Here is a 57,690-nt window from a genome sequence, read left to right on the forward strand (position 1 = left end):
AAGGTACACATAGACTACTCTTGTGATAAACCTGCAAACAAAACTCCGTTAAAAATTATTTACTCACATAAATACACTCCAAATGTACGAATAAATATTAAATGATAAATATTTTTTTCAAAAGAAGGTAAAGAAACAAATATTTATGGAAGTGAAATGAATAATTTTTAATTACAAGATTTAATTAAAATAGTTACATTAAAAAAACTATATAACCTTTTTGTTAATAATCGTTAAATAATTTTAAACATAATTGTCTATATATAATTATAAAATTAAGCAACAAACACATAATTTTAGCAAGATATTTTTACATTAAGCAACAAACACCACACAAATGTTTTTAACTCAACCTTAACTTACATTAGTTCACTGTTTAATATATACCGGTTAATAAAATATTTGACAACAAGATAAATCAACTTATTAACTAATTACTAATGCACAAATTTTGTCTTGAATTTTTTCATGAAGAAAGACATTTTTAATGTAAAGTTGAGATAAATTTCACAAATGCCTAAATATAAACTTGAGTAAAGCCATTAGAACAAATTACACATCAAGAAATTGCTCAAAGAATACTTACATCCCCTTTCAGTTATGCTTGTCTTGATTTAAAAAATATACATAACCTTTTATGAATTTACTAATTTTAATCATATTGATGCATGGTATAATAACTTTTGTTACAAACCCTTTCCACATTCTTGGTTGCTCTTGTTTTAATTTTAAAAAGGAAAATATCATTAAAAATTTTACAATGATTCTATGATTTTAGACCAACCATGACCATGTATCCAAAAGAAGTTCAAAATATCTATAAAACAGTAGATCAATGTATCAAAAATATTTTTTAATCAGAAATATCAAAAGAAGGTATTCAAGGAGAAAAGAAAACTTTATTTCTACAAAAAAATTTAAAAAATGGAAAAAGTTGCAGCAAAAATATATCAAGAAGAATTAGAATTGATAGACACCGCAAGTTTTGGAAACAATTGTAAAACTCTTTTAAGTTGCTTAAATAATATTTTTCGTAAGTCTCATGATAATATAATGCATCACTTTTTTACTTTTTACTATTAAAACAACTTTTTGCTCGAATCCTACCACTCTTAAAATTTCACTAAAGGCAAGTAATCCCGTTTTTTCATACGTTTTCAAGATTTATATATTTTGAATTTTTATTTTGAAAAATGGTACAAGAGCCCAACTTTTTGCTGATGTTACGAGTCAAGCTGTTCGTAAATTTTTCTAAACGGGTTAGATTCAATTCAAGAATTAAGACACGCAAAACGGAAGCATTTGGCGTCTTCTTCGGACTGTATACTAATACTGTTACCCGACTTCTTTTTCTATTACAGTTTCATATTACTACAAAAGTTGTCCTTAAACTTCATCAGCATAATATTAAGATGCAACCACTATATTCACATTGCCGACACTCGTTTATATTGTCTTAGCTCAGATTAACATTCACTCGTTCAGTCGCAGCAATGACGTTTACGAAAAGATAAATAACGATGGTTATTAATATGTGGTCCTACCCAACATGTTATATAAATAGTATAGCTCTGTTATATCCAAATGAGAGGCTACAATTGACCCACGAAGACAAATAGTCAAGTTTCGGTTTCGTACAAGGTTTCATTTCCATAGGGGAGACAAACTCCTAATTTTTCACCCCCACAATCAATAAAACTTCTGCAACCCATACTTTAGCAATTTCTGGGATCCCATTTAAAATTTATCGTCTCATATTCTTGCAGAAATAAAAATCTGGTGCTTAGATACTATAGTAGGAAATCCTTTATTTTTTCTGTTTGATTTCGATGTAGAGATCGAAAATTTTGCAGAGAACAACAATGAACCCAGGAAGATAAAAAGTCTCAAATTTTCTGCAGGTGCTCTTACAATGTTAACTATTTATACAAACACCATATATTCATCAAAACCCATTGGTTTGAATTATAACTAACGATATAAAATAAAGAAGATGTAAAAGAAAAACTACAACAAGAGCAACTCCTCCATGGAAGGCATGTCAGACAAGAATCCTTCAAAGTCTTTGAAGGACAAGTTCATGAGAACCATAGAAGATAAAACGCTACTCTTTTCGTTACCATCAGATATGGGAGTGGCATGTTCCTCAGGCTTGGCACAGACACCATCACGTGAAGTTATTACTTTACTGTGATCTGAACTTGCCACCAAGGATGAGTTTTTCCCCGTGAGACGTTGCACCACGTCTCTGAAGTTTACAGCTTCGGTTTCAACGTAGCGGGTCTCGATGTGCACTATCTTTGGCGCAGTGGTCATGATGAGCTTCTTGTTGTTGTTAACTTGTTTGAGGGTTGTGGGAATGAGGTGCATGTGGATGTGGGTCTTTTATAGGTGTGGCCATTAGGGATAGATAGTTAGTTTGTGGGGACTTTGGGCTTTCGCAGTCTTAGGGGACTGGAAGTAGTCACTCAAAGAAAAAGTGCTTCGGTTGACCCAAAAAAAGAAAAAGAAATTAAATGTCTTGTCCAAGTCAAAAGCACGCAAATTGGAATATGGTCAAGTTGATCTTTGATTTCGTTAGATTATCACAAACTTGCATATTTTTTCAATCACTTGCAATATGTACTTTTCCTTTCTTAACATAATGAGGTTTAAATCAGTTTTTAAAAATATTATACTTTGTTTTTTGGATTTTATTTTTTATAAATTTAAAATAAATAAATTTATGATATTTTTAATAGAATTGTCAATGGAGCTATTTGGCCCGCATCGCTTCAAATAATGGACTAGTATATGCTGAGTTAAAAAAAATATGAAATGACTTAATTATTTAAAAAGATAATTAAAGTTAGGCTCTATGCAGATTACAAGTATATACAAGCAATCTATTTTGAGAAAATAAAAGTTTATATTAATAATATTTTTTAATAACATTAGAATTTAGGTATATTTATTTATTTTTTGTCGAATTTAAAAGTCAAATTCAACTTTATTTTTATTTATCTTCAAAACATCGTAATAAGGAGTAATGAAGATAGTGTTATCACTCTAAGGCAATGCCATGACCTTGAGGGAAGAAGGCTTTCTTGCTTATTGACGAGGATTTTCAATAATAATGTAACATTCAAGGTGACAAAGGAGGAGGAGTTGAACGGTATTGGGAGAGTATAAGGTGACAATAGAAGCATCTACATGGTGAGAGGGTTGGTTGTGTTAAGAGAACTTGTTGAAGAAAGGATGAACGAGAGGAAAAAAAGATATGAGAGATAAAGTTGAAACCAAAAATCTAAAGAAAAATAATAATAAATAGTGGATAAATTTTATTTTTTTTTAATATCAAGAAACTAAACAAACAGAAGAAAAATGAACTATTTACAAGGGTGATCTAAGATCAATTCTGAAAGGTACCAAAACAAAATTTGAAGTACTCATCCATACTATTTTTGCACTCAAATGCTTAGCCTCCAAGTAGGCAAATTATGCACAACTGAATTAGATTCCTTAGAAATGCATATGAAGTCTATGTCCCAATCCCAAGTTTTTATTTCTTTGATTCTTTGAATAACATCTCTATGCTTATGAGCACTATCCCTATCTAATCAAAAACTTTCAATTACTTTCACCGTCCCAGATAGTCTGATTCACAAATAACTTTGCAAAACTTCTTCTGCCAACAAAGATGTAATCCTTCCTCAATAGCCAGTAACTCGACCCGTAAAGAGTCACCAGACCTGCCACTACTAGAAAAATTGCCCTTCAACACCATTGTACATTAGCCAATTAGATCTTACTCTTTTCATGATATACCTTTTGTTGGGCATGATTCATGGCTATCATCCTACAAATATGATAAAGAGGTCATCTATCATTTGAAAAGATCATGTGATTCCTTAATCTCCATATCCATCATAGGATTATCACCAAGCGACTAGTGTCCCGATGATGTACAATGGAACGAAGCCATGCAACAAAATTCAACGTGATAAATGAAACTCCATCCGCATACCTATACGCGTGCCAAACCACACGAGAGTGAGAGCAGTCCTACAATGCATGCAAAATGGTCTCTTGTGCACAGGAATAACGTGATCATGCACCATTTGACACTAAATGACGTATAAATTGTACTTGGTTAGTAGGTATAGCCCCATGGAGACCTTGCCACAATAAAAACTTAACCTTTTCAGAAACTTTCAGCTTCCAAATCAATTTTCACACCCGATCTTATGGAGTAGTCATGGGAGATATAAGATAATGGCAACCTGATGCCACGCTATACCTGCTCGAAACATCACCATCCTAAGCAAAGGAATCATGGTCAATCCAAGAAGAAGACCACTGCAACATGTTGATACGATCCACAATTTTTGGAGGAAGACACGTATGTAATGAATTAAATTGTCATGAATTATCCAACTAACAGTGAACAACTCTCTTATCATAGTCATTTATGTGGATATATGGCACATGACGACATAATAATCCAACACCCAGTCAATCCTCATACCGCAAAGATGAATTACTCGAAGCAAGATGTGGACTAAACCCTTTCCAAAGATATGACACAGCCTTGACGAGACTCAACCAAACCTGTGAAGCTCTATGCATTCTCTTGGCGCAAAATATGAATTCACAGGATAGGTACTTTTGGCATAGTAACCTTACCCAAGGCTTGAGTAGAGATTGGATACATTCCCAAATTAGCTTCCTAAGAATACTCACATTCTTTTTTTTAGCATCTCAGACACCCAAACTACCATAAAATGTAACACTTTGAATTTTGTAATAATATTTGAATTATCAATATAAGTATGTATATGTTATTATTAATTGGATGTGCATTTTGATTTATGATTAATAATGTGAATAAGTCCATGTGTATGTGTATATATGTATGTTGTGATTAATATGTGACCGTTGACTTGTGGTTGGATTGAAAATGCTTGAGAGAATAAGCTGATGTTGTGCTGCAGGGGCATTCTTGCTGTAACAAGAAGATTCTCACTGTAACGAGAAAGTCTTAGGTAAACTCGTGTGTATCATGCTGTGGTGAGAAAATCCTCGTTGTAGCGAGAAGGTCACAAGAGATGTGAGTATTTTTATTGCGTTCTCGCTGTAGCGAGAAGGTAATAAATAGGAGGTAGTTTTCTGGGTTAGTCTCACTGTAGCAAGATTATACAGAAAACAAGTCCAGTTTTGTCTGATATTTTCGCTATAGCGAGAAGGGGTTTCGCTATAGCAGGAGATGCCTCGCTGCAGCAAGAGATATCTCAATGTAGGAAGAATATTGCGACTCCTAGGGTATTTGAGGGGTTTAAGGTTTGAGAAACACATTTCTTACTCTTTACTTTCACTTCTCTCAATCTTTAACCCTATTTCACTAATTAAATTGCCTCCAAGACCGTTTGCACCCTAGATTGAAGAATGTGATTGTGTTTTGGGTGTTTGGAGGTAAGTTTTATAAGTTAAAGTTTTTGTTTTCACCCTTTCTTTGTTCTCCTTGACTTTTCATGGAGTTTTCCATGTATTTAGGAAGAAAATCCATATCAGGAGTAGTTCTACCATCAATTTCATAGTGGGTCTTCATTCCAAGGTAAGGAAAGACTTTACCCTATCTTTTGGTGTTTAGAATTCATTTGTATTGTTATATATTGTAATGTGATTGATATAAAACATGGAAAGATATGTGTATTTTGATGAAAATGATTTGATTGCAATAGGGTGGTGATGGAAATATTTGATTGCAATAGGGTTGGGATAAAAATTTTGTGTGGAACTTAGTGTGATGGATATCGAGTAATGTGTGTGATGAAAGTGGTTGAATGTGTGTATACGTGCCATGATTGAGAATGTGGGTGAATGTGTGAATGACATGTTGATTGTGATTGTAGTGTGTTTGGAATTGTTGAATACTATGAATGGTTACAGCGATACACTAGAGATATGGAAGATGGAGGTGGTAGGAATATCTTGGAGAAAAGAGAGTAGTGGTGACACCAATAGTGAGCATGGGTGCACCACAGGCCACACATTCTTCTCTTGACTCAGTCACTAACCAATACCTTTGTTTAGAGGCCCATGACTGAATACGTTGTATCTGTGAGGCGGGAGCTATCCGACGACCATCCATAGTGTGAAACTGAGTAAGTCTCTGAGGTTGAGGGCATCAAGAAACTATGATCATGGTGGCATATTGAGTGTGGCTAACGTGTAGTGAGCGCACGTATGTGTAAAATGATTGAATGTGCAATGAACGCACCTATGCATGAATTAATGTGTAAATATGTGTGTGTGTGTGTGTGTGTGTGTGTGTGATATTGAAAAGAATAAGTTAATGCCATTAAAGTGTGATTTTATTATATTAGGAATGTTCTGAAATATGCAAGGTGGATCTCTATGTTTTTGTATGTGATAGTGTAGGGGACTCTTCCTTACATTTATTTTTCAGATGTTCAAGACGATCAACACTAAGTTTAGTGAATGGGATTGATGATACTGTTATAGGACTTAGAAAATTATTTTAAAATTTATGATGTATTAAATAGGTCTTGTATTTATTTTAATTCAAATTTGTAACTCATACTATATTTTGAAATACTTTATTGGAATATTGTATTTGAGGCCATTTGAAATGAAATTTTTATTATCTCCTCTAAATTTTGAAAAATAATTTATACAAAAATGATTATTTGAAATTAATTAAGATGTTACATCAAACCTTTTAAAGAAAAAGATAATTAATAATAAATTAATAGTATATCTAAAAAAATTAATAAAGTTAATATTTTTTAACAAAAATGATATTTTTAAAAGTTAGACAATTGAAATGAATTAAAATAAAATTAAAAAATTAAATAAAATTAAATATTGAAAAAGACAAAAATATTAATTTTATCTAAAATTTAAAATACCAAATATTTATTCAACAAAATTATTATCAAATCACTTTATTTAACAAAATAAAATAACAATTCAAGTAGTCTCAAACATTTAAGATAAATAGTTTATCTAATTTATCAATTATTTAAATATCTTAAAAAAAACTTTGTATCTTTAACTGCAATACCACAACTCTCCTCATCATTTTTATTATTATAATTTGAAATTAAATAGTAATTATGTTAATAACTTATAGAATAAAATAAATTAATTTTAATTCATAAATAATATTTTTCATTTGAAATAAATATCAAATAAAAATAACATATTTACAAAAAAAATTATCGGTCCAGTGAATAAGTCTATTTATTTTTGTTGTTTATACAGCTGATCAATTTCTTCTATATCCTTGTGATAATGATTGAGAAGCAATTATTTGGATTTAAAGGCATATAAATAAAAAGTCTCACTAAGGTGATTAATTGTTTAGAAGATGGTTAAGCTAAGCCCCATTTTCGTTGGCGTTTTATTTCAAGAGTAGATGGATGGATCTAGCACTGCGCATAATATTAAACTAATGCCTTAGTATCATGCGAGCTCGTATTGATTAAACAATTCATTCAACCACTCAAAATTGAATATGTAAAGTTATTTCATAATAATCAAATTGCTTTAAACTAAGGCTTTCATGAAAATACTAAATATATTAAACTGATTGTCATTTTATTAGAAAAAATGTATAAATAATTTCTTATTGTATTATCGTTAGTTACACCAACGCCAACCATCAACTAATTGACATTCTCATTAAGCCCTCATAGTTCCCGTTGGGCTTATTGTTGTAAAAAGATTGGTGCATAAAATGAATATATTTGAGCACTTTTTGTTCAAGACATATACTCTGGCGTGTAAATACCAAGAGCTTTTTGTTTCTTGTTTTTATTTTTAATTTTAAAAAATAAAATAAAATTTATTTGTTAACATAAGTTTTATTTTTATTTTCTTTTTAAAAAGAGTTTTTAAAATTATTTTAAGATATAATTTGTAAAAATTAAAAATCAAATAAGAAACAAACAAGCCCTAAATTTTCTTTTTTTTTTATGTAAAAGATCTTCTAGCTTTTCACTTTGTAGAATGCAAAAGGCCCAACAGACTCTCGTTAGGTTTGCGTGATATCTTACCCTGTCGGCTTGTTTCATTCATGAAGAGAAGAGTACTATTTGAGCCCCCAAAAAATAATAGAATGCTTTTTTTTTAAGTATCCTTCACCCATTTTAACACAAACACTGCCTTTTTTAAAAAAAACTTACGAATTATATAAAAATAAAACAAAACAATATGAATGATTCATTTAAAATAATTTGAATTTAAAACGTTAATAATTAAAAGTTAAAGAAGATATGTATTATCTTAAGAAAAAATTAAAATATACTTCTAAATGTCCGAATCTTTTAAATCATTTAATACAAGTGGATTGAATAATTACTTCAAATTGACATTTTAAACTCATTTCTATTATTTGCACTATTAAAATTTGACATCATATATAACACACACAAAAGCCTCAACTGTACTAAATTTGTTTATTGTTTAGCAGCAAATTAAAATAAAAGTGTGATTAAATGTTAAAAATAGTATTAAATAGAGCAAAAACAAAAAGGGACAGGGCAAGGGTTTAAGCACCTCTCTCTCTCTCTCTCTCTATCTCTATCTCTCTCTCTCGGGTCTAGAAGCGCCTCTTCTGGAAACCCCAACAAAGACGGGCCTCTCCCTCTTTGTTTGGGTGGGGTCCCCTAGCCTCCTTTGTGTGGATTCTCGTTCTCGCCCTTTATAAGGAATCTTTACCTCATATTTAGTAGTTATTTTTCTCTCCTTTGTGAAAGTTCCTTTCCCCTATCGTCACCTCCTATCCGTCATCAATCTCTTCGCCTTCATCCCCTTGTCATAATTTCTTTCACGTCACATTTGTTCTTGTACTTAACTTTGTGCATCGAAAGAAGCAAAAAAGAAAAAAAAACATTTTATTTCCTTCTGCTTTTTCAATGTTTCCTTTTAAAGAGAGACAATGAATTTAAGTCTTGATTTTGTTGCTTTTCAATGCTTTTATGATTATTAAACTATATTTATATTTGAGCAGTCGTACATGTTCTTTTTTATGTATTTATTGTGTATTACCGGATATAATCTCATTATTTAATGTAAGTGTCAAATATTTTAATATACGAACTTAAAAAAAAAAAAGACTTCAATTTTTGGGTAAATCTGAACCAAAGATCCAACACCATAGCTTAAAATACACAGCTACATAACAAGAGAAATGTTATATCAATTTATAATATTTAATATTTTACAAATCTAAAGAAATATTAATTTTTATTAATAATTAAAAACATTTAGATGTTTTAGAATAATTTTTGTAACAATTTGTTATTACCATGGTGTAATTCATGTCTAACAGAGAGGTTTGCATTCATCTCCACATAGGAATTTGCAGCGCCCCTTTCCCAGCTTATAAGGTAGCATCTAGCCGTCCACACTTGCCAGTGGTGACTGACTTGTGTGGATGCCGAATGGAAATCGGTGGTGTCAGAAGCGACGTGGCTTTGTTACCACTACGTTGTCCTATCCTGCAGGTGAAAGTAACTCTGAGCTGTGAACCATCCAAGTGCGTATTTTAGAAGGAAAAAAATTATATTTTATCTATAAATTAAAAATATGTAATATTTATAAACATACAAAATTTATATTATTTTATTATTTTATTTTATTTAAAATTTAATATTAAAAAGAATGCCCCTTTTTCCATCCCCTCCATAGAAAAAACCCAACAATCCAAAATATCCAATGACGATTACATCAACTTCAGAGAATCAAATGCCCAAGGGGAATGCACCCCTAGCAAAACAATCGGTGTAGGTAGGGGAAACACCTCAAAAAATACATCCGGAGGAAGCGGCGTAACGGCAGCACATTATCATTGTAGATCAGGGATAACGATTTTCTTTTTCCAAGAGAGAAATTTACCTGGCAGATTGATGTCTTTTAACCAAGACAATGATGCCTCCACCACAGGGGGCAAATTCGCACGGTGAAATTGATCCTGCATACTAGAACAACAAAAGAAATAAACATAATTAGTATGCGCCCAATTTGGAGGGTACGATACTGTTGCAATCTCCTGCATTTTCTGCAACGTTACCCAAAATTAAACTCCTCAAACTACAATAACCGTTAGAAAACATTTTGGTTTAGCTTGGGAACCAGCGGAGCAACATTGAAATAAAAGTAAAATACAACAGAAAATAATGAGCAGAGAAGGCAGAGAAAAACGATAATAAAATAAAGTCTCCGATCTCTAAATATTTGATTACAAACCTCCCCGCCCCACCCTCGATGAAACCTTTAGAGGAGCTCACATTTTCAGCAGTTCTAAACACGTAGTCGCGAACAATCCCGATGATTGTTACAATCTAAAATAAATTTTCAAATAAAATTCAGGGCGGTGTATAACTGGAGGGAGAAGCGCTATTTTTTGGTAGCTTAAAGAAATTCCTTGTCAGCCCATATCAAACTGCTACAAGCTATTCCCTAGTTAGTTATCCCAAACACCCGGCTGCAACTAATTTAAATCCCTAGGTAACTATCTACATTGGCATCTTCCCGTGAGAATGACTTTGCTTCTCAGCGAACATACCTGACATTAAAAATTAAATATACACTTTAGAAAGGAAAAAAAGCTCAAATTGATTCTTTGAATTGCAATATGCACAGAGATTCCCTTGCAATTGCAGGATATAAATTATAAAAGAAATAAGGACCCCTTTCCACGCCCGTTCGGTTTCAGGTTTATAAAACTTCACAGTATTGTTGAAGAAACTAGCAAAATGTTGATAAATGCTAAGATTGCAATATATGTTGCTTCAGCAATAGATTAATTGAGGATGTTTAGCATTGGCATTCTAAATGTAATTTTATTATCAGGTAGTGGGAATATTGTCTCTAAAGAGACTTACATATTCAGAATTGGAAACAGGAGCTAGATCGGATGCAAAAATATAAAGGCGTCTCAGGATCTAGGACTTCTTCAAAATTTGCATATATAAAATGTTATTCATACAATTACTTGGTATATACACCTAGTAAGAGATAGGAAAAGAAGAAAGAGAATTGAAAGACGTAATAGGTGATGTGATGTAATTAGAAGAGAGAAACAGATGAAAATAAGTGGATGCAATGCAGGTAAAAAATGCACTACTCTGAAAAAAATATGTTCAGAGTGAGTTTCAGTTTACAAGAATCTGTTAATGAATGCATTGGTGAACAGGTGGAAAAATGTCAAGAGTGTGCAGTTCGCTAGCTGCATTTAAATATTTTTTGCAGTAAATAATACATACTCCAAATCAACAAAATAATTTCAATCAAAATTAGCAGATTGAATTAAGCATAAATATCACTATAATCAGGTGAACTACATGCAGGACATATGTTAAGAAAGAGCCCAATGCCATTTATGCCACTAATTAAAAGGTGGATGAGAAGGGAGGAAATGCAATACCTTTAGAAGAACTCAGTAATATATCGTAGTACAAACCACATCAACACTATCACCAAAATATCTGTAAAAGTTTAGGAACTCTAAAGCAGTACCAAGACAGAAAGAAATGATAACATGTGAATTCAAGAAGTTCCTCAACTTTTTATCAAATATCTTTTAACATGGTTTCAGGTGTCTTTCCAAACAAGAGACACCTAAAGTACCATTGTTCAGACTACCTTAGAAGTACAGAACAAACAGTATATAACAAATGATGAATCTCAAATTCAAATTTCGAAGGAATCGCCTCAGAAAAACTAGAAATGATAAATTTTTTGTATTTTATACAAAGGAAAAGACATATAAAGGGGTAAAAATCCACGTAGAAGGAATGCAATAAAGGATACTGAAAGTACAACGCTCCCACCAATCCAACATATAAAGCCCAAAAGTCACGTTGTAAAGGTAGATCTTGCGCTGAACCCAATTCATATCTTCCAAAGCTGCGATTTATTTTTGTTTTTTTTGTCAGAATAAAGATATATGGTATTCCTGCCTTAATATATGAATTGCACAAAATGCACCGTTGGCATACAACATCTTTGAAAATTGTTCTCATGAGTTAGTTATTTTTTTGTCTCCAGGTTCATTCCCTATCAGTACCATTTCTTATATGAAGAGGGAAATAATTTTATGAACACCCTCAAGTAGTGCACTACAACTACTTCAGTGCTGCACTTATCCAAGTTTAATAGTTTAATCATAAAATACAATACCTGTACATATAAAATTGTCCACTATAAACCAAACAAAAAGTCCACAAATAACCGTTAAATTTACATTTTCAAAAATGCCTTTTGCTAGAACTTTCCGAAGAGCAGCATCTCCATCTTTTTCATGAGATGCTTTAATTTCCTTTATTTTGTAGCATAGTTATCAATCTTGGATAGCATCTAGCCACAAAAACATTGTAGTGGTTTAGTGCGCAGCTAAGAATTTGCTCAAGCTTCAACTTCTCATACAGAATTGATGAGAAATATTGAATCTGCAACTGCACAAACAAACGTGTAAAAGTTATCCAATCATTTCGAAAAGAATTTAATAAAATGCACCTAAATTTTCATTCTTGCAATCTAGTTTGGAACCTGACCAACTACAAAGTTAGGATAACATTCTTAGCAATTATAGACCAGCACAAATAAATAAAGGAATTGATACTGTTTTAAAAACATATGCACCTATGCCACACAGAATGGGAAGCATTGTAAACCGCTGAAATCCTACATCTAATACAGATTTGGAGAATAAGCATCAACGGGATTCTCGTAGAATAGTCTCATGAGGAGCTGGGGATTAAGGGATTCAAGGCTTGGGGTTCGTATGAAAAGCAATGAGAAAAGCTTAAAGAATGCACGTGAATCATTTTTCCGCAATGAATAAGAAGAATGCGTGATTACTGAATGAAACAGAATTAAAACACGAATGAAGAACATGGATAATTAAAGGTAGAAAGGAAAATTGAGACACAGATTCGACAACAAACAACAATCAAATTCAAAAAGACGAGAGGGGAATATAAATATACCTAAATTAATTTTTTGCGAACTCCCGGTGAAGAACAGGACGAGCACGATGAAGGAGAGCGTGAGGTAGGGTTTGAACGGATCCAAATCCAATCTACAATTGGAAATTTGTAAATGAAGTCGGTGTGGATCATTTATGGTCCGATCCGATCGTAGAAAAACTTGCGGTTTAGACGAAATCGTATTGAAAATAATATCATCATCCAAATTTAATTTTATAATTTGGAATTTGATGGTTTTTTAATATATATATATATATATATATATATATGTATGTATATATATAATTTAATTGTTCTAGTTAATCAATGAATAAAAATCATCAAATTTAATATTAATGAAATTTTAAATCAATTAGTTACAAATATATATTTATACAATAATAAAATAAAATGGTATCGTAAATTATAATTTAATTTAATTTAATTTAAAACTTAAAATAATCGTTGTTTTATCTCTTTATTTTATTATATTAAAATAAAAAAAACAACGATTTATTTAATTTAATTTAATTTAATTTAAAACTTAAAATATTCGTTGTTTTATCTCTTTATTTTATTATTTTACAAATATTTTTGCGCAATCCTACGTCGTATAACTCATCTTAAATAAATTCTTAATTGAGCAATGTTTATAAATGTAACATGATCTATTTTCACGAGCTTTTCATAATTTTCTCCGGTATAGAAATAGTTAACTACGGAAAAAAAGGAGTTAAAAGTAAAAGAAATATGTTTATTGAAATATATTATCCACTAAGACTGCATAAATAAATTAACATTATTCAAATATTATTTACATGAATAAGATTAAAAAAATTAAAATTTATACATAATTTAAAATAATAATATATTTATATTTTTCTTGATTTATGATCAATATAAATAATTAAATGTATTTTTATGCTTTATTAAGAATCATTTCACTTTTAATAGTCTGTTATTTTATAAACTTATAAAAAAACAATTATAAGAAATGTTTGATTGATATTTTATTTTTGAATTAATTTTGAAATATGTTTTTTTCAACTTTGATAAATATATTATATAGTCATCAACTTAGCTTTGGGCCTTATAGCTTCATCATGTTTTAACTGTTGTTTATTATGCCTTTTTTTTTTTTCTGTAAACACAGCTTGTTTGGACAAGTATATAGACAAACTTTTCACAGATTTTAAAGATATTGTGAGATGGTAAAATTTCTTAGCTGTAAAGGAATTGCACAAAATATATTTAAATATGCTTCCGCTCTGTTAGAAAACTGTATTTTGTTTCGTTCCACTGTTGCTTCTTTGACTTTGAACCCGTTCTTCCAACCTAAAGAATCTGTAGGTTGGATAAATACAATAGTGTTAAATTAAAAGACAATTAATTTGATTACAGACAAAAAAGCATCTAGGGTCCCCTAAAAAAATGGTGTTAGATAGTTCTTTTTCTTTCAACTTTAATTCAAGTAACTAACCTTTGTCACATATTTGTCCATTATTACCAAAACATGTTTTGCAGGACAAATAGATTTGAAATATCACAAATAAAGAAACAAAACAAATATATTTCTTTGTATGCTAAATAATTAGAAGCTGCAATGTTCGAGTTGCCCACATCTATGTGTATGAAAAAAGGGTAACATATCCATATATGGGGAAAAGGGAAACTGCAAGTAACCCATTGGCATTGCATTCCCATTCTTCTCTAAAAAGTTAGCATTGCTTGGAGTGGGCTTCTGTTAATGGTAAAGGCATCTTACTGAGATAATTCTATAGCGTCTCTATTGATATCTGATGTCATTTTCAAAGGAAGTTAATTAGGTTTATAAATAAATTCCCATATTTGCAGCCCGCTACAAAAACAAAGACTTGAATGAATTTGTAAATCGTTTTTTATGTAAAAAAAAAATCCTAAAAAGTGAATAAATTTTATTTACTTTTTTCTTTGGTACATAAATATATCCTGATTTGATAATTTACTCTCTTAAACTTAATCAGAATGGGAAAATTGAGTAAATAAATTTTGATGCGAGTAAAAAGAAACCAAATATGCGTAACTTACATTACTAAAATTTATAATCGTATTCATTCTTAAATTGTAAATAAAATCTCATATTCAATTTTGTAAATAAAAGAAAATCATTTAAAAAAAACTCTCATTATTTGTATTTAATATAATTTTAAAAATATGATTTAAGGTATAAAAAAAAACATAAGGTAAATAATTAAGAAAAAAATTGATAGGATTTTGTTTTACTGATGCTAATTGTAATTGACCTGAGCGGAATATTAAATTTCTAGATAAGAAGGTGCCGGAAAAATATAGAAGGCCTCAATCTGTATCTAAACATAGGCATCAGGCAGCGGAGAATTAATTTTACACGAGTTTTTGGTTGTAAGAGAGTATATTTAATGTGACGAGGTAAATAACCGATTCTAGAATTCATCAAAACCGAAACCACAAAGCAAAACCCTAATTATCCAAAGTCCTGATTCATGCCAACACACCTCACCCTTCCTATTTAAACACCCCTCTTTGCCTCTCACAACCCAACCCAAAACAAAACCAACCCTTCTCTTTCTCCAATTCCCAAACTCGTTGTGAATGGTAGAAACCCTAATTAGATTCGATTTAATGCGCTCCCTTTTGCCGTCGAGGGCGAGCGCGCTTCTCCTCCCTGTTCCCTCCACATTCGGTTCTTGCAAGCGTGCCTGGTACTACCGCTGCCTAGGCCTCGACCCCTGAACACCCCCTTCATTGATTCTCAAATCGGACCCAGATTCAGTTCCTTTGTTCTTGGGTCGTGCTTCCTTTTTTCATTATTTGTTTCCTCGATCGCTGCTTTTTTAATCTTTGTGTGGTTCATTTGGGGATTTTGAAACGATGTTGCTGAGCAAGCCCAAGAAGAATCAGAACGTCAACGCCAGAAGGCTCTTGATCAGCATCAATGTGCTGGGAAGCGCCGGCCCTATTCGCTTCGTCGTCAACGAGGAAGAGCTTGTGGCGGCGGTTATTGACACCGCCCTCAAATCATACGCGCGTGAGGGAAGGCTTCCCGTTCTGGGATCCGACATCGCTTCTTTCGCGCTTTATTGTCCACATCTCGGATCCGATGGTATTTTCATTTTCATTAATGATATTGTTTTATTATTACTCTTTGTGAAGGACTCGTTTTGAAATGTGTGTTCGATGGTGTTGTAGCTTTGAGTCCTTGGGATTCAATTGGATCACATGGGGCTAGGAATTTCATGCTGTGCAAGAAGCCACAGACATCAACGGGTGTAGCCGACGCGGATGGAACCGCGAGTGGGACTGGTGCTACGCTTTCCCGCAGAGGGAGTGGGAGCTGGAAGGCTTGGTTCAACAAGTCCCTCAACCTTAAGATTTCTTCCCATTGATTCATTCAATAAAACAATGGGGTAATTGAGAGTGCCTTTTGTGGTGTCGTCTATGCCACTTTCGTGTATTCCTTGGTTGTTTTTGTTTATGTTCTCGCTAGCAAGAGAACTCTCTTTAGGAGATTAATAATTAATAAACTTTTTCCTTTAAGATTTTGATTTCCATTGGTTAAATAAATTGCAGTTTTGGTTCCTCTCTGCCCTTTTATTTTATCACAATTAAGGCTGTGGATTTTGGCAAATATTCCAAGAATATTCCCCTTATACTGCTCTGAAACGTGAGTTTCATCCGTTGAACTTAATATAGAGTATGGCGCAAGTTTCATGGTTTGGAAATTCAAAATATATTGTAGTCAACAAAAACAATGCCACGTGTCTATCTTGGAGGGTCGAGGGTGCAGGATCATATATTATCAATACCAATTCCAATCAGTGATAGTGGGACGAATCGGTGTGCGAACATATTTTAATAATCCGATAATTATGGCAATAAAAATGCATTTGAGTTGTAACCTAGGGTAGGTAATTTTCGGGCCATTGGAGAAGATTTTTGGAAAAGTTACAATTTTTTATTTTGTGGAATTGGTTAAGCCCTGTTTGCATCTGATCTGGAAGCCATGAAACTTCAAATCTGGCTTCCCAAAGCAACTTCCCTAAGTTGCGGCAAAAGTAATTTAATACAAGTAGTGCAGGATTTAAATAGAGAAAAATTAGTCGAAGGGACAAAAATAAAATATAAAGACTAAAAATAAACTGATAGAAAAATATTATTTAGGGAATAGAAACTTTCATTAATGATGTTATAATATTCGCAAATGAAGACTAATTATAAAAATTAAATGTATATATTTCAAAATCAATTATGCCTAATACTAAATTGAGCGTAGTCATCAGTAGTCTGTTCATTGTTTTTCTTTGATGTTATATTCTAATGCCATCATAGTAGCGTGAAAAATATGGTGATATTTGGTGTGAGCCTTAGGCACAAGTATATTTTAAATTGGTTGTTGCTGAACCGAATATGAATACTCTGAATAGACAAAACATGGATCAATGTTTGTTTTTATCGAATTTATGTAATTCCAACTTGAGCACAGCCTGTAGCCTGCATGCATAGAGTGAGCTTCTTAGCGGCTTCTCTTGGACAGATTCTACTAGTAAACAGTTTTATGTTGTTTGCATTAATTTTGATATTTTATTTTGGTACGAGGTATTCGAAGATTTTGAGTGTGTCGAATTATATTTAGATATGGCATTAATTTATTTTACTAAATGTATTGTATTTAGTAAATAAGCTTATTTCATTTTGAGTATAATGTTTATGGAATCTTAGTTGAGGTTATGGTTATCTGTGAACTTGTAATTTATTTTTACCTTAAATTCTCTTTTATCCCCTCTTAATTCAAGACCTACTATTTGTTTATTTAAAAAAATTTCTTACCTTTACTTTTATAATACTCAGCTCTCCAAGTCAATAACTCTTTCTGACGAGTAAGAAGCAAAGCGAGTAAGATAGCAATCCAATAATTGCAATTGAAAGCAATCTGTTTTTTTTTACCTATATTTATTTATGTCTATGAACAAAAAGAAAGTTTATTTGAATGTATTATAAATATCTTCATTTACAATATTTTACATTTATTAACTAGTTTCAGTTAATTTTTTAAACAGTTTGAACTAAAATTTAAACTTTTTATCTTTGAGTTTGTTTAACAAGTAATATTCATAACAAACACGCCTTCTATTGACCTAATCTTGCCGAATCGATGACCGAATATGAGCGAGCTAGAAACTACTACATTGTCTTGGTTGTAGCATGAGGATGAGTCATGTGGAAAAAGGTGTTTATAAACACGTAGAAGGTGATAATTTCAAACCAGTCAAATCTGAATCGGTGCTGCAATTGATTGGCGCAAAGAAGAGAACAAAATTGTAAAGAAAAAAGAAAAGGAGAGATTGATAATTAAACGAAAAGATGATTTGAGAATCAAGAAAGTATTGATAATAAAATTGAGATGGAAAATGCAGAGTCACCGTCCTCTCTTCTAATTGAGAGTTGGGACGCAAGGGAAAGGTGGGGCAACGTGTCTGGTTATATGTTGCTATCAAAGTGAGTGCATGTGCGTGATTCCATTCCACTTGCACCACTACCATTCTTTTGCGGATGATGATACGCGAATCTTTCATTTGGACACCACTCTGAGGTGAAGGTGAAGGTGAAGGTGAAGGTGAGTGAGGCATGTTCTTCTCTTCTCTTTCCCCTGTGCACGTTACTTCATCTCCCAACATACGCTTGTCTTTAACTTGACATTAATGCCATTCAATTTTCACAACATGTTCTACAAAAATGAGTGAAACATGTGAGAAAATATTCATAATATCACTCAAAGACACCAAAAAAAAAGTTGTGAGAATATTATTATTTTTTTTAAAAATCTATAAACAAATTATAACATTCACTTAAGATTTATTTTATAATTTTTTAAATGATATTATCATATTTACAGGAATAGCAAAACTCTTCCTCTAAATATTTATGAAAAGATAATAATGTTTAAGCAGAATAAAATTATTATAGTCAATAAAATTTTTCTTCTTAATATTTAATATGATTATATTTACTGAAATTCCAATTCAAAATTATAAATTTAAATTTAATTAATTTTTTTCTTTAGTTTAAATTATGTGTAATTTTATTCCTTTACATAATTTTTTCAATCAATTAAGTGTCTTGACTATAAAAGTAAACAAATTTAATACTCCCTTAATTTTTTTTTTCTATTAAAAGTTTATCGTTATTTTGTACTCAATATTAATTTCATATCTAATCAAATTATTTAAGTTTTAACTAAATTTTTATAAGTCACTGCATGCCAATATATTATAAACTCTAGAATATTAAAATAAAGAATAGTAATTTAAAGATGTAAAGTAAGAAAATACAAAAAAAAAGACTAAGAGCACGTTTGATTTTCTTTTTCTGTTTTTAAAGATAAATTGTAATATAAATTTATAATATAATTTATTTTTAAAGCCAAAAAACTATTTTTAGAAGGAAAATCAAATATACCCTAAATGTATTTACTTTTGAATTAGACAAGCTTGATTAATTTTAAAAACTTAAAATCAAAATTACACGATACTTAAATCAAAGAGACCAAAAGTGTAATCAAATTTTATAAATAGTAATAAAAACTAACATTAAAATTGTATTACAATACACAGACGCATAATGAAATTATTAAAATTTTAATAATTAAAACATATAACTGCAATTAATCCTTAAAGTTCACACATTCACTCCTAATTTCATTTGTAATAATTAGTCACTTGTATTTAGATGCCATTATCTTGAAACAAATATATATATCGCATATTGTGTATGCTCAACTTGTGAGATTACTTTTTGTATTGTGTCGGCCCAAATGAACCTCCTATTGCAATATTCGTAATGGACACTGGTACCTTCATTCATAGGGATCAAATTATCAAAATCAAACAATAATAGCATGTGTTGACTAGTAAAAAGACAACAATAGCATGCGATACAGATTTAATCAAGTGAGAAACATGACTGGATATTTCGTATGTGTAGGGTCAAAGGAAAAGAAGGGTACGGTAAGCACATCCTTTGTACCTGATGCTTTTTTATGTCGTAATCTATGTACTTTTTCTGTATCTTCTGCAATCGTGTGTCGTTTTCTTCATCGATAAAGGCTCATCAGAAATTTTTTTGCGTCGAGCTCATCAGATATCCATGTTTACCCAAAATTAATATCTTTTATGGGTCCATGCAAACTCAAGTATATGTCGTCTACATTTGCTAGACAGGCACATTTACTCTAAGATAAATTCGTGTGTTTTCTAATATTTGTGAATAAACACAAAATGTAAATAATTCAATAACTATCCAAACCTATTTTATTATGAATTCTTTTTCTATTTTAAATTTTACTTGTGTTAACAAAATACCACTTTAATGATGATTTATAAAAGTTTTATTAAATATTGATTAATAATATAAATATATTAATAAAAAAATAAGGAATTTTAAATTTAGCTTACTATATATAACTTGTTAAAATGTATTACAAAATTGTCATCATAGAGTTGGTTGAGTAAAATATAATAAATGTCTTACAACTAATAAGTTTGTCTTTTTGGGATAAGGTAACTTTTAATTATTTATTGTATAGTAAAATTTATGAGAAAATATCTTAAATAAAAGTATAATTTTTTTAAAAATAAAGTGAATAGATACTTTTAAAAATATTTAAATTTAATTATTTATATATTATAATTATACAGTTTAAATTTATTATTTTTTATATATAAAAATGATATTCTCTTAATTGCAACTGCTGTATGTAAATAGAGAGTACCCTTACATAAGCGGTGAAAAGACGCAAGGGGAAATCGACGATTGAAGGAAGAAACGATCCCATCTTAAATATATTATTATTTTTTTCTGTATGACAGAAATTCCTTAATAAATTAGACTTTTGTGTTTCACATGCACATAACGTTGGCTTTCTTTTCTTTACGTCCAATTCAATGGCAACAGTGGGTTTTAGTTCAAACTATTAAAACTATAAAAATTACGTAAATTTATTTTTTATTTAATAATTAAAATATGTTTAAAATATTACATAATAGGATCTTAACAAGAAAAATACTAATAACACGTGATCTAACAAGAACTAAATTATTAAATAAAAATTATTAAACATTATAATTTTACGTGAATATCACTTTTTTATTTTGAAATTAATAATTTTCTCTTATATTTTTATAAATTTTGATAAACAATAAAAATATGTTAACATTGATCCGATTTGGATAAAGGGTGCTAAACGGCGGTGCACTGAATTCAGTAAATGGAGAGGCGCAAAATAGTGCGAGCCTCGTTTTGTTGGGCCACTACTTTTCTGCAACCCATGAGGTGGATACATAAAAGCATGGAGGGTTTTCGTTTTAAAAGGAAATTTTCTTATATTTTTTATATGTTAAATAATTGTTATTATTAAATGTATATAAATTAATAATTTATTTAAAAATATATAAATATTTTTAATGTTTAAGATATTTAAAAAATTATAATAATCAATCTAAAAAAAAATTTAATGTCTTCGCAACTTTACGAGTATTCTAATAAGTATTTAATTTAAATAAATATAAAAAATATTAATCTCAATTCTTAAAATTAAAAATAATATTTTTTATTAAAAATATTTATCATATTAAAATTATAAAAATGCCTTCAATATTATTTTTTAAAATGTTTAAAAATAACCCCAAGTTTAACAAAACCGTTGTAGAAAATTAAGAAGATAGATGCAGCGAAATTAAACTACAAGCATGAATAACAATATTTTCATTTCAAAGAGAAAAAATAATAATAAACCGGAAATCATAAGTTTGTCTTCGAGATCTTCAGATGATATTTTCAGTATGCAAATCAAAAGTTTTTTGAGAATTGCAGAGGTGAATACAATAAATCTACGAAGAAATTACGTGAAAACATGTGAACACCAAATATAGACAAATAGTAAATCTCTGAAGAAAAAACAAATCTTGAGAAAAGGAACAAAATATAACTATTTTCTGAAGGAAAAAAAGAGAGTAATCTTGAGCTAAAATAACAAAACGAAAGCATCAGTTGGAGACAACTACCTGAATTCAGATGAAACAAAAACTCATGTCAAAAGCTAACATTCCTCTTCCCCTTTTATTTTATACTATTTTCATGTCTGCTATGCTTAATTGTTTTTCAAACATGAATTCCTTTTAGAACAAGGGTTTCATAAGCAATGTCTCAAGATTGTTGTCATATTGATCAATAGTTTTTTCATTAAACTATATTAAAAAATTAAATTTTTAATTCTTTAATGAGTATCTTTATCAGTTTTTTGCAAAATAATATGGTCTTCTGTGTGTTAAAGGAACTCACAGATGCTTTATATCAGTTTATCTTAAAGAATGTGGACAGAATACAACTCTTTTGGAGTGTTAGATGGTTCATTAAAAGAGAGTAAAAAGATGCATATAAGTTTTAAAAAATTGATACATATAATGTATCTTTCTCTCTTTTACTGAAATTATCCAATAATTACTTAGGATGCTCACATCTGCATACAGAATAGAAATCTCTTTAAAGGGATTTAGCAATTTGCTAACGATACGATTCACTTTCCAGATTATGAGAGCGATAGGTTCGGCTAATTTTCAACTGGACCACATTCTTTCTAACTTTGCTGTGGTCGGTTTGGCAGGTTCTGCAGTGCTCTCTTCCTTATTTTGGATTTTATTTAGCTTGTAATTCTCAAGGTTCTTTCTCAGATCAAGTGATTCATCAATGGTTCGGAAATACAATAGGCGAGTTGGGGTGGGTTCAAATTCTAAAATTCAAAATCGAAGAAATCAAATTGATAAAAAATTAAGACTGGTTCCGTCTAAATCTTCTCTTGGGTTTAGTAGATAATAGGTTGAATTAGTTGCGAGTTTAGCAGGTGAATTCAAATGGATCAAAACTAAATATAAGTTTTGTCACTGATAAATATCATTGATCAATTTAATTCCTATGTATGCTGACTAATCATACTTTCAGACAGCTAGATCTTGAATATTTGCTTAGCAAGTAGAAATAGTGTTCACAAGAGCTATTTTTAAGAAGTAGTAAAGTCTTATAAGAGTTTAAGATTCGACTAATTCACATGCTCAAAAGTGAATCTTAAAACTCAAGATACAACCTTGTTTTATGGCTTCATTTTTAAAGTCAAAGTGTACAAAAAAACATATTTCATAATACTTCGGTTGCATTCAAATTTCAAAAGATTTAAAATTATAAATCCTTAGCCGACTGAATAATTTTTTTTAATTGATTTTTTAATTAATTGACCCATTACCAATCTGAATTAATTTTAAATTTATTTTTTATTCATCAGATTTATCAATTTCGGTCGGTTAAATTTTTGTTTACTCACCCCTACTTTAACATTAATTAGAGATGAATATATATATAAATAAATAATAGAAAAATGATATAATTTAAAAAGATAAAAATATAAATATTAAAAAATAATAATTTTACAAAATATATTTTTATTATAATATTTTGTTGATATTTTTTAGTTTTTATATCATAAAATATAAATTAAGATAAAAATTTTAAATGACCACCTCCCCTATCCCATACCTTTCATTTTCCCTATAAAGGAAAATATTGTAAAGTATGTTTTATTAATTTTTTCTTCTTGTTTCTATTTATTAATTTTTTCACTCAAAACAAACACAATATAATTTTTTTCTTCTTGTTCGGCTACTTTTTTAAACCATTTTATTATTTTAACTACTGAAAATTCATATTGTATATAATTTTATATACTTTATTATTTATTACTTTTAAAATGACACCTATCTTGAAAATACATCCCAGAACACACACCAAAAAAAGAAACCCTTAAAGAAGTCTCTATTTAAATGTTTATAAATTTAATCGTTTGGATGGTCGAAATGGCGCAATTTCTTTATTCGATTATCCTTATCCAAACTTATTGGGTTTTTTTATTCAAAACATTTTTTTTGTCAATAGTCAAAAGCTTCTTTGATACATTATCCTGTGCCAGCTCTCACCTTGTCAAAATTCGTGTGTAGTAGCCCAAATAGAGAAAAAAAATCCCGATGGGCTCAACTAATATTCCAAACAATTTCCCTTCAGAATTGAGTCCACCACATAATTTACAGTTGACAAAAAAAAGATACATGATTTAGAAAATTAGCTTCTTTAGACAAGAAATATTTGACAAAAAAAAAAAAAAAAGCTATCTACACAACCTGATAGGCATTTTATTTTTCCCTTTAAACCGTTTTTTTTTTCAAATCCTAATTTTTGTACTCACATTATAATTTTTTCTTAATTTTTTTCTCATCATATTTATCACTCAATGTGTATACTCTACACTCCACGGGAAGTCAAATGATTATTATCCTTCTTTTTTGTCTGTTCTCCTTCTAGTTTCTCCCTTTATTTACCAATACGAATGGTGCTTCTTGTACATAGGATCATAGATTATTACTAATGTGTATTCGTTGTCCACGAGTATTGGGTTTTCCATTCAGCAGCAATTTTTTAAGAACATATAAATTCTGTTGTTCACACTCATAGTAAATCAACTGATCAATGAGAAAATAATAATATTTTGCGTCTGAACACAATTCAATTTTACTTTATTCAATATTGTCGCTGAATCGCTTTTTAAAATGGATGCTTGCATACAATTGAAGTGTGAGAGTTGTGTGTACAGCTCTGAATTCATTGTGGGCATCTTGAGTATGATGGGACATGCAGAAATAGTTTTGTCATGTATGTGCGTACAATCACAATGGTTATTATTGATGAAATTTGAGTTCTGATCTCTTACTTCCTTAATGTTTTTTCAAGAAATCGGTGTTATAATAGGGAAAATTGATGCTGATCTATTTGACTGGCATATTGTGCATTTATGATTTGAAGGGTGGACTGGTCTTTTATTCTTAAAATGTGGCTTCTTCAATAAGAGCTTTGGTCTGATTAATGTGGGACAGTCAACTAAGAAACACATGTTCTGTTTAATGTTATAAATACCTACAGCATCACCTATGTGACTAATGGTGCATCTGGGGTTACTAGTCCCCATAAAGCGACTGACCATATGGTATGTCAAAAATGTGTTTCGGGTTGTATGTTAGATTATAATAATGTTCTTATTTTAATATCAGTTATTTGATGCCATCTACAATCGGATCAATGGATGTGATGAGACCTGTCTCCAAAATATGTGAATCATAGTATCATACATATTTGTTTTCAATAGTAGGGAGACTGAATTTAGACTGAATGATTGTGATCAGTCACAATTAGGCTTTTCCATGTGCCATGGCTCTTCGTGGCAGTGAGTTTCTAAATGTGTCTTCCTCCCCACCGTCTTTCTTTTCAAATATCAACATGATTAGTGGGTTTAATATTTGGGATTTGATTCCTTTAAAATTAAAAGTTCACCTCAAAGAGAAAAGCATGGAGTTACAATCATTTATTGGAAAACCTTGGGTTAAAATGTTCGTATGTATTTATGAATAGAATGACTATTGAATTTGGTTATTTTACTGTGCCTCCCACCCAAAATTTGCAGCATACCCAATATCATGTAAATAAAATAATGGCTACCAGCATAGTTAATTGTAATGCATACCCTTTTGGCTAGACAAACTGTTGATTCCAGCGGAGAAATTGTAGGTTTTGACTAAGTTCTACCTTTGTTCTTCTAACAGTTTTGTATATTGATTCATCCAAATTATACCTATTCAACTGTCATAAGCTCAGAAATCATATTTCGACACTTGCATGTGTACAATAAAAACTGTAAAGGCTTCAATGTTTCTGTTTTACAAATTTGCATGCAAACATATAATACAGATTATAGCACAATTGGCATCAACAAGATTTTGTATTCTATTTATTGAACAAGTTTACCAACTACCTGGTGATTGTTATTGTCTCGGTGACTGGCTGTGGTTGATCTTTACTCCCTAGCAAATTATGTGAGTTTAATCCCTGTGATCTGTACCCTGACAACCAGTAAGGTAGCAAGACAAGTTCATGGATGTGCTGTGGTCTAGGCTGTCGAGTGACAGCTATTTTTTACTGAAGTGTTTCCTTCTTTTTTAATTAAAATTAACATAATAAGTATTATGATGACCATCAACAGGCTACAGTTGTTGCAAATATCGCCTAGATTGGTCATGTCTGGACCATGTTTAATTATTTTAGGAAGTTTCCTTTAAAATTGTGTCTCCCTGCTAAATTTCCCTTTTTTCCATGTCCTCCTAGGTGTTAGCCGCATGGCACTGTCAGCATGAAGTAAACTGTCGGAAGATGTTAAATTCAATTATGTCCAGCAAGCTTCACTTGAATTTGAGGTTTAGGAGATCAAAACTAGTCTTCCCATCAAACATTATGTTCTCTAGTAAGGTATTCAGTTAGACCTTGATTTTCATTCTCACTAAGTTCGTTAATTAGTCTTAAAAATTTGGCCTTAAAAACAATCTATTTTCTTGGTAGTTAAAATTCAGCTGCCTACATACATCAAGTCTCTATCACCACCAGAATTGGATGTCCTGTGAAACAGTGGCTCATAGTCATAGACTCATAGGTGGGTCTCGGCCGATTTTTCTTCCAATAGATTTAAACAACCTTGTACCTTTCAGAGTTCAGACATTCTAGACGCTTATGGTCTTCTGTCCTTCTCTTTAATTTCATTGTCAAGACTCAAATGATCAGTTTGTCAACCCCAGCATCATTAACCCAAATGGCCATGATGAAAGTACTAATACTAGGTAATTGTTCTCATTTTCTCATTTCTGTGGACTAGGATCTCCCTCCGTTGTAGAACGATAACTACAGATACAAAATTTGCATAGGTTTAACGTACAGGTAGGTAATAAAAATATCACATAATGAATTGAATTTGTATACTAAATACAGATTGCCTACGTTTCAAGTTGCTGGTTTGTTTGGCTTCTTATGAAGTTATATTTTGCTTAATCAATGTGGACATTCTTTTGGGGTGGTTCGTCTCAATCTGAAGGTTTTTTTAGCATGGACTAATCTATAAAATAACATGTCTAAGGAATATAACAGGACATAGCTTCGGCCTTGGATTGTAATACTATTGGAGTTACTAATGATACTTTTACAAGTGCCACACTATATTTGTGCTCGTAGGATTCTCTTGATCGGCCACAACATCTGGACAGTTAAAAGGAGTTATTCGTGCAAAGGAGGAACTTTTCTAAAGTTTAGGAATATATATATATCTTTGATGAATTGTGAATTTGATATATATCCATGAGTATTTGCAAATATTTATGAAATTATTTATAAATAAAAATATAAAAAGAAAATAGAATTAATGAAAAGAAATTATATGAATAAAAGATTGATTAAGTAATGTCACATATCGAATACTTGCGTTACGGGTAGTTCAATATCCACTCACGCCATATTTAATTCGTTTTATCCACAGATGTACATAATTTTTCATCCCTATTTGTGAGAAAGAAAAAAATACTAGGAAGATAGGAAATAAATGCTTTCGTCTAAAACTTTTACATAACTCTTTAAAAATGATTAATTTGCTGCATTTAGAATAATGATAATAATAATGCACAGAGAAGACAAGGGATAAGATTATTGGGTGGTAGAATGAAGTGGATAAGGACGAACAAGGGCTCCCACGAAAAAAGAACAAAGGGGCATGAATTTTAGGAAACTCAAAAATAGAAAGAAAGAAAGAAAAGGGAAGAGAAGGAAAAACGTGGAAGAATGGGAGATAGGGGGAGAGGAGTGAAGCATGGTTGGTCAAAGAAAGCTCAAAGGGAAAATAAGCATTTGTTTACCGTCCAACAAGAACAGCAACAGGTCATGTTCAGGTCCCCCACATGCTTAACTGTTATAACCACACGAGTGATTCAGACACTGTCCATCACATACAATTGTGACCCTCTTCAAACCTAACTTCCACAAACATTTATGCCGAGGCACCGCCGCATTATCATTCAGCATGTTTCAATAATCCATTTTGAAAAGACCATCCCATCCCTATTTAACAACCACCTTGACTTGTTCGATATATATATACACACACTTTGCAATATTATGTATCCACAATTTGTAGAAACCGCATACCAATAATGGGTTTGACTAATGTTAATCCCTCACTCAATTTTTGCATAATTCGTTTCATGATCCAAGACTAAGCACCCGGCAAGCAGCAATTTTGGTTTGACTTGGCTTCTCTAAGTACCACTCACTCATAATTGTTAAAAAGATTTTATCAAGATACCCCCCTTTATTTTTTTCCTTTCACCTTTTTCCTTTTAAAATATTGTGGCTGATGTATGTAATTGAAAGAGACCTCATCTACTTTCTCGTCGGTAGAAAAGGGAGGGAAAAGAGAATAGAGGCAACAGCTGCATGTGGAGAATTAAAATAGGTAACTGATGTGAGCTATAGAAAACTTTAAAGATCACTTGAGAGGGCAATTGATGTTAGAAAAAAAAAACTTGGTGGGGCCCGACCAAGTAGGAGATAACATGTGTATATATAGTATATGGTGCATTATTTATACTATTAGATGGTGGCAAACATATACCAAGTAAGATGGCCCAATACGTAGAAACCAATATGAGTGAAAGTGCTGCATATGCATCTTTCATTCTTTGACCCATCTACTGGCCTGCAAAAAACACTAATTAAATGATCCATGCTGATGAGGCAGTCTCTTTTGGTTCATATGATTGTTCCTTCTCGCCCTGTGGGCATGGAGGGATGTGTCACCGTTTTGCATTTTGAGTTTTGTGGTTGTCATCACTCAATAATTGTTCGTTTTTAAAATTTCCCTACTTTTAATCAATTTTGTTGTTTGTTGATATGAAATGGGTCAGCCAAATAGACATTAAGATTGTCAATACTAATGCGAATTCTAGGAATGAACTGAACATATGCTCTCGTCATTTAATTATATTCTAATCCTCATTTCTAATGGCCTGAGTGCCCGACCAACTAGGGAGGGGTTAGGCCAGAATAACTGATCAAATACGTTATCAATTTTTTAGTTAAATGATCTAAAATACTTTTGACGAATTGAAAATTTTGAACAGTCTTCGGCAGAGAATGCTTTGGTCATTTGAGTAAATTGCAGCACTATAGAATGGAGTATGCCATGGGAAATTGATGGTGCATCCTGCACTTGCCAGACTGTTCAGGTTTAAATTTGAGGCAATATTATTTAAAATAATAAAAGGGGGGGGGGGGTTGTGAGGGTAGAGAGAGAGAGAGAGGGAGAGGGAGGAAATTGCAGGTTTCCTCTGCCAGAGGATCCCATGAACTCGAGATTCCTGGAAAGTCCAATAGTATACTAATATTCTGTAGCTGGCTGGTACAATCAAAGTTATCACCGAGTTAATATTAAAAGAATGAACCAATGGAGATTTTGATTCTTGCCTTGACCCACTAGTGATCTGTGTGCCGCTTCATTTAGAGGATACTTTCGTCATTAGATATAATATATAACATTAATTAAAATTACACGAATGAGCTTGGGAATGGGTCACAGAAAATGAGATAATCATCTGAAATAAACGCAGATGATTTTGGCAGGGAAGATAGAAGCGGCAGAGAAGAGAGAAAACTAGGCCTAGAAAAAGGAAAAGAGGCATGCAGAAGCAAGGCAATCTGTACCACAATAATTACGAGGGAATAACCATTAAAAGTGAAACTTTTCAAGGAGAATAGCATTAGGAAGATCTTGACATTAAAGTGGGTGATCCTTTTTGTTTACTATAATTTTATTTTATTATTAGTATTCACTTTCTGATGACTCTGCTTGGTCTGACACAAAAGAGGATTCGGCTGATATTGCAGTAATTTTGTTATGCACACACAAGCGTTGCAGTTACAGTTCCATCCACTTTGATGCTGTGTATCACTCAACTCTTGAATGTATTCCACACAAGGCAAGCTTCTTTATCCGTGCTAATGCAATGCAGATAGCCGCGGATTCTCCATTCCTGGTCACTTGTCTGTCATACCAATTCTATATCAAAGCTGGCTCCATGGCCCAGACAGAGGGCTACCATCATTCTTAATTTGACAACGATGGCTCATACCAATCCCATTCATCAAAATCACCGGTCCAAGCATATACCACATTCTTTTTTTCTATTAAACCATAAAAGATTCTAATTTATTACCGGCAAGCTACTTATATCAAAACATAAATAAATACACATTAAGCTTTTTGATTCCAACCCAGAAAAATTACAACAGATTCCAACCCAACCCAAAAGAAAGCCAAAAAAAAAAAAACAAGGTTTACAAAAAAGAAAAGAGAAAATCCTAAGCCAAAATAGGTAAATTAACAGAGAAAGAGAAAGCTAAGGGTTGGAGAGAGACATAAGTTGGGACAGGAAAATGGACAATGGTGGGTCTCGGTCTCATGCAATCAGTGCTCACAGCTCAGCATAGCGCATTTACACACTGCCCTCTCATCCCCACAAGTTTCCTTTCTTTTTTCTTTTCCATTTTTCGGCGGGCATGAATTGAAATTAATTTAAAATTAAAAAAAAAAGGAGCAGGTGCGCGAATCGGCGAGTTGACTCAGTGCGCAACCACCGATTTGCTGGCGAGTTGCCACGCAGATGTGGCAATCAAAGGCCTAGTGTGCCAACCCAGCATGAGACAGCCATTGTTCTCTTCCACCCTATACCCTTCCCCACCCGCAAACAGCGCCAACAACGTGCTCGCTTGCTTAAACGCGTTAGACCCTAAATGAACCGGAGAAAACCCGGCCGAACTGAACCGGGTCCGCCACTGGTTCAGCGTCTCGTGACGCTCCACGCGCTCCAATCCCTCGCACGCCACCACGTTACAGATTTGCTTCCCTAAGTACATCTCCGACATCACCTTGTCCTGCGTGCTCACCGACGACCCTTCTAGCGAGTCGAACAGAGTCGAGTAATAGTGCAGCGACTCAGTGAACCGATCCAGAAAACCCGGTCCGTTGTGGTTCGCCTCCTGCTCCGCCACAGTGAGAATCTCCGGCCGAATCTGCCGGACCATCGACAGAACCTTCTCCACGGCGCCTGGGCGAGCGAGAAGTTTGTGAAACTCGAAAACGGAGTTAACGGCGACCGACTCGGCGTCGCTAGGTCTGACTTCGAGCATGGAAGCGTCGAGATCGGCGAGGCTGTTGGCGACGAAGCTTCGGTATTCGAACTGCACGTGAATGGCTTCCGCCAACTGAGCGAGCTTCCGTCCAACTTCTTGGAGGTGGTCGGAGTTATCGGCGGCGGGCGGTCCGATTCCGGTTAGCCGGAAAGCGGGAGGACCGCCGGGACGAACAGCGAGAGCCTGCATCAACGCCGGCCATTGCATCCCTTGGTTGATTCCAAAATCGATGACGTGGACGCGGTTCTTCCCTTGGAACGCTTCGAGAATGGCCTGGTTCGCGGTGAAGTGCGCAAACTTCAGGTAAGGACAAGTCTCGTAGAAGTGAATCTGAAGGTTATCGGCGAAAGAATGCTGAAGCGGATTCTCCGGGTAAACACGATAGATTCGCCGCGCCAGCGCTTCTGCGAAGTAGGTGGCGACCTTGCGCATCGCTCCGACCTGCGACACGGCGAGGAAGCCGATCTGCTTCACCAGCGCCTCCGCCACGGCGAGGTTGTTTTTCTCGACGGCCTCCGCGCACGCCGTGATGCTGTGCACAAGCCGGATCCCGTTCTCCTGCGAGTCAACGACCACCACCGCGCGAGTTGACTCAGTTGTTTTGAGACGCTTAGGGTTTGGCGCGGGAGAGTCGGTGCTGGCTGTGCTGCTGGAAGCGTAGATTGCTTTCCCTGGAATAACCTTTAGATCGTAATCGGAAGAGGAGGAATCTTCGAAGGGCCTGTTTGGTTGGTCGATTAAGACAGAGGAAGGAGGTAAGGGATCGATAGTGCAGAGCATGGTTTCGACCCAGTTTGAGATATCGGAAGGGTTGTAGTGAACGGTTTCCGATGAAAGGTGCGTGATGCCATCTTGGACGCTTCCTATGGCTTCTTCGAGCTGTTCAATCTTCTGCGCCACTTCCGCCATGTCAGATGACCTCACCTTGTAGCCCACCATCGCCAGAAGCTCGTCCATCACCTCTTCCTCCTCCCAAACGCCGCAGCTCGATGTTGCCGTCGATGCGTTTGAACAGAGATGCTCGTGCTCCCTTTTCATCTCCCTCTCTTTGTTAAGTGAGTCAGTAATTGGCTCTCTCTCTTCTTCTCTTCTCTTTTCTCTCCTTACCACTACTCCAACTCATTCACACACACAGACAGAGACACACACACACACACACACCAAATATCTATTATTATATATAAAATTATAAAATATGTATGTGTCCAAAGTACATAGTTATTATTATTATAAATTGATTATAATAATGTATTTATTATCTTCTTTCTTTTTAAAAAGGCGAGAGGGGAACTCAAAAATATATTTATGAAAACGAAAAAAGCAGAAAACGCTCGTGACCGGGCTCGACTCCCCATGAAGCACCAGCCAAGCTCTAACAGATAAGATCCAAAATATGCATTTTTGTGTTTTTACTTTGTTTCCATTTTGGCTTTTCTCCCACTGCAACTCCATTAGTTTTTAAATTATTGCTCCTTGTAACATTTTTTTTACACGCCACGCCTCTTGTTTTAAAGGTTAAATTTCTTAAATAATATCTAGTAAAATTAAATATATGCTCTTGCGTTGACAATTTATTGATTTTTTACTTATTTTGTAAAGTATTGCTATAATAATGTACCTGATATGGAAAAGGGTACAATATAGGGAAATAGATGATAGATAGGACTTTGGGAGTTCACACCATTGCCATGAGGGCTTCATTTATTTTATATTTTGATTTTCCCCCTTTGCCACTTTATTACTGCCACCAAAGGTGCAAATTAAGTACAAGCATTGCAGCTAAATTTAATTATCTGGCGTCTACGTTGCTCTATCTATCTATTGCTAGGTTTCGGAATAGCCCTTCTTACAGGTGAGTGTGGCTACAAGCTAAGAACCATCGGTACCTGCATTCACTGCTGATTAACATTCGCTTCATATGTTTAGGGAAATCAAACATATTCAGGTCTCAGAATCAGACGGTGTTCCTTAGAAACCTTGAAATACACCTGTGCCTTCCAAGTTATTCAATATTTATTCTTATTCTTTTCTAATTTATGTAATATTGTACATAAATAAAAAATTATATATCATATTTTTATCAAAATTATATCAGTATATTATAACTTTTATATTTTTTAATTAAAACTTATCGTATATACAATGTCGTACAAGTTTTAGAAAGTTATCATTATAAACAAGTGCGTCATAGTTAAATAACTATCAATCTCATTTACCTGCTTTTTTTTTTTTTAAATTATATCAAGTATCTTTAATTATTGGTTAAAAGTAAGAAAAATATTAAAAGAAATGACAATGTGCTTTTTTTATGAATTTAAATCAATCTTAAAATAATTTTTAAATAGTTTTATTTATTAATTATTTAATTAATGTTTTTGAAATTTTTGTTAAGAGGATTTCTTTTAAAACAGTAAATATTTTATATAAATTATGATAAGAGTTTCGATGAAATTAACACTTTCTTTACTTTTTAAAGTGATAAATATTTTAAATAAAATTTTTTTTAAGAAGTGGTAAATAATTTGAAGAGGAGAAAAATATAAGTTGAAGGCTTTTGCATCAAAATTATAGAAGTGTAAAATTTATTTTCTTTTGTCAATATTATATATATTTTTATCTGGTTTAATAAATAGATCTGACTCGAATCATACACATTAAAGTAGTGAGTGGGTCTACTATTATAAGTTTTTTTGCATATACAAAAATTTAAACTTAAAATTTTACTTAAATAATACCAAATTGTTTAAAATTCAGATTAACTTTCGTTAACAAAAATATAATATATTTTAACAACTTTATAAATTAGTATACATCTATATATATTTTACTATATTCTATAATTTATTTAGTAAAAAGTGCTAAAAACACAATTTCTAATATATTTTTAGTCATTGACCGAATTCTATTGGAAATTATAAAGGTATTGTAGTTAATCAATAAATTAGGAATAAAAAAATATCAAATTAAGTGTGAAATAGGTATAATTTTTAATAAAATATAATTAATGATTAAAAATGTAATAACAATTATGTTGCAAACATTTTTTTTTATTTAGAATTAAACTTTCAATTGCATGATCTTCGTTGTCTAAACAAATTCTTTTACACTTTAAATTAAAAAATTATCACTTTTAACATTTAAAATTAAATAAGAATATATAAAAATACATCAGTTTTTAATAAAATTTCATTATTATTAATTGCTTAAACTTAATTCCCAATAATTAAAGTAAAATTTAACGATAACAATGGTACAAGTCCTAAATGTGTAAAATGTTAAAAATGATGAAATTGCTCCCCATACAATTCCTATTTTTAATTGTAGGTGATCATTGTGCTTCTACTACCGTATCAAGTACCGTATCAAGTGTTCATTTTTAATTGATATTTGTTTTTTGAACGATAAAAATGGTAATAACTTTAAATTCAGATAACACATTTATTTATTTAGTTTTTAAAAATGTTTAATAAATGTGCAGCAACAGTTGTATGCATGGGAAAAGCATCTTAACGAAGAAAAATTATTATTTATTGTACTGTAAGAAAGAAAAAAGTTTGGATTCCACCGATAAAAGTGACCTCAAATTAAATTATTCCTACTCATTAAAAATAACTTGTACAAATTTAAGCTATTGGAGGTGATTTTCAAGAGGGGAAATTAGCAATTTTTTTTTAAGTGACTTATTAAATTCATACGGATCAATAACAGAGTTCGAAACACCACTTTTAATGAATTTTTCATTTTATCTTCCATCAACAATATATGAAATAAAATATCATTTTATTACATTATAATTGTAGTTGAAGCTTAAAAAAAAGCATTTTATATAATTTTATCTTTCATCTAGTTGATGGTATAGTTTGTTAGCTGAACATTCTGTTAAATAAAAATATGGCTGTTTAATAAGGTGGTTTAAATAGGTACTTATTGATAAAAATAAAAATAAAATAAAATAAAATAATTTATTTGAATGAATAAAATATAAAAAATATTCTGCTTATTTGGATGAACAGCCCTCATACCGTGTTGTTCATTTACCGGCTCCGTTGAGAAGAAAAATAAGTTGCGGCTCCACTCTTATTTTCTTACCGACTGAAAAATTAAAGCATCCAAATAATTGAAAATAATTTATTCTGCACAAAATTATTCTTTTCTCTTCTAAATTTAACTCTGAAATTAAAAAAAACAGAAATAAAAGAATAAAAAATAAAATAATATAATATTTAGATAGTAAAAATACAATAGAGAGAAGCAAAAAGTTATTAGTTTAATAAATAACAAAAATTGAAAAAAATAAGTACATTGTATACAAATTTTTTTATAATAACAATACAAAGTCAAATTTAATAAAAAAACTTAAAATTTTGAATATAATATTTTTTTAGTATTCTTATTTTATATATTCTATATTATTTTTAAAATTAAATAACATTAAACTAAAAAAAAAAATCATCACCCTTTTTTAGTATTCACTCCACGAGCGAGCAGAAGGGGTGTAAAAAATAAGTGACAACTTTGCTTATTTTATTTTTTTTCTTTTGAATTTTGTTATTGTAAGTTTTTAGAATTGAGAATAAATAGTTAATAATAATAATTTTTTTAATCTGCCAACAAGAATTTCATTATTTCATAAAATATTTATCTTTTTTTATTATTTTAATGCATTATAACAGGAGGTTAATATAAGAAAAAAAGACTGAATTAAAAAGTAAAAAATAAAAATAACTTTAAATATAAAAGATGAAAAATACTAATTTCATCAATAAAATACTTTTTACAATAATAAACGGCGCAAAAACACACAATAGTTGAATATCGTGGGTTTCATTGATTGCTGTGGAATGTCAAAAGTGATTACTTTGTCTCATTTAAGTGGTTACAAACAAGTAATTTATATTACTACACCTGAGTTAATTAACTAATAGAAATTGTTTTATAAAAAATAAAATATAAAATTTAAATATTTATAATTATTTATTAAGGTAGTATTCATTAAATTAAACTTGGTTTAAATTAATATCAATCTTTACATGGTGTTCTATTACCTAACTTTTATGCAATAAATAGTTATAAACTTTACCTTTTATTTTAGAAATACATTTATTGTATTTTATTTTAAATATTTATTTATTTTTCTTGTTGTAATATTAATAGTAAAAAGTTTAAAAATAAAGTGACAATATAGAATGAAAAAATGTAATATACTTTTTTAAATTTGATAATTAGTAAAGGACTTTATAGTTTAATTATAATTTTTTAAAATTATTTTATCAATTATAAATGTGTAGATGTACAACATTTTATTTATACTACAGATTATGTTCACGTGACAACGAAATACTTTGGCAAAATTAAATTTAATAATTAAAATATAAAGTTTATATAGCTCTGTAAAAGTAAAATCCTTGGTGTCGATTATACCCAATATCCATTGACTTTGATTATAGGAAGAAGCTACAAAAACAAAGTAGTCCTGTAACAGTACAGTACTAACTTGGATTGAAAGTTTAGCTCATTAAATTCTCTCATTTTCATTTAATCTAACCCATTTTTTTAACATATTTTTTATTATTAATTAAAATCTATTAAAGAATATAAAAATTACATAAACTATATTTTTCTACTCTTAAATTAATATTTATTTTAATAAATTTTAACTAATGATAAAAAAGTATATTAAAAAACATATGATGCTAACATTCTTCCATCCTCCATCTACACAAAAAGTCATAATTTAAGGAAAATGATGAGATTAACGTGCAACTAAGTCAAAAGAAGTGATAATTAACGGACACTATCTCCCTCCAACTTCACTTCACTCCACTCCTTGCAGAAGGCAAAGAAGAAGCGCGTGAGAAATGGGCACGTGGAGTGAGATTTTTGTAGAAGATTTAATCAAAATGTCAGCTCTGCCCCACATGATGGAGACCATTTGACCAAAACGGCCCCGCCGTCCACGTCAGTCCCCATCCTCCACCGTCTATCTCCGTCAATTTTAACCTAACGTCGTCACTTCTTTTGAATTCACTCAAGACCAATTTTATCAATACAAGTTTTAACTATATTGATGATATTCTTAAGACACTTTCACTTGAATATCATCGTATATCACACTATAAAAAATAAAATCAGGGCATCATATTCTTTAATATATTTATTGTTATTAATTAAAATTTAGAAAAATAGTTAAACTCGCATCGTTATTCAATGAGCCTGATGTAATTTAAATTAATAATAAAGGTTATACTACAAAATATATATATTAATAGCACTTCCAGTCACATTAAACTTATCCAGTAATAAATTAAATCATTATTATTATGTTTTGGTTCAACTTTTTGGACAAGAAAATAATTTGATGCTACTTTTCACTGTGCACCTCCTCACAAGATTTTGGACAAGGAAATGGCTGTCAGGAAAGAGGATTTTATACGGATGGTTTGCGATAAATAGTGTTTCTTTTGGAATGGAAATCACTTCCACATTTAGCAGCGCAGCGAAATGACGTCTTGTATGTAATGGTGCACTTCTGCATATATAACCATCCAAACATGTCCTTCTGATAGGACTTGAGCAACAATTCCCCAGTATCTGTCTCTCTACCTCTCTCTTTATTTTATTTAGAAAGAAAATCTTAAATAAATGTTAGTATATATCTTTTGTAAAAGAGTAATTCAATTATATGTTTATTTAAATTAACATTTAAAAGTACTTAATCACGTATGTTTCAAATTGTTTAAATTTAGTCCACATCGACTATATATCTCAATGACATATCATACCACCTAATCAAATTTTAAAATATTTTCGAATAAAAAATCCTAACATGATTTTCAATCTGTGGTTCGTGAAGGAATATACTTCTTATGTATGAAATTAAAAAAAAATTGTAATGGCTAAACTGGCATATTTGATTTGTGAAAGAAAACCAATTAATTAATCTGTTGATGGTGTTTGACGTTGATGCCGGCCTTAAACAATTTGGACAAGTGAAAGCCGTCCATGCATGTTTGCTACTAATTTAATGTTTATATATAATAAACAGAAAGAAAATCATGTTCCTATATGATGTCAGCGTATCTATCTGTAATTGAGCTGGGTATGTGTAAATAAAATTGACTATAACTACGAGAGCGACTTCAGTTTAACAGTCGTAATTTAAGTAGCATTAGTTAACTTTGTTTTTAATATCAAAATCAAATCCTCCGCAAACTTTTTTGTCCACGTTTGAATTGTAGTTTTTCAACCTTAAAACACAAGTTTGGAGTGCATAAGTTAAGTTTTGTCTATAAATCATGTAAATGATAAAATTACAGTTGTATTGTATCCGAATAATAATTTTTTGAGAATATGTAAAAAACATTTGCTTTTCCGCTGGGACAAACCTTGCAAACTATGATCCAAAACACACCATTTCCTTATGCTTAAATGTATTCTTATGCACACAGCAGAGTACATACAGCACATGTGTGCATGTATATACGAACCATTACAGTCGTAAAACGGTGTGTTACAACAATCAATTATAATCTTACTTCTGGATCAACTTGTTGGCAGGGTTTATTGAATGCAAATTACATGGTTGGTCTTCATTTAAAACTAAATCGAACTTAGGGAAAGATCTTTAAACCAAATGTCTTGCTCAATTTTCATAAAGAATTAAAGATGCTATCACAACGCCAAGAATATATATACACTGTTGTTCTTTTTAGCTAGGCTTGTAGCATGTATATATTATATAATTGGGTGTTAACACCACGCAACGCAGCATTAAAATGTGGGAAACCAGAAGTGGCGCAATTAGGAAAATGATTGATTAGCGAGTTAATTATACCTATGTGTGATATATATAAAAAGGGTGGTGACTCTTTGTTCTTGGCATGAGCCAATTGGCAGAACATGCATCGCTATCAATCCTCGTTTCTAGGAGGAAAATGGGGAATATCGTTTGGGCTCTTCTTATATACTCCACGTCACTTGCAGAGATTAAAATAAAACCAATTGGCTTATTTCCTTATGTTTGGGTTATTATAGGAGTACAATTTTGGTGGGAATACCTCCTAGGCAAGACTTACATTTTTTCTACACTGGCCAATTACTTATATTGTATCAAGAATTTAAAATATATTTATAAATAAGCTTAATTGCAATTTTATTAATTTTGGTCTTTTAAATTTTAATTTCTTATATTTAATTTTTTAACTTTTTAAATATTCAAATTGAGTTTTCAATAATTGTATAAAATAAAAAATTATTTATAGATGTCAATGTATTAATGCTAATGTTTTATTTCTTCGAATCAATTGAGCACCACATCAAATATATTTAATAGCTCCTGTCTGTAGGTGGCAATGCTCAATCATCCTGACAGAATAAAGAAGACCAATCCCATATGACAATAGATAACTATTTTCTTTGATTCTCTTAGAAGATAAATTGAAGAGCCATCTCCTAGATTCTTTTTAAAACCCTAATTAGTATATCGAGAGAAGGTAAAATAAGCATAGTTTTTTATTTTTTATTTACCCTTTTGGAACCACCTTATGCATTCTATTAATATTTGATATTTTTGGCAAGATCGATGTGCAGCCATAAAAATGATGGCCAAGTATTTTTTGAAGCATTTACATGGTTAGCCTTTTTCTACTTTTTCTTTTTCTTGTCCATGCAATTGATCAGAAGAGAGAGTAGTGGCAAATATAAACCGTATTGCTAAATCAATTTTATCGTTTGGTACGTAAGAAATCTATGGTTTCACATATAAAATTACATATTGAAATTCAAGTTTTAGAGTTTAGTATCTAAGATTACTTATAATTAAATTAACAGTGTATAAATATAAGATATGTAAAAAATACCAGTGAGTCGTAAACAAAAAAGTAAAGAAAAATAAGACCGCAATTTCTTAGGGCTTGTTCAGTTTCCTTCCTCCGAATCAAAACTCACTTGAAACTTGAGGCAACCACCCATCAGAAATGCTAGAACACACTTTTTTAAAACATATTCTTAATTATAAATTAAAATTTATTAAAAATGATTTATATCTCACTTTTTTATTTATTTATTTTTCATATTTGTATAATTTTCAATAAATTTTAAATAATTTTTATTAAAAATTATATTGCTAGCATTATTTAACAAACTATTATTAGAACAAAAAATACTAACTACATATTATTTGATACATTATTTTTAACACACTTATAATTATTACAGGGATTTTATTAAAATTTATATGAATTTCTCTCTTTCTTACTTCTAAATTAATAATTTTATACTTTTATAATTTTTAATGAATTTTAACTTATAATTAAAAATGTGTTGAAAGGAGTATATTAAATAATATATTATTAACATTTTTTTAAGAAGTCTTTGATTGAAAGTAGATTACAAGAGAATGTCGAAAATTATTAATCTATTTTTTGAAAAAAAAATTATGTGTTTTAAAATATACCTCTAAGAGTATATAATATTTAATTTATCAATACATTTAATTTTATAATTTTAACAATGAAAATTATGTATAAGTTCGTATTATGAGTATGTTTTTAAAAATAATCTTATTAATACACAAAAAGTTTACTTATTCATTATATATATAAAAAATAACAGAACATTTTATAGTATAACGCTTGTCTGATAAAAATTAAACTGTTAATATAAATTTTGAAAGTCTATATACTAACAATATTATATTATATTAAAAGATGATGTATTGATAATATATAGTTATATTTATAATTCTTTATTACTATAACATATTCCACTGTTGGTATAAAGTTACCATGTCTACATTACTAGTTTTTATCCTGTCCATTAAATAAATTGCTAATTTAAAAGTTTTTAGCTTATTACTTAATAAAAGAATAGGGTAAATTTGAATTTTAAATTAATTATGACAAAAATACAGAATTTTTATAAATATGACATTTTATAAATAAATAATAAAAAATTGTATTTTCAATGTAAATTAATTAAATTTAATTCAAAATATAGCATAACTTCAAGCGTATCTTATGAGATAAAAAAAACTAACAAGTTTATTATGTATATTAACATTTTTATTTTTAAAAATAAAAAAACATTTACATGTTCCTGTTAAAAGAAACACAAATCAACATAAATAATCAATAAATGAAAATTGGCTCAAATTTTAATATCGGATCATTCACTCAAACTGATATGAAAAAACTGCAACCATTTAATATTGAATTTAAAATATATTGGCCTATTAAATATATGGTCAAATGATTTTTTAAGAAATAAATGTTAAAACAATAATTAGTTAAGAGAATAAAAATACATATTATATCAGAACTATGAAAATATTTAATAATTACTTTTAAATCATTAAATTTATTAACTGTAATATAGTTAAAATTTCTTATTTCTCATATCGCACTCGTTGTTGACAGCATCCATTGTGCAGTAGTATATCAGACAATGACCATCCATAACCGTCAAATTCATTCTAAGTGACACTGTGCAAGAATTGACTTGTCATTAGCTATTGCTTTGGGATTGATAAATTATTTAAGTAAATTGAGCTTAATTAAATTAAAATTAGTTTAGATCGGGTCACATATACTTACATTTTAAAACATAAAATAAACGAAAATTAAAATTAAGTTATACCAAGGAAACAACATATCAAGTTTGTTTTTATAAATTGAATTGATAAAGTAATCCAAACTTTTTTAAAAAAATATTCGGGTCAAATCAGTCCGGATCCGCTTAGACCTTTAGCTATTCTCAAATAATTTTTCTCAATTGAAATAATTTATTTTAATTCTTTAGGGCCCTAATTCTTTTGAAAGGCCCTCACAAATCTTGCACGTGGAATTAGTTTGGATGTTATACTAACTAGTAAGGAGTAGAAGAGTTTCACTTTCTAAAAGGAAAGTGAAAAAAATTAATGTACCTAATAAAGCAATTTGGCACTTGAAATTCAATCATTTTCTTATGAGAGTGAGTTAGGCTTTCAAAGAAAGTTGAGAAGTTAAGGCACTTATGGTTAAACCTTCATTATTTATCTTTTCTCCTGTGGACAAAACCGAACTGTAGTTAATAATAGTTAATGGGTCAACCTACAGAGTAACAAGCAAATGACAATTTGATCTTAACAATTGTTATGTAAAATATTTGAGAAGATATAGAAAAAATAAAAATAGAAGGAAAAAGCAGGGAAGCCAATGTAACATGTTGGAGCAATTGATGTTGAGAGGGATGTATAATTGTACCTTTGAAAGATTCTTTGGATATTTGGTTTTGGGTTCATGCATTTGCAGTGAGGAGAATGGGAAGGGAAGCAGAGTTGGGGCCACAAGAAAGGGAGATTTAACCCCCTGCCATGTGCATAATGGTCCATCTACTAATATAGCAGCTTGTAGCTTCCCACCAATCCCAGGCTGAGAAAGTGAAAACTCATTTGCACCTTATGGTGTTGCTTTAGGGGTCCCAGCATGTAGATGCACATGAAATTATCAAATGCCTTTAAGGGCATACCCTGTTTTACTTTTTACCTTTGCCCAAAACCATATGCTTCTTTGCTTCAACAATCCCCACCTCCCATGTGGTTTTCCCTTTTCCATTTTCTTCTTTTCTTCCCTTCTTCTTCTTCTTCTTCTTCTTCTTCTTCTTCTTCTTCTTCCCTTTTCCATTTTCTTCTTTTCTTCCCTTCTTCTTCTTCTTCTTCTTCTTCTTCAAAACCATATGCTTCTTTGCTTCAACAATCCCCACCTCCCATGTGGTTTTTCCTTTTCCATTTTCTTCTTTTCTTCCCTTCTTCTTCTTCTTCTTCTTCTTCTTCTTCTTCTTCTTCTTCTTCTTCATTCTACATGTTTAATGTTGAATGCAATGATTACCTTAGACAGAAACATAAATTATATTTTTATTTTTTTAGTTTAAATTGCTTTCATTTTTTAATTTTTTAAGAAGTCTCTTTTACTAATTATCAAAAATAGAATAAAAATATCTTGTATTATTAATCTGTATAATTTAATGAATAAAAAGTGTATAGGTATTTATATAAAAATAACAAATAAAATCTATAAAAAATATTATTTTCTTTCATAATTTTTTATTATATTTATATAAATTAATGATATATCACATCTTTGTTATATTTATACGAAATATTAGATAAAATGTTGAGAATAAAAAAATAATTTAAATAATTAAAAGTTATAAAAATTAAATAAATTTGATATCGGTTAAATAAATTAGAATATTCTTAAAATAATGAAGAAACTTAAATTTTTTTCAATTAAATAATTCTATATCAAATTGATAAACCTACAAAGCATATAAAACATTTCACAACCTGCGGAACGCGCGCGCGCGCGTACGCGCAACACTAATTCTACGCTCATCTTTTGCCTAATAAAAATTAACGTACAATTAATTTTGTAATTAAATAAATATTATATTAATATTAAATCGTTAGTATATAGCAATCTTTTTAATATTTATAAGTTTGTTTTTATTTAATTTTTTCAAATATCAAAATTTATAATATATAATCCTCACGAATGAATTAAAATCAGCACCAGTTTAGTGACCATTAGATAAATTATAGACGTATTTTAACAAGGTAAAACGAAAATTGCAAAAAGTGGCACATAATAGACTAAAGTGAGAATAAACAAATTAGCTATTGAGCAAAATATGATTTTTGTCTATTCATGTAAAAAGTTAATCTAAATGTCTTGTAGTGTTTAGTTGTTTTAGTGAAGAAAACGCTTGGATTGCAATTTTCCAACTATGGCTGTTTTGGATGCCTGGGAATCTCACGCCTACCAGCAGGTACTGAATTAGCTTCATCGTGTATGGGATAGGGATAGGGATAGGGATAGGCATAGGGATAGGTTTCAACACTGTCCCACATCTGGATTCGACTCGTACCAGTTTCAGACTCATCCATTCCACTTCATCTTCCACTTAACATTTCTGCAATTTTATGCTTAATTCTTACATTTTCATATTCTTTTTTACCCACTCGTGTTTAGTAATTGAATATATGTTAATAATATATTTAGAGGATACATTTATCTACTAATCATGCTAAGCTTTTTGGGTATATTATGTTTAATTTTGTGACTAATAAAACTATTGAATTAATTTTTTTTTACCATTTAAAAACTTTTAATGTCCAGTTGAGAATAGTTGCTCGCTAGTGATTAATGAAGTGTCTTTCTTGATATAAATTAAGTTGCTTTGCTTGGAGTTTTTAGGTTTGGATATTTTTTATGATTGAAACATATCTGTCGAGTTCTTATTGTTAATTGCGTGGGCGATTGTAGACTTTGATTATGGGTGTTTTTTTCTTTTTGGTTGGAACTGTTAGTTTTCAGATAGTTACATTAACTCAGTATGTATTCATTGTGTGGACTTACTCTCTATAACTCTCTGTACGTTCGGTGAAGTGCTTTTAATTAATGTAAATGTTTCTGTTCATGTAGCCCATTGAACTCACAAATTAAATAAAATTTTTATTATGTAACAATTATTTGTCAGCATTTTAGCCCTCCTTTATTTTTGATAGCATTGGCACTGTGATATGAGATAGCAAACGCTTTGGGCTTAGAAAAGGGCTTTGAGAAATGGAAAAGCCCCGAATGTGAGCTGATCCAAAACCTGACCCAATATAGTGGAACCACTTGATTTCACATTGAAATTCTTAAGAACTCGTTTAGCAAATGCATATATAAAAATAAAATAAATCAAACTTCTTAACAATAACATACAAAAGTGTTGCAGTTATTTAGACTTCGTAGAGTATTTTTGAAATTAACATTAGACCAACTCTTAAAAGAAAGAAATGATTAATCTATTGATATACTTAAAAGGGTAGTTTGCAAAAGTATTATTATTTTTGTTTGTTAAACATTATAAAAATATCATATTATTTTTATTTTATTTTTATATCAAAGATTGGCAAAAGAAATGATGATAGTTTTGTGTGGAAACAATTGAAAATTTAAAAAAAATAAATTACAATTACTATTTTTTAGACCTAAAACTTATAAAGAGCAGGGTACCTCAAAATTTAAAAAATAAATCAAACAATGTAAATTAGTTATAATTTAATCAACGAATTTGGTTATCTTTAAAAAAATAATTCAAAATTTCGTAACTTATTTCCAAAGCTGTGCACCTTCTTTATTAACTAGTTTAATATGAGATAAATAAGTCCGTGTCTTGTGTCAACATTTCACTTATATTTATAATAATAAAGGATTTTACTCTTTTTTATTTGCATGTATCAGAGAAGTAATTTAATTATTTCGATACTTATTAATAATTCCATCTTTAAAAAAATAAGAGATGCGAATAAAAGTGTTAAAAAAAAAAGAAGAAGCGAATATTATGTTGGAAAAATAAAAACACGGCAATCGTTCCTACTCGTGTGAGTTTCGTACGTAGTTCGGTTCTGTTGGTGGCGAACTATAATAAACGGTGGTCGTCCTCGTCTCCTTGCTGTAGCCATTTTCGGCGATTCAAAGCGCAAAACCATCGCAATCCTTTCAGATTTCGTGTTCTGATCTGCAATTTCGAGGTATTCAACATCGATTCCGAAATTGATTTTCTCTTCCTCTGTGATTCCTTAATGATTTGAGCTGTTTAATCTTCGTAATGATTTTGATGTCTTACGTTGATGCGTCGATTATCTCATGCTTGTTCTGTGATTTGAAATTGCATGCAACCTGGGTTCAAATCCATTTGGTTAGGGTATGTTTGAGGGGTATTTTCGTGATTCTATTTTGCATCCCAAACGTTTTCGGGCCCTTTTCCTAATCGACTTTCTATTTTACGTCATTCCTCTGTGTATTCTCTTATACTCGTTCACTTTTGTTGTTATCGAGTCAGTAATTGTGCCTTAGGTTGATGGTGATTGCTTGATTGTAAAAGATGAATATGTCGTTAATTTTGATTGTTTTTTATTTTTTAGAATTTATGCATATAGTATATATAAATCATTTGTTCTGTATCCATCATTAGTGCATTGCTTGAGGCTGTAAGTTAAAATTAATTCCCTCACCATATGTGTATGAGAAATATAAGGAATGCACTTGAAGACATTGCATGCGTATAGTTGAAGCTTATGCGTTTCTTAAGTTCGAAGATTTCATGTGGCGAGTATGCATTTTGAGCTATTTTAACTTGATTCTGACCCGACAAAAAGTATTCTTTTTGCAGTTGTGGAAGATATGAATTGGGTTCAGCGCAAGATTTACCTTTACAATGTGACTTTTGGGCTTTATATGTTGGATTGGTGGGAGCGTTGTACTTTCAGTATCCTTTATTGCACTCTCTTCTTCATGGATTTTAACTCCTTTATGTGTCTTTTACTTTGTATTATCCTGAAATGCAAAATTTTGATCGTTTCTATATATTTATGTGCGGGTTTTCTTTAAATTGTGAAACTGAAATTCATTAATTGTTGGGAACTAAGGTAGTCTGAACAGTAGTGATTTAGGTATACTCTGGTTTGAAAGACAATTGAAACCATATTAGAGAATTTTGACAAAAATGCCAAAGAATTTCTTGAATACATATGCTATCATGTCTGTTTTGATACTGCTTGGAAGAGTTCCTAAACTTTTGCAGATATTTTGGTGATTGTGTTAATGTGGTTTGTAATACGATATGTTACTCAATTCTTCAAGAGGTAGTTTATTTCCTCCCGTCTCATCTAATTTGTGACATAAATTCTTAACATGCATGCAGTTTAATGGATTATGGGGATATATATGGTTATTAAGTATTCTAATTTTGATTGCAATTATTCATGTTCATTAGGAATACTTATTACTGCAAAAAATTATCTAACAGCATATCTGACATTTCTCAACATATGCATTCATTAATCATTTTTTAAAAAACTAAAACTCTGAAATAATTTTTTTGCTTCCTAATCTCCTACATTCATCTCTATGTAAATTTTGAAAAATCATAAATACATATTTAACATCTTTACAAACTTATACAATAATATCATGAACACCATCGGTCAAAATTTTAAACACAATTGAGATTTTTGCACCCATTGTTACTTTCACTGCAGTCATTGTAAATTAGATTCAAACCAAAATAATCTCAGCAACTTACAATTCTTGGGGCACTATATTTGCGGCATCCACTTGATGTAGATCCTTTGCAGTAGTACAGTCATTCTGAGGGGCCTTTATATCCCAGTATTCAATTTAGCTCCCATTTCCAATTCTGAATATTTAAGTAAATGTAGAGTTGTAGATTCTTTGTAGGCAATACTTCAGTTCCACAGCCTGTTAATAAAGCTACATTTAAAATACTAATGCTCAATATCCTGCTATTGCAAGAGAATATCTGTGTAAATTGCAATTGAAAATTTGAAATTACTGTATGAATTTGACCTGCCTTTTTTTTTTTTTTTACCCTTTCTAAACTTATATATTTTTTAATGTCAGGTATGTTTGGTAAGAAGCAAAACGATTCTCAGGGGAAGATACCAATTTAGATTGTTATTTGGGGATCTAAATTAGTTGCAGCCGGTGTATTTGGTATAGCTGACTAGGGAATATCTTTTAGCAGTTTGATTTAGACTGACTTGGAATTTCTTTAAGCTACCCAAAATTGCTCTTCTCACACATTCTATACACCGTCATAACTCTTATTTGAACATTTCTTTGCTTATAAGTTTGTATGGGATGCCAATTGCCATTCTTTACATTGTAATAATTATTGGGATTGGGAATGTTCACTACTAAGCGTTTTGATTTTTGAACAGTTTCAAGCGTTAATGAACTAGCTTCAATGTAGACCTCCCTTTTTGTGTTTTTATTCCTTTTGCCAGTCTACTAATTCCCTGTCCTTGCAAGTTGCTTGGTCCACACTCTCTCTCTCTCCAATTGACGCTTGATAAGCAGACGATTTGGTCTTAGACTATTAACTATTAAGTTTTATAGCAATTCATGAATGTTTGTATGTTTAAATAATATTTAAAAATAAAAATAAAATATTCAAGAGATAATGATATCATTATTGTTAAATAATGATGAAATTATGTATTTTAAGAAAAAACAAATAGTAAAAGTTGTTTTTGGTTTTTAATAACAATGATTTTATTTTATAAAATGAGTATATTAAGATTTGTGAATTTGATAAAATTTTTTATGAAATGAATCGTTTGAATTAAGACACATAGTATCAACGTCTATTAATTTGATGATATATTGAAATTTAAAATTCAAAATAGGATTAATTAAATTTAACTTGCAATATTTTAAAAAAATACAATAAGGGCCATAGTTTGTGAAAAAAAAAAGAAGTCATGTAACTTGATAAAAAATGAAAAATAAATTCTGAAAGTCCTCTCATTTAATCTTTTAATTTACAAAAGTCGGATTAAAGAGAATCATATGTTTATGGAAATTACATTTTTCACCATTTTTTTATTAGTTGCATCATCCTTAAAATTGTGAAATGTATTTCAAAGAATATATCCTTATGCATAACATTTAACTTTCAAAATTTTAATTCTAGAGCACAACTACAAATATTCTAAAAATAAATCTCCAAAAAAATATTTAACATATTTTAAAATTAAAATTATAGAAAAAAACTATTAGTTTGGAAATTTAAATCCAAAATATTTTGTAAATCACTTATACAATTTTGATTTTAAAGTGCGTTTACAATTATTCCAGAAGTGTATTTAATATATTTTAAAATAAAAATAATAAAAAATATTGATACACCTACCTTATTTAAACGAGTAATTTTGGAACGACAGTTTAAAAAATTGAACGACGACGATAATAATAATAATAAGAACTCAAAAAAACATTTCATAAATGGGTTTGTCATTACTTTGATGCTTAGCTTTATAGTGGAGTCTGGTAGTGCACGACAGCCCCAAAGGTTTTCATATCTTATCGTATCATATTTTAATATTTACTTATTGAAAATTCATCTCAGAAACTATCGATTCTATCTTTCAAGAATGACCAAATTGTACCTTAATTTAACTCAAACAGACAATAATGCTTTTATAATTATTTAACTCACGCTCTAATCTGTGAAATTATGAGGATTAGTCACTGTAATTTTAATCCTAAATTTTACAAAAGAAAATAAATATTGTTTAGGTATTGTGTTGTTTTTACTGTCATTTTGTAAAAACAAATTAAATGAAATAATTGTGGGACCTACCAAAAAAAAAAAAAACTTCTCTATGAAATTAAATAATATTCGAGATTATATCTAATCAGGTACTTGTCTACTTGTTCGATCTATGTAATTGCAGTAGGCTTATTTGAAGCAATTTTGTTATATCCTCCTACATATTCTTTTAGTAATTCTCCTATTTATAAAATAAGTGTTGAAAAATATGATGTGAATTCATTTATTATTTATTAATTTTTTCATTTAGTATTTTAGAAAATTTATATGCATAAAAGGTAAGAGAATTTAGAATTATTCTTTGAAAATTAGGAAGGAATCCTCCTTCAAGCTCCTTGTAACTGAACTCACGCTTGATGCAGAGCCATAATATGTGTTCATGCTTCAATTTGTGCCTAATGGGATCATTTTAATTGAATTCAGATCGTGTGCCTACTCAAAACTCAATGCTACACTTAGCAACACAAAAATAATACGCATCATCTGCATTTCAAAATAGAATTCTTCGGTTGGGTTTTTGACAAGTGGGCAAAACATAATTTAAGGTTCTATTTGATGTTACCCATTTCAATAGGAAAAAAAAATTAATCATTTTTTATTCTCGTGTTCTATTCTGTTTATTTTTTAAAATACAACAAGCGTATAATAAAATTCTTATTTTATTCTGCTTTGCTCTAAAATGCCTACCAAACCAATTAAACAAGTCAAAAACTTTAATATTTGGAAATATTTTAATTTAAATGAGATATGCATAATGATTTGTGTAAAATCTAAAAGCATATATTTAAAACAATAAAAATTTGTATAATCAATTATGAGTTTAAAATTAAAATGAAAAAAGAAATTGAAAGATTCAACTATTTTTAAAAGGGTGAGCTCTAATTTAATACCCGAGTAAATTGTTAGAAATTATAGCTACACTAATTGCTCTTTTCAGCATAAAAAATATAAACTTTTTTATTTTAACCTTTTTAAAAACATTATCTAATCATCCTAAAAAAAGACCAATAGTGTATCTGTCATTAAATTTTATTACAGCCACGATATACTTTAAATCAAATCAAGGACGAATATATCTTTAGAAGCATTGTCCATGTTTTGAAACGTATTGTAAAATATGACATCCAGATTAACAGAGCTTTTGGTTTATAGTAACAAAATGTATGGATAAAGCTGTTGACACAATAGTGCGAAACACATGCTACATACAAACGTGCGGATTGTAGAAACAGTAATTACATGCATTTTATCAAAGGAATGAGTATCAAGCAATGCTTTACAGAGGAAATTTTCTGTGGTGTCCAATATAAAATGATATTTTGGGAAAACTATCATCTACACGGCAATCTAATAATAATATTAACATTTTATTGAAGAAACATGCAAAATATAAGAAACATGGAACCATCTTTTGAAAAGTTAGACTAGCATGTCAATTTTTACAACTAGGGGTTATAATCAGCAATGAGAATCTGGATGTGGGACATAAAAATCACCACAAAAAGAGAAGAAAAAGATACCCACTACCCATCATTCACAGCAGAAACAACCTAGGACCTTCAGAACTGGGTCAACGTTGTTGAGCCAGATTCTACCTTGTAGACATCTAAATTTGAAGTAGCCACACTAGATAAATTATAAATTTCAGGAGATCGAAACTCATCACAGTCTGTGGAGCCATTTTTGGTGAAAAATGCAATAAGAGTATTCATCATCCTACTCACAGCTGACTGGAATTCCTTTTGGCTGTTAGTCGTAGTACTATTGCCGCCGCCACTACTTTGAGCTAGATTATGTACAACAGACCCAACCGCAGCCCCCTCGACATACGATTTACATGCTGTTAGTATGTTATATGCTCGTCCTCGGAAATGCCCCGCGACCAAGTCCTCAAAGTGCTGCACATGAAGGAAATCTTAAGATAAATAAGATTATGATTTAGAAAGTTCTTCAGGCTCTTAATGCATCCACATAGACAATTAAACTTATAGTATTAGCTATATATATATATATAATCAGGAAAGTACAGAGAATAATCTATGAACAAATAAAGCTACAAACCAGCTCAAGTGAAACAATGAAATAAGTTAGAAAGTGATAGTTCACAAGTATTCTGCATTTCCTGTTTATTCATCAAAGTAGGAGGTCCTAATATCCTGGAATTTGCATATAATAATTAATACAGTGAAATTCACATTAGCTCCTTTCATTTTACTTATTAGAAGTGTCAGCATTCTGGTACAGTGGTACCTTAATGGTTTTTGGCCAGTGGCCAAAAGCATCTTCTTGTGGCAGAAACACTATGTTTCATGTCACGAGGAGTATCTATGTGGAGCTTTTGCACTTTTTATTGCAGCAAGTTTGGAAATACCAGAAATTTTCACAGTAACATAATACAGCCTCACTGCAAACACCCATTACTTTTTCTGCTCTCCTATGCTCCACATTTTTTTTCCTGCCAGTTTTACATCTTTGATCTGTACCAAATTTTGTTATCTTCCTACCTGCCTCTATAATTTCCTAGGCCAAACCATTTTCGACAATCTTCCTTATCCCATGTCAAGTAAAAAAGCACATACATTATACACTATTTTCTGGTCTAATCAAGGTTTACCACTGCGAATCCACCTCACTATCTTATTTTCAGTATATCATTTCTATACAAGATCTCTTAATATTCCTTGTGATTCTTCTATTTCTTCTACATTTAGTGGCAATTATATTTTTCAAATTTTGAAAACCAAAATTTTCAGTTTTGAATATAAATAATTAAAAACGATTATTATTCACAATTATATATAATATGATTTTGTATAGCAGAATGATTCCATGAAGAAGCTTTACATAATTCTAATCACTGCAGCTATTTTAATTTTTCTAAAGATTTAACTTAGTTGTTCATCAATAAAAAGTTATCTCAGCTCAGGATTCAGATACATGGTTGACTACATAACAGGAGATGCATTATTCAGCTCTGAAAATCTGTTGCCTGTTTAGTGACAATAGAATCCTCTTCTCTCCATAAGTTTTTTATATCTAGTCAAATTTTAATTTATAAATTCATAATATACATGACAAAATATCTAAAATCCTGAAACAGATATTTTATTGTACAGATTCAAGTTATTGAGTCAAAACAACAGAATATTAAAAGTGGGCAAATCCATCAATCACCTAACTATGAAATTCGTCTCAGAATCATAACAATTATTGGAAAAATAAGATATCAAAATGATCAAGACAAAACTATATGCCAAGAATGAAGAATCAGATATTGTTCTAGTCAACGTACTTTTGGGGGTTTACGCAGAGTATACATCATTGTCTTCAAGGATAAAATAAAAGTATTCTCATTGTACTCCTTAGATCTTCTTTGCCCCTCTGCACCAGAATATGTTGATATATAACCAGGCTCATTAAAAAAGGGCTTCTCATTTAGAATCAGAGCTTGTATTGAAACCAAGACTTGTAGCATGGTTGATTTTTCAGGGATCCAGTTTTCGCTATTCCTACCATGCCAAGTGCCCAAAAGACTAAGGCAGACTTTTCCACATTGATATAAATTTGGATTTAGCCTTAAGCCACCTGAGTGGTAGTGAACTTTCTGCAAAAGATAATTCAATTTTATATTGTGCACAGTACAAGACACATCTGAAAACATGTAGAAAATAGATGATACATACCGGTGGACCTGCAGGGTAGGTAGAAGGAAAGAGGCAATCAAAAAAGAAAAGACCATCATGGTATGGGGTGCCTTGAGGTCCAATAATGACTGCCCTTAGAAGCTCCATCCTAGATTCACTAACTCGCACAAAGATTGTCTCTGTAAAATATGTCTGTGAGATACATAATACATATACAGGTAAAGGTGATTGAAAATGATAGCAAAATATTATAAAGGTAGAATTTCATGTTTCACCACAATGGTAGAAGGTTGGACAGCAAGAAAAGAGGTTGGATAATGGTATACCTTTACCCGGAAAAAGATTTTAATGATGGTAAGTGTCATTAGCAAAACTGGGGGGATGCAATAGGGAGGCACTTCAAAAAAATGTCTCGGGGTAGGGTCAAAACAGCAATAAATGTTATCTTAGGAGAGAGATTTTACCTGGCAGATTTTCCTCCAAAATTTTCCATTCCTCTTGGATTTTTTTGGCCCAGTTTTTAGGCTTCTGTGACATTTAAAAAGGGCACGATTTTATTCAATCAGGTACATAAAATATAAGTATGCAGATGCAACCTAAAAAAAGTTTCTTAGTATTTATCACCTGTGACTCTGAAGTGCCCTCCTTATCGTAGTGATGATCAGGAAAATAATCAACAGTATCTAATTGCTTAAATTGTCGAAACTTGTTCATGACTGAATCTTCAGTTTCCTCTGATTTTCCCTTGGAACTAGATTCTGTACGGGCAAAAGCAATATCTTGCTTGCATTCACTAGAAGAAATATCCTTCAACCAAGGCAGTGCTGCCTCTACCCCAGGAGGCAAATCCACACTGTCAAATTGATCCTGCATATTTAAATAATCATCTTCATAGATGTCATCATTGAAGTAAAAATCAGAAACGTAATCAGGATCTTCATCTGCATCATCATCATCATCAATCATATCCTCGTCCTCTTGACAAGAAATATCAGAATTGGAACCATTTTGATTGTTTGAATTCAGTGATCCCGAGGTACAGCTTTTGCAGAGATCACCACTACCAGATGTTTCTCCCACACTCATAGAATTTCCATGATCACTGATCAAATCATCCTTGAAAAGAGAAAAAAAAAAAAAAACAAATAAAAGTTAAAATCGGTGCAAAGCTAAAGGTATGCTAAGCATGTGGGTTCATCACCAAGCAAAAAAAATCAGGATAACTCCATCGTTTTACACTGCAACCTATGTCAACCTTTTCACGCTAAAGGTATACTTACTGAGATTAAAGTTTGGGGGCATTGGAAATTATGCAGTAAACAATGTGATTCATCTGTAGTTAACAATTCATAGGCTATGAAATCAACTCACACAAATTTTAACGGGAAGGAGGTAGGGAGAAGACAATCCGTTATCCATGAACTTAACTAGTAGCAACCAGTTATTCAGTATAGAATCATACCCAAAATGAGCAAGTCTGTAACTGGCACTCAAGTAAAACTCTGGAATCCAGTTTCACAGCCTTTTTTTTTTTATAGAAATAGCAGAAATCTAATAAAAGCTTAGACAAATATATCCATGGCCCCAAATCAAATGCACTAACAAACACGTTTTCAAAGTCAGAGTCTTTCTTTGGCTATTTCAAAGATGATGGCAGGGTCTAAGAAAAAAGAGGAAGTTTTATGGCATTTTAAGCTTTGTTCCCTCCCACATTAGCAAATATTGCTGTTATGCTGTACAATTCTAAATGAAAGCATTTCTATTGTTGGGTTGCAAAGCAGCCAGAAATCAATACACCAGATGCCCAATATAATAACCCAAAACGTGAAAAACTATAAGAATTAAACCAAGGGATAAAATATCTTTACACAAAGGGGCTAAAAAAACACCGACCCAGTTCCAGAAAAAGAGAGAGAAATCCATAAGCTTGCAAAATTGAAACGATCAAGGATGAAAGTCAAAATCCAAAAGGGCACACGACGAGAACAAAACAATAACAAAAATATAAACCCATAAAGCATCAAACTTTACTCATAATCCAACCAAGAAAAGCACGACGGAGGCTAACGATCAAACCAAATTCCAAACAAAGAATGAAGAGAAAAAAGGGAATCTTTTCGAAGAGAAAATTGGTGAAAGGGAAAACCTGTTCCTGCTTTCTTTTCTTCATCCCAGAATTCTGAGGGTTCTCTTGAAGATCCATATGAATCAAAGGCTGAACCCCCACGACACAGAAAAGAGTAGAGAGAGGTAGCCCCCAAGTGCAAAACAAAAAGACACTCTTACACTCCCAAAGAAAGAAACAAAAACTATTGTTATTATAACCTATTTATTTAACCCACAATCCAATTAGAAAGAAAAAAGGGAGCATAACATTATTATTTATTTATTTATATAAAGTATAATATAAATACATGTAATATTATTACATGGGAATATTTTAAAATTCATTTACTATAATTTTAAAATTATAGCCATTCATATCATATATAATTTTTATGTTCGTATAACATAATATTTAATAAAAAAATTAGTAGCACATTTGTTGTTATTATTTAACAGTTATTAAAATGATAACTATATTTTTAATAAATTTTAACTAATAATTAAAGGTGGGTTAAAAAAATATTTTTAACACTCTTTAATATTTAATTAATGAAAATTGGTTCAAGTGATATTTTTAAAAAATATATATATCTTAAATTTAAATTTCTTATAAAAAGAATTAAGCCCATCATAATATGAATAATTTTCACTCCCATAAAATTACTTTTTGTAAATGATATATGTGATTTTAAAAGCAATATAATATTAAATAAATCTGTCAACAGCTAATAAAATATCAGATAAAATTAGATTTGGCATCTCTCATTCACCTTAAAACAAAAACCAAGAAAACTTCCAGATGATAATCAGAAAATTAAGAAAACAAATATTAATAAAATTGCAGTTTGTTTGTTGTATATATAGTGTTAGTAGTTAATTTTATCTTTAATATTTATTTTTATTTAAAGTGGAATTATTATTTTAAAGAACCTAATCTGAATAAATATTATAATTTGATTAATCTTAACAAAAATGTGAGTACAAAAACATTGATGGAAGGTTGTTTATAGTAAGGTGGGTTTGCCAACGAGGAAATGAGTGTGTGTGCAGTTGGCGCCTTTGTCTTGTGATGACATTGACACATACCATTTACTCTGTTCCTTCAGTGGTTCATTATATTATACGGCATGATCCTGTTTAAACACTACGCTCAAACATGTGATTGGCTGTATAAAATGCACGTGGGGTAATGCACATGTGTATATGGTGCAGGTCAGTGTAGTGGATAACTGCCCTCGGGTGTTGACCTCGGAGTCTCGGAGGTACCATAGATACGATGTGCATATAATAATAATTATAGTTTATTGAAATTTCTCATTCGGCTAAATAGAGAGATTCAGCAAATGAACGCTGGAATTTTCATTTTGGAAATTTCTTCTGTTTCAAGTTTTAACTATGTGTCATTTAAGAATGATATATTATGCCGTTACGTATTACTTTTATATTTATAAATCTTTTTAGGAATTAAATGAAAATGTATTACAACTTTTATATTTTAAGATGATATATATATATATTTTATGATTGAATTTAAATAATTAAAAATGGTGAAGTTTTATTAAAAAATTCTATATAAAATATAAAAACCAAATAATTTTAATCAAATCTTAATGTTATTAATTATATAAATTCCATCTTAAAAAATATGTATAAAAAGTGCTACCCCATTCGTATAATGTTTTTCCCAGTATATACAGAATAAATGTGATTGCCATTTACTGATAAAATAATTTTTTTATCTTTTGATAGGATATCATTATATATTAAAATGTGGTAACTATAACTAGATAATGTTATTATCATGTGGTTTAGTGCATTATCCGTAAATATTGTAAATAATTTATGCCAATAATTTTTATGAGTATAGCATCATTACTTGTGTGGTTTATATGTAAAAAAAAAATCTCTTATTAAAAATAAAAATATTTCTCAAAATTATAAATGGGACAAGTGATGCTATTTGAATGACTGATTCACTTTTAATGTTACTTTGAATCATAAAAATTTATTAAATATTCTTGTAATAATTTGAATCCAGTATAGAAGTGAACTCATTTTAAAAAAATTATCAACAATTAAAATATTCTTAGTTTGGTCCTTTTTTTTAATTTTATTTTGATTCTTTAACTTTTAAAAATATTTAAATAAATACTTTTTTTTAATTAAAAGTATTAATTCTTTTAAAATTTATTGTTCAAATTTTTTTCTCCTACAACTTTACTTATTCAACTAATTCTCTGTACCTTTCTTCTCCTTTTATTATATTTTCTCTTCCAATATCTCTTCTTTTACTTTTCCTCTTTCTTTTCTTTTCTTATTCTCTTCTTATCTTTGTTCATGCTTCTACAATTTATTTTCCTCCAATTCAAACTCCAGCGAACATGAAGAGAAAATCTCGAAACCAAGGTCATTGTCTTACTTCTCTCCTCCTATGACACGGACTTAACCAAAAATTTGCTAATATATTTATACATACATATATATATATATATATATATTACTAAAAAAACAAACAATAAAATTTTAACAAAGTTAACATTTTTTTATATAAAAAAACTTATTTAAAAACAATTTTAAAAGTTAAATCACCAAAATAAAACAAAAAAAAACTAGAAGATCAAATTAAATAAAAA

At 30.6% G+C, this 57,690-nt stretch overlaps 5 protein-coding genes and 1 long non-coding RNA gene across 7 annotated transcripts; 2 read left to right on the forward strand and 4 right to left on the reverse strand.

The window, feature by feature from the left end:
- Positions 1 to 2,007: 2,007 nt before the first annotated feature.
- LOC113855856 (VQ motif-containing protein 10-like) lies at positions 2,008 to 2,370 on the reverse strand. The gene has a single exon (XM_027487485.1). It carries the CDS (start codon positions 2,368 to 2,370, stop codon positions 2,008 to 2,010), a length of 363 nt encoding a protein of 120 aa, XP_027343286.1.
- A 6,978-nt stretch (positions 2,371 to 9,348) lies between these two features.
- Positions 9,349 to 13,164, reverse strand: LOC113854805. 2 transcript variants are annotated; one of them, XM_027486041.1, is made up of 6 exons: positions 12,999 to 13,164; positions 11,821 to 11,916; positions 11,435 to 11,495; positions 10,391 to 10,573; positions 9,904 to 9,986; positions 9,349 to 9,506 (listed from the first exon to the last, which is right to left on the reverse strand). In XM_027486041.1, the coding sequence occupies exons 2-3, from the start codon at positions 11,903 to 11,905 to the stop codon at positions 11,437 to 11,439; spliced, it is 144 nt and encodes a 47-aa protein (XP_027341842.1). In that variant the 5' UTR covers positions 11,906 to 11,916; positions 12,999 to 13,164; the 3' UTR covers positions 9,349 to 9,506; positions 9,904 to 9,986; positions 10,391 to 10,573; positions 11,435 to 11,436. The 2 variants fall into 2 exon arrangements, with proteins under 2 accessions (XP_027341842.1, XP_027341841.1); XM_027486040.1 differs by lacking the exon at positions 10,391 to 10,573.
- A 2,316-nt stretch (positions 13,165 to 15,480) lies between these two features.
- On the forward strand, positions 15,481 to 16,526 carry LOC113855183 (uncharacterized protein At4g22758). The gene is made up of 2 exons (XM_027486703.1): positions 15,481 to 16,098; positions 16,185 to 16,526. Exons 1-2 carry the CDS (start codon positions 15,867 to 15,869, stop codon positions 16,379 to 16,381), a joined length of 429 nt encoding a protein of 142 aa, XP_027342504.1. The 5' UTR covers positions 15,481 to 15,866; the 3' UTR covers positions 16,382 to 16,526.
- A 13,235-nt stretch (positions 16,527 to 29,761) lies between these two features.
- Positions 29,762 to 32,355, reverse strand: LOC113854189 (DELLA protein GAI1-like). The gene has a single exon (XM_027485076.1). It carries the CDS (start codon positions 32,181 to 32,183, stop codon positions 30,576 to 30,578), a length of 1,608 nt encoding a protein of 535 aa, XP_027340877.1. The 5' UTR covers positions 32,184 to 32,355; the 3' UTR covers positions 29,762 to 30,575.
- Positions 32,356 to 45,542: 13,187 nt separating this feature from the next.
- On the forward strand, positions 45,543 to 47,942 carry LOC113855201. The gene is made up of 3 exons (XR_003502839.1): positions 45,543 to 45,702; positions 46,344 to 46,815; positions 47,594 to 47,942. It is a non-coding gene; the product is annotated as an uncharacterized LOC113855201 (long non-coding RNA).
- A 2,714-nt stretch (positions 47,943 to 50,656) lies between these two features.
- LOC113855294 (putative ubiquitin-conjugating enzyme E2 38) lies at positions 50,657 to 55,248 on the reverse strand. Its single transcript, XM_027486877.1, has 6 exons — positions 55,098 to 55,248; positions 53,576 to 54,067; positions 53,416 to 53,479; positions 52,991 to 53,130; positions 52,600 to 52,911; positions 50,657 to 51,205 (listed from the first exon to the last, which is right to left on the reverse strand). The coding sequence occupies exons 1-6, from the start codon at positions 55,152 to 55,154 to the stop codon at positions 50,867 to 50,869; spliced, it is 1,404 nt and encodes a 467-aa protein (XP_027342678.1). The 5' UTR covers positions 55,155 to 55,248; the 3' UTR covers positions 50,657 to 50,866.
- Positions 55,249 to 57,690: the final 2,442 nt, after the last annotated feature.

This window comes from Abrus precatorius, unplaced genomic scaffold, assembly GCF_003935025.1.
Source record: "Abrus precatorius isolate BTA unplaced genomic scaffold, Abrus_2018 Scaffold11, whole genome shotgun sequence".
In the NCBI taxonomy this organism is placed as follows: Eukaryota; Viridiplantae; Streptophyta; class Magnoliopsida; order Fabales; family Fabaceae; genus Abrus; species Abrus precatorius.

Excerpts from the sequence above, each read along its gene's own strand:
- LOC113855856 (XM_027487485.1), bottom strand. The coding sequence starts at position 2,370 with ATGCACCTCATTCCCACAACCCTCAAACAAGTTAACAACAACAAGAAG.
- LOC113854805 (XM_027486040.1), bottom strand. The coding sequence starts at position 11,905 with ATGAATTGGGTTCAGCGCAAGATCTACCTTTACAACGTGACTTTTGGG. Across the intron at positions 11,496-11,820 it reads GTGGGAGCGTTGTACTTTCA|ATATTTTGGTGATAGTGTTG; the intron begins GTATCCTTTATT and ends AAACTTTTACAG.
- LOC113855183 (XM_027486703.1), top strand. The coding sequence starts at position 15,867 with ATGTTGCTGAGCAAGCCCAAGAAGAATCAGAACGTCAACGCCAGAAGG. Across the intron at positions 16,099-16,184 it reads TCCACATCTCGGATCCGATG|CTTTGAGTCCTTGGGATTCA; the intron begins GTATTTTCATTT and ends ATGGTGTTGTAG.
- LOC113854189 (XM_027485076.1), bottom strand. The coding sequence starts at position 32,183 with ATGAAAAGGGAGCACGAGCATCTCTGTTCAAACGCATCGACGGCAACA.
- LOC113855294 (XM_027486877.1), bottom strand. The coding sequence starts at position 55,154 with ATGGATCTTCAAGAGAACCCTCAGAATTCTGGGATGAAGAAAAGAAAG. Across the intron at positions 54,068-55,097 it reads AGAAAAGAAAGCAGGAACAG|GATGATTTGATCAGTGATCA; the intron begins GTTTTCCCTTTC and ends TCTCTTTTCAAG. Across the intron at positions 51,206-52,599 it reads CTCTGCGTAAACCCCCAAAA|CACTTTGAGGACTTGGTCGC; the intron begins GTACGTTGACTA and ends CTTCATGTGCAG.